This window comes from Bos javanicus, unplaced genomic scaffold (assembly GCF_032452875.1).
Source record: "Bos javanicus breed banteng unplaced genomic scaffold, ARS-OSU_banteng_1.0 tig00002781_1, whole genome shotgun sequence".
Taxonomy (NCBI): domain Eukaryota; kingdom Metazoa; phylum Chordata; class Mammalia; order Artiodactyla; family Bovidae; genus Bos; species Bos javanicus.
The window spans coordinates 27,501-82,500 of NW_026894341.1; the positions used below are offsets into that span (position 1 = coordinate 27,501).

The following is a 55,000-nucleotide window of genomic DNA, read 5'->3' on the forward strand; positions in this document are numbered from 1 at the left end:
GGAATGAACACATTCTTATATCGTGATAGCATGGATGTGACTTAGGGAGTGATGCCCAATGAATAAGTCAGGTAGAGAAAGAAAGAGTTTCTCCTGTCACTTACATGCCATGCAAGGCCACCTAAAACAATGAAAACGATCATCACAGAGTGGCTGGGGGAGGGAGACATGGGAAGATGTCGATGTAAGGGTGGGTTGGGAGGACTTCACGAATAAGGTACATATATACTGTCTACGTCACAAAGAGCATGGTAATTCTAAAGAATAGTATTATTATTATTGTATTCTAATATTCAGAGAAGACAATGGCAACCCACTCCAGTCCTCTTGCCTGGAAAATCCCGTGGACAGAGGATCCTGGTGGGGCGCAGTCCATGGGGTCACACAGAGTTGGACACGACTGAGCGACTTCCCTTCCCCTTTTCCCTTTCACGCCTTGGAGAAGGAAATGGCAACCCACTGCAGTGTTCTTGCCTGGAGAACCCCAGGGACGGGGGTGCCCAGAGGGCTACCGTCTAAGGGGTTGCACAGATTCAGACACGACAGAAGCGATGCAGCATCAGCAGCAAGCAGCAGCAGCATTATAGTTTTAGAAAGTTGCCATGACCGTAGACTTAACTCATTCGCTTCCCATACAATGGAAGAAGGACATGGCAACCCACTCTGGTATTCTTGCCTGGAAAATTCCATGGATGGAGGAGCCTGGTAGGCTATAGTCCATGGGGTTGTAAACAGTCGAACACGACTGAGTCACTTCACTGTCTTTCACATAGAGTCATGATATGTATGGGTTGTGATAAAGCTATGAGCTAATGCTTGGGTGGTAATGATTCTTTTGCAACAGACAGGTGCATCAAGTCACCATTCTGTACACGTTAGAATGAAGGATGTTGTATGTCCTTAACTAAAGACAGTATATTTCAATACACCTGGACATTAAAAACATAAAATCACCTATTTTTATTATCTTTCAATGGATAGTCAGTATTCACTGCGCCAAAAAAAAGAAAGAAAGAAAAAAGAAAGCTTTATTTGGGGAGTCTTAGATATTGCCACGCAGGGACACAGATTTCAATAAAACCCAGGGAATGTTCCACAAGAAAGAGTCAGGGACCTAGAAAGCTGAATCTCGTGAGGTTGTCAAGCCAGCTGAGAGCAATTAGGATTTGCTGTCATGCAAAAAAGGACATGTTTCTTCTTCCATGGTAGATGGTCACAAGGTATTTAGGGAAAGGGGAGGGTGTGAGAGGTATCTTGAATTTCGGGAACACTGTTTCCTTAGATGATCTGGAGGCCTCTGGGACCCAGTAAGTGCTCCAAGTGTACATTCCATTCAGACTGAGACACGGACCTTTTTCTGAATGGCCTCCCCTTTCTATTTGGGGGAGCTCTCTTGGCAATGCTGATTCCACTTTGATGTGTATTTCCCATGTCATACCCTTTTGCATTCAAAGATATCCTTCCATCGTTTTATAGAGACCTGGTGTATCTTTTTAGAGATGATGAGAATCAGACACGATCACTATCCATTGCGTGGTTTCGGGCACTAAACACCAATATGGGGATACACACATTCCACATCTCTCTTTGCCATCGAGAAAGGCTGTGTATGGCACATGATGCCACAGGATCAGTGAGGTCCTCGGGTTCAGCCCTCCCTCAACTTGGCTGTGGTCTTTGGTTTTGTTCTGTTCCATGTGTGCTTTCTGACCCACATGATCTCTCCAGATAGGGCACCCCATCAAAGCTAAAACCCATCGAGTCTGTGTGAATCCTGTTCACACATCAAGTGGGGAAATCGATGACCTCCAAGTGGATCCATAACTGCCGGGGTCGAGCCCTGATGGATCCAGGGAAACTCGAAGTGGGGATGGCGTCAGAAAACTGGATACAATAGCTTTAATTAAACATTATTTAGAGGTATAAAGAGTAATAAAATAAGGATAGCTCAGTAGGAAAATTCAGTGGAGAAAAGAGGCTGAATAACTTCATTTAGGTGGAAAGCCAATAAAATTTCAAGACAAGAAATTTGCATCACCTACATAGGCTGCAGGCGTCCTTACATTCTCCCAAAGGAGAGGAGACACTAAGGCCTCCCTGGTAAGATCTTAGAAGCCCAGGCATAATTAATAGGCTTGACCAGCCTCCACACTCCAGATGGGACTTCAGCCAGAAGATGAGAGAAAGAACGACATGAGGACACCAGTCTTTCCAGGAACTGATCGCATTCTTTATTTTCCAGGGTCTGCTTTTATACACAGAGATGTAATACAAAAGTCCCGCGGGGTCAGCAGTCCTGACTTTTATCGAAATCAGGTGCTTCATACAGATGTATTCAAAGGTTTTAGGGGTGTTACATCATCTTCTGGCCAGGGGCCTGCTGACAATTTATGACCCTCTCCTTGTGACAGTGGTCAGTCAACCAGAACATTTATTTTTCCAGGAGTGATTAATCTTAAAACACACGCCACCTTCCAAAGGCACCAGATAAAGTTACATTCTTATAGGCTGAGGGTGCAGTGGGTTTTAATTAAGGAAAGAATTTGCTTAGCCTAAAGCCTAACGTGATTAATATCAAAGGTTAATACTTATTTATCCTATATGCTAGTTATTTTCATTAATGTGTATAAGGGCAGCAAATATGGGCCCAAATGATGAAAACCCTTCACCAATAGAATTTCTAATCAGCCCACTATACTACACTGATAATTTCCTAACTTCTCAAAAGAATCTGTTTTTAGAAGGTTTAAAGCATCTCGTGCCTCTCACACTTGGGATGATGTAAACAATCACATGTGGCCGGAAAAGCCGGTCAGGCAGGCTAGAGAATCTTCAGAGGAGTCTGTAGGTTGAAACACTCCTGTCACGCCCAGGAATTATTATTAACTGGAGCTCTAAGTTAACTCTTTTTCAGAGGGACGTGGTGGGGGGTATCCCCCCATAAAGTCAGAGGTGTAGGTGACAGCACAAGGCATTAAAGTAGGCAGACTCTGGTTTTGGGGGTAGATGCTCGAGAATTTCCAGGGGGACTCCTGAGGTGCAATCCTGCCTTTGCATATGTCGAGCCTCCTTCCTTATGCCCTTTGCCACAGGCGGAGTTCCTCACGTTGGCTCCCGGCATCTCCCCCTTTTTTATTTCTTAAAACAGCCAGATGCAGCTCAGTCACGAGCTTCTGAATGCTCTGCCGAAGAATCCGAACAATACAAGGAAGAATGATTATGAGAAGCAGAATTAGAGCACCAATAGCAGCATAGCTGAAGATATTAGACAGAATATTTTTTTCCAGAAACAAAGTTTGAGAACGTATGAAAGAAGTCATTAGCTGTTCCAGCTGTGGTAAAATCTAGTCGAGAGTGTTCCAAGGTCTGTGCTTGATTATGAAGTTTCCCTAAGTCCAGGCCAATGTCAGAGCTGTTCCAAACACCTGAAATATGATTTTTAATTTTTTTCCCATTCATAATCGGTCTCATTTACCTTCAAAGATGTCACACATATCCACCGGTAATCATCATGGCATGACAGAGCCATTTTCATTTTAAAGCCTGTAACTCGGTCCCAATATGCATTTTTGCCTCCTCTAAGGGGCGTCTACTCTCATCTCCAACTTTATATCTCTAGCTTCCTGTGTTGCTAGAGTTAAAGAAACATTTTTAGACATGGTATCAACATATTGGGCACTATGCACTTGTTGAGTCAATGATATTGCTGTCACAGTAACAGAAGTGATTGCGATTTTTAAAGCTGCTATTCCCAGGATAAGCAAGCCAACAAACTGTCATGATCGCATTAAATCCTGCAGTTGTAATACAGCAAGACTATACAAGCTGGACATTGAACACTACAAAGGAGCAAATATTATATTGAGGGTTAAAACAAGATGAAATCATACATTGTTTACAAGTTACTATATTAGGTCTACCTCTTTCTTACTGACCGCTTTGGCCCTGATCACTATGTCTGCATTGCAAAACGCCTATTGTGGGTGCACCAGGGAGCAGCTGCAGGTGTTGGCCCGGGGGAGCAGTGTCCCCAGCAGCAGGAGGCAGAATGCGAGTGTCAGGCTGTGGACTGCGGCGCCCTTCACGGGCAGAGGGGCGGGGTTCGTGGACTCAGGCTAGCCGCCGCCGCTTGGGCTCGGGGCGTTTCTCTGTTGCTGGTGGGGCCACGCTGGTCTGGACGGCTCTCTGTGGGTGCACTTTCCTCTCCGGTCCTCACTTGCCGTACAAACTTCTTTACTCTAGGTCTCGGGGTGCACCAAGGAGGGTGCAGGGCACGGCTGGCGGCGTGGAGGCGAAAGCTGGTTGGGGGGCAGGGCGAGCGAGTGAGCCTGCCACCGACCTAGCCTGTCTGGAATCTAAACTGGCGAATCTGCACCCCGAGGAAAAATACAAGCATACCCTCTCCCACAAGTTAGCAACACATCTGGCTGGATATGAAATTTATACCTTGAACCAGGTGAATTTTGATGGTGAATTTTGTAAGAATTTTTGGCCTTATCAATCTTTTTATGTAAATTTAAAGCAATTACTTCAGTCAATGCAGCTGCCAAAGCATTTTCTTAATGTAAAGGGCCAGACAAGATGAAATGGGCTCTAATATGTCCCACAAGATATTTTTATCTCTGTGTTTAATCTCTTTCTGTAAATCAGATAACAAGGAGAAAACAGTAGTTTTATTTTCTGGAATATTAGCAGTCTCTATATGAGGAAACAACAATACAATATATCGGGAGTCAGTCAAAAGATTAAAGGTGTGGTCTCTTAAATGTTGAAAAGCCCAAATAACTGCTCATAACTCAGCCTTGACATTTTATTCCCTTGAATTAAAATATTTTCTTTCTTCTTTTCTTTCTTCTTTCCGGGGTCCAGCCCCAGTGGATCCAGGGAATTCAAAGTGAGGATGGCATTGGTGATCAGGATATGATAGAATTAAAGATATAAAGAGTGGTTAAATACAGATAGCTCAGTAGGAAAATTCAGTGGAGAAAATAGGCTGAATAATTTGGTTTACATGGAAAGCCAATAAAATTTCAAGACAAGAAATTTGTCTCACCTACGTAGGGCGCAGGCATCCTTCCGTTCTCCCGAAGGAGAGGAGACACTAAGGCCTCCCCAGTCAGATCTTAGAAGCCCAGGCAAAATTAGTAGGCTTGACGAGCCTCCGCACTCCAGATGGGACTTCAGCCAGAAGGTGAGAGAAAGAACGACATGAGGAGACCAGTCTTTCCAGGAATTAATTCCATTCTTTATTTTCCAGGGCCCGCTTTTATACACAGAGATGTGTTGGGGGCCAGCGTGAGGCACTCTGCCCATGGCAAAGGTCATAAGGAAGGAGGCCTGACATACGCAAAGGCGGGATCGAGCCTCAGGAGTTCCCTCTGGAAATCCTTGAGCATCTACCCCCATAACCACAGCCTGCATGCTTTACTACTTTGTGCTCTCACCTACACCTCTGACTTTATGGGGGGCTGTCCCCCATAACCTCTTTTGGAGAAGGAGTTAACTTAGAGCTCCAGTTAATAAAAACTCCTGGGTGTGACAAGAGTATTTTAACCTTCAGACTCCTCTGAAAGTTCTCTAGCCTGCCTGACAGGTTTGTCCGGCCACATGTGATTGCTCACAGCCTCCCAACCGTGAGAGGCACGAGATGCTTTAAACCTTCTAAAAACAGGTTCCTTAGAAAAGTTAGAAAACCATTAGTATAAGTATAGTGGGCTGATTAGAAATTGTATTGGTGAAGGGTTTTTCATTTGTTGAACCAATGTTTTTTGCTAAGTCTCCACATCCCTTGCCCTGACACACATTAATGAATATATAGAAGAAATAAGTATTAACCTTTGATGTTAATCACATTAGACCTTAGGCTAAGTAAATTCTTTCCTTAATTAAAACCCACTACACCTTCAGCCTATAGGAATGTAATTTTATCTGGTACCTTCAGAAGGTGGAGTCTTTTTTAAGAATAATCACCCCTGGAGAAATAAGTGTCCTGGTTGACTGACCGCTGTCACAAGGAGAGGGTCATAAACTGTCAGCAGGTCCCCTGGCCAGAAGATGATGTAACACCCCTAAGACCTCTGTATACATTTGTATGAAGCACCTGACTTTGTTAAAAGTCAGGACTGCTGACCCCGCGTGACTTTTGCATAACATCTCAGTGTATAAAAGTAGACCATGGAAAATAAAGAATTGGGATCAGTTTCTGGAAATACTGGTCTCCCCATGTCGCTCTCTCTATCAAACTCTGGTTGGGTCTCCACCTGGAGCGTGGAACCCACCAAGCCTACTAATTTTGCCTGGGCTTCTAAGATCCGACCGGGGAGCCCTCAGTGTCTCCTCTGCTTTGGGAGAATGGAAGGATGCCTGCGGCCTACGTAAGTGGTGCAAACTTCTTGTCTTGAAGTTTTATTGGTCTCCCGTGTAAACCAAGCTACTCAGCCTCTTTTCTCCACTGAACTTTCCTACTGAGCTATCCTCATTCTATTACTCTTTATATCTCTAATTAATATCTAATTGAAGCTATTGTATCCTCATCCTCGCAGACGCTGTCCCGGCTTCGAACTCCCTGGATCAGCCGGGGCTGGACCTCGGCAGGTGGCGCCCGAGACAGGTGATTCGAAGGTAGGTCCCCAACCCTATTCCCCCAGTGTTGAATTTTAGGGATGGCTAGGACCCCACTCAGGGTGCCACAGACACCCCTGTAGGATAGACAGAGCAAGTAAGAGTGGGAAGTGTTGAAAGTGTTAAAGAGTTGAGTTAGAGAGAAAAAACGGTTTCAAGTTAAAAGGCCAAAGAAAAGCCTGATCTTTTGAAAGCTAATAGCTTTATCTTCTATTATACTTAATTTTCTGACATGGGTAACACTGAATCAAATGAAAGACACCTCTTTATAGGAGTAATTTTGCACTTATTAAGTAAAAGAGGAATCAAAGTTTAAAAATCTACCATTCAATCATTTTTTTTTCATTTGTACAAGAGCACTGTCCCTGGTTTCCAGATGAAGGCACTGTCAACTTAGATGTCTGGGAGAAAGTAGGACAACAGCTAAAAACTTACCTTGCTGAACATGGCTCAGAAAAGGTGCCTAATGACGCTTTTTCCTTATGGAATATCATTAGAGATGTCTTAGACCCTGTCCCAGTTTCAGAAAAAGTACATTTTAAAGGGGATAGTGAAGAAAATGTTGTGGCTAAACCTGCCCCTGAATCTAAAAGAGTAACTTTTAAAGAGGAAAATGAGGATGAAACTGTAGTTAAACCTGAGGGAAATGAGAAAAATGAAGACCTGCCTGACCATCGGCAATTAAGAAAGATGTTAGCAGCTATGATTACTCAGGAACAACTTAAAGATAAGGATGAGAAACAAGATCAGCTTCCCCCAAAAGAAAAAGAGAATTTAGATGAGATAACAGCTAAATATCGCTCTGATGAAAATTGGCATCTCTTAAACAAAGATGCCCCTAAAAGCCTAAGAGAAACTTCCCCTGTCAGGCCATCAGCTCCAAAGAGCTTAAGGGAAACGTCTCCTATCAGGCCATATGCCCCTAGGGATTTCCAAGAGACCTTCCCAGTTGATCCATATATAACCTCTGGATACCAAACAGTTCAAAGAGCTCCAGAGTGCAGAGCAGAGGTTATGGAACCTATGCCACTGCTACCACCTCCCATATCAAGCTGTACAGGTCCTATTAAACCCACAATATTGCCGCCACCTCCTTATCAAAGTGGGAAATTTCCAATATCGATCCCACGGAGACGGGCCTTTTCTGTGCCTGGTGAGAAATTCCAACTTCAGGCTTGTTTCCCTTTAATTTTTGACAATGATGAAAGGGAACAAAAGGCTATCAACTGGGAGCCTGTTTCTTTTCAATTAGTAAAAGAACTTAAAAATGCATGTATTTCATATGGGCCTAAAGCCCCATATATGATGCAGCTAGTCAAAAATTTAGCAGGCCAATGGTTAACACCTCGAGAGTGGAAAACAATTGCTAGCACTTGCCTGTCCAGAGGACATTTCATACTTTGGAAATCTGAATATGATGACCTTGCTCATATATATGCTTTTTCTAACCAAAATGGAGACCTTAAACATATCACTGAACCTATATTACTTGGACAGGCCGACTACCCCTCGTATGACGAACAGATGAAATTAGATAGAACTGCTATACAACAGGTGGCTGATTGTGCCTTTACTGCCTGGCATTCATTGCCTGATGGTAAGGCATCAGGTGCCGCTCTATCTGATATTAAACAAAAGTCAGAAGAGCCATTTGAAGACTTTGTCTCACAACTCTCAGAAGCTGTCCAGAGAATAATTTCTGATTCTGAGGCAGCTAAATTATTAACAAAACACTTGCCCTTTGAAAATGCTAATTCCACCTGCCAGGCTATATTGCGCCCTGTTAGAAGAACTGGATCTTTAACTGATGATATGAAACAGTGTGCAGATGTAGGACCGTCAATGCTACAGGGTGTTGCTATAGCTGCAGCAATAAAAGGGAATTCTTATCAGCAGGCAATCCAATCTTTTTTTACTAACAAGAATAAGCCATCACAAGGTGATCCCAATAACCAAGGCAGGAATGCACTCCCTAGAACTTGTTTTTCCTGTGGCCAGGAGGGACACACTTCTCTTTATTGCCCTCAAAGAACACCCGGTTCTTATCTGCCTAATCCGGCCCAACCAGCTGTGTCTGCTCTTCAAGACCCTGCCGCCCCGCCCCCCCACACACACACACACCCATCAATACTAGGTCCTTTTGCCCTCGCTGTCAGAAAGGATATCATTGGGCAAGGGACTGTAGGTCATGATTCCATAAAAATTGAGCCTTTTTAGGCCCTGGCCAGAACTCAGGAAACGGGTTGAGGGCCCAGCCCCAGGCCCCGACAATGATTGGGGCAGCCTCACTGAACCCATTCATTCCCTTCGTCCCATTGTAGAGCTCCTTAGAGCAACCCCAGGCAGTGCAGGACTGGACCTCAGTTCCACCACCTCAACAATATTAACTCCAGATAGCCCCACTGTAAAAATTCCTACAGGAATTAAAGGGCCATTACCAACTGGCCTGGTAGGAATTATACTAGGCAGAGGTTCCCTAGCTATGCAAGGTCTTACAATTATTCCTGGAGTAATTGATTCAGATTATACAGGAGAAATTCAAATAATGATTTCACCCCCGACTAAAACTTTCCAAATACATCAGGGACAGAGAATAGCCCAACTTTTACTTTTGCCTTATCATACTGCAATTGGGCAAACAGCCACCCAAAATGAAAGACGCGACAAGGGATTTGGGTCCAGTGACATGGCTTTTTGGGTAACAGAAATTACTAAAAAGCGTCCCATGAAATCTATTCTTGTCAGTGGCAAGTCTATTGAAGGGCTATTAGACACAGGAGCAGACGTTTCCTGTATTTCTGGGAAAGACTGGCCCAATTCCTGGCCCACACATTCTACTGCAAATAACTTAGTGGGCATCGGGAGAGCTCCTGAAGTAGCTCAAAGTGCAAAAATTTTAGACTGGCAATTTGGGGATACCCGTGGAACATTCCAACCATATGTGATTCCTTCGCTGCCCTTCTCGCTGTGGGGAAGGGATATACTGTCTCAAATGGGCATGTTACTTTTTAGCCCTGATGATAAAGTAACTGCTCAAATGTTACCAATGGGCGTTGACCCTTCAAAAGGATTAGGTAAACAGCAGACAGGAATAATTGAGCCAATCTGCCCGGCTCCTCAAAAATTCCGTACTGGATTGGGGTATCCAAATTTTTGATGGAGGCCATTGTTTTTGCTGCCGACCCCATTACGTGGAAATCTCAGGAGCCAGTGTGGGTAGAACAATGGCCTCTGACTAAAGAAAAACTTCTGGCAGCTAAAACATTAATTTTTGAACAACTAGAATTGGGACATATTGAGCCCTCCAATAGCCCCTGGAATACTCCTATTTTTGTTGTTAAGAAAAAGTCTGGTAAATGGAGACTTTTATAAGATTTAAGAGCTATTAATGCCACGTGGAGGACATGGGGGCCCTACAACCTGGGGTCCGTTCCCCAGTAGCCATTCCAGAGGGACACAATGTAATTGTAATTGATTTACAAGATTGTCTTTTCACCATTCCCTTAAATACTGAGGATAAAAAGCGATTTTCCTTGAGTCTTCCATCAGAAAATCTTAAACACCCTTATCTACAGTTTCAATGGAAGGTTTTGCCTCAAGGAATGAAAAATAGCCCCATCCTATGTCAAAAGTTTGTTAATGCTGCTTTAGAAGATGTTAGAAGTAAATATGAACAAGTCTATATGATCCATTATATGGATGACATCTTAATTGCCCACTCTGATAGGGCTCATTTACAAACTGTCCTCCAGGATTTGACCCAGGCATAAACAGACAGAGGCTTAAAAATTGCCCCAGAGAAAATTCAAGTCAATCCACCCATAACCTACTTAGGATGGGTTATCAATTCAGAAACTGTAACTCATGTCCCATTAAAATTGAGAAAAGATCACCTTGTTACTTTAAATGATTATCAAAAACTTTTAGGAGATATTAATTGGATCAGACCTTATTTAAAATTAACCACTGCTGAATTAAAGCCTCTTTTTAATATTTTACGTGGGGATCCTGACCCAACTTCTAAAAGACAATTAACTGCTGAGGCTCAGGAAGCTTTAGACAAAGTAGAAGCAGCCCTATCTGATAGCTATGTAAAACGAGTTAATTTACAGACAAACTGGCAACTCCTCTGCTTAGCTACTCCAACTGTGCCTATGGGAGTTTTATGGCAAAACGGGCCCCTAGAATGGGTCCATCTCCTCGCCCAAGCTCAAAAAGTAGTGGCTTCTTATCCAGGACTGATAGCTATGTTGATATTAAAAGGGAGAAAACGGAGCATTGAATTGTTCAGTAAAGAACCAGCAGAAATTGTAATTCCATATAATAAAGAACAACTTGATGCTCTTCTAATGTTTAATGAGGACTGGCAGATTGCCATGGGAAATTATTGTAGTCAAATTCTGCATCATTTACCTTCGCATGTTTTGCTGAATTTTATATCCAGACATCCAGTTATTTTTCCTGTCAGATGTAAACAATCTCCTATTCCAAATTCTCAGATAGTTTTTACTGACGGGTCAGCAAATGGTAAAGCCTCCATAGTCACTGAAAATCACCAAAAGGTTTTAGAAACACGGGAAACTTCAACTCAAAGACCTGAAATAACAGCAGTCATAGAGCCTTTTGCTATGTTTGCAGATGAAGAATTTAACCTTTATTCTGATTCTCAGTATATTGTCAGGTTGTTTCCACACATTTAAACTGTGGTTTTGCCTGAAAATAAAACTACCATATTTAATTTGTTAAGTAATTCACAGCAACAAATGTGGAAAAGAAATAAAATATTTTTCATTGGACACATTCAGGCTCATTCTGGATTGCCCGGCCCTTTAAATGCCTTTAATGACTTGGCTGACTTGTTAATCAGAAATACAGTGGCTACGGTGATTAAGGAAGCCAGAGCCTCTCATTTACTTCATCATCAAAATGCTACTGCTTTAAGATATCAATTCCAAATTCCCAGAGAAACTGCTAGGGAGATTGTGTGCTCTTGCTTACACTGCCCCACTGTTTATAATAGTCTACCTATGGGAGTTAACCTTTGCAGTCTCAAACCTAACATACTCTGGCAAATGGACGTAACTCATATCTCTTCATTTGGAAAACTTTCCTTTGTTCAAGTAACTGTAGATACCTTTTCTCATGTCATTATTGCAACTGCTCGTACCGGAGAGGCAGTTAAAGATGTTATACAACATATCTTTACTTGTTTTTCATATCTAGGTCTGCCAAAGGCTTTGAAAACTGATAATGCCCCTGCTTATACTTCTAAGTCTTTTCAGGAATTTTGTTTACAGTTTCAAATTAAACACAATACAGGCATCCCTTATAATCCCCAGGGACAAGCCATTGTGGAAAGAGCACATCAAATATTAAAGGTTCAAATTCAAAAATTAAAAGAAGGGAAGTTTAAGTATAGCTCTCCCCATCAAATCTTGCAACATGCTCTTTTTGTAATAAATATTGTATTTTATTTTTTTTTCAAATCAAGAGTTTTTATTGTCTCTTTAAAATATCACAACCAGGTCCATAGAAACATCTGCTATCTTGTTGTTTCTGCAGCGGGATCACTGAGATCTTATTCATCAGCCTGCTGAACTGTTCCTTTTTCAGAAACATAGATACCATCCAAAAATTTTATGATATCCTTGTTTTTAACTGTGGTGGCTTGCTGAATCAAAGCAGCTGAATTTGACACAAGTTCAATGTCATTTCCTTCAAGAATCAACTCATCTTTCTGGGCTTGAGATACTGAACAGGCAACCCCTGGCCTTATTCAAACCCTGTGTATGTATTTTTCACCCCAAAAATTTCGGATTTCCACAAGAGAACCATTCTCCTGAATAACAACGTTGATGGGGAAGTGGGCATACACCGACCTCATCTTGTAACGGAAGCCCAGTGTAACACCCTTGATCATGTTCTGTACGTGACTACAGATTGTGCAAACAGTGGCCAGTTCCTTTCTGTTTCCCCACCATTTGTCAACACGGAGCCTCTTCTTTTTCTTTCCAAGGAGACTGAGTTCTACATTGATGTGATTGAAGTCCCTCCGCAGGGTGCCTCTGGGGCCCTTCACAATAACTGTCCGTCCCTTCAAGTTAGGGTTAGGGTTAGGGTTGCTGAGAATGGTCTTCATTCTCGAAGTAGATGCAGCAAAGAGAGCTGTAATAAATATTTTAAATGCCGATTTGGCCAGAACTACTGCAATGCTTCACCATTGGTGGCCGGAGCAATTGAATGCAAAGCCATTAGTTAAATGGAAGGACCTCCTCTCCAGACAATGGAAAGGTCCCGATCCGTTGTTAACCAGCGGTCGAGGATATGCTTGTGTTTTCCCGCAGGACACAGACTCTCCAATTTGGGCTCCATACAGATTGATTCGTCATGTCTCAGCCCCTCGGATACCGGACTATACGGCTGCCGCAACCCCGCAAGAGGAAGGGGCCTCCTCTGCCTCCGCTTCCCCAGCCAGCATGGGAGACGCTGCCGACATCAAGACAATTGACTTCAGGAACCTTGGATGAGCAAGGAACAGATCCGCCCACCAAACAGATGTCTCAGCTTCACATACAGGACACTACTCCCCCTGATTCCCTGCACTGCAGAAACATCCCAGGCTGCCAAGCTCAGGTGATCCGGAATGCCCCCATACCCACTTGTGAACAAATAAAAACACTCTGTCACCAGGCACGAGGAATGACTTCCTTGCAGGGATCTCCAGATTCTCCTGAGAAAGTTTTTATTGCCATGCTTGCCTTGCTTTCCTGCCAGGTAAGCGCCTCTCCTATTTCAGGTAAGTATTGGGCATATCTCCCAGATCCTCCAACTTTCCAGGTTGTTTCCTGGAATAATGAGCCTATACGGGTCAACACAGACCAACTTCAGCTTTTGGGAGGATTCTATACTTCTTACACTAAAGATAAATATCCTATTAATTTTAATCATACTTTCTGGGGATTAATAGACGATCTTCCTGTTTGCTTTAACTTCCCCAGTAACCCAAAGAGTTTTATTACACCCACTAAAGAAGGGTGCATCGGGGCCTCTACAAAAATAATTATAACATATTCCTCAAAAATAGATTCCCAGTCTTTACATCATTGGGTAGTTTGGGTATTAGTGGCCCGCTTGCCTGGGATCCGTGACCCTGCGCTTTACACCCCCTCCCGGTTATCCAAAGTGTTATAAGGTTGCTCCTTCAGATGAAGTGTGGAAGACCATAGATGGCCGTACTGGGTATCCGACTTGGACAACTTGTACTTATAGTTCAAGGATTGATTATAGGATACCAGGCGGTGGGAATTATACTATTCAGGACTGGAGTAACCCGAATCCGGGTGAGGATCCATTGATCAAGATAACATTTAAAGGCAGATTTGAGAATTGGAATAGGATTCCTCTTCCTTGGCCTACGCAAGCCACTAGATGGCATATTAACCAATTTGTTCCTCCTATGCTGTCTTATACAGCTAAAAGCAAAACCTATTGGCAACCTGAGATTTGGAGAGCCCTTGCTGCTACTGCCCCCATTTCTTCATCTCGCCCAGATAACGATTCCACTTATTCTGTTTTAGTTTGTTTACCCTCGCCTTATGTTTTCCTTTTTACTAATGACTCCAACAAACTTAATGTATGCATAAATTATTCAGGTGGACCTAACGTGGTAACTTGTGAACAATGTATGCTTTCATCCTGTTTGACCCCTCAATATAATATTTGCTCTTTTGTGGTGTTGCAACGCCCACCCTATCTCATTATACCTGTGACCGTGACCTCCCACTGGTATGACAATTATGGTCTCGCTGTGCTACAACAACTACAGGATTTAATGTGATCACGGCGGTTTGTGGGCTTACTTATTTTAGGAATATCAGCTTTAATAGCAGCAATTAGTTCTGTTACTGCAGCAGCAATATCATTGACTCAACAAGTGCATACTGCCCAATATGTTGATACCATGTCTAAAAATGTTTCTTTAACTCTAGCAACTCAGGAAGCTATAGATAGGAAATTAGAGATGAGAGTAGATGCCTTAGAAGAGGCAATTATGCATATTGGGGCTGAGTTACAGGCTTTAAAGGTGAAGATGGCTTTGATATGCCAAGCGGATTACAAGTGGATATGCGTGACATCTTTGACGGTAAATGAGACAGATTATGAATGGGAAAAGATTAAAAATCATATCTCAGGTGTTTGGAATAGTTCTGATATTGGCCTGGACTTAGGGAAAATTCATAACCAAATACAGACCTTGGAACACTCTCGAATGGATTTTACCGTCACCGGTGGTGACTTTTTTCACACCTTCTCTAACTTTATTCCTGGAAAAAATATTCTGTCTAATATCCCTAGTTATGCTGTCGTTGGTGCTCTAATCCTACTTCTCATAATCATTCTTCCTTGTATTGTCCGGATTCTTCAGCAGAGCATTTGGAAGCTCACTACTGAGCTGCATCTGGCTGCTTTAAGAAATAAAAAGGGGGAGATGTTGGAGGCCAGCCTGAGGCACTCCGCCCATGGCAAAGGTCATGAGGAAGGAGGCTCGACATATGCAAAAGCGGGATCAAGACTCAGGAGTCCCCCTGGAAATCCTCGAGCATCTACCCCCATAAGCAGAGCCTGCCTGCTTTACTACTTTGTGCTCTCACCTACACCTCTGACTTTACGGGGGGCTGTCCCCCACCACCTCTTTCGGAGAAGGAGTTAACTTAGAGCTCCAGTTAATAAAAACTCCTGGGCGTGACAAGAGTGTTTTAACTTTCAGACTCCTCTGAAGGTTCTCTAGCCTGCCTGACAGGTTTGTCCAGACACATGTGATTGCTCACAGCCTCCCAACCGTGAGAGGCATGAGATGCTTTAAACCTTCTAAAAACAGGTTCCTTAGAAAAGTTAGAAAACCATTAGTATAAGTATAGTAGGCTGATTAGAAATTGTATTGGTGAAGGGTTTTTCATTTGTTGAACCAATGTTTTTTGCTAAGTCTCCACATCCCCTGCCCTTATACACATTAATGAATATATAGAAGAAATAAGTATTAACCTTTGATGTTAATCACATTAGACCTTAGGCTAAGTAAATTCTTTCCTTAATTAAAACCCACTACACCCTCAGCCTATAGGAATGTAACTATCTGGTACCTTCAGAAGGTGGAGTCTTTTTAAGAATAATCACCCCTGGAGAAATAAGTGTCCTGGTTGACTGACCGCTGTCACAAGGAGAGGGTCATAATTGTCAGCAGGCCCCCTGGCCAGAAGATGATATAACACCCCTAAGACCTCTGTATACATCTGTATGAAGCACCTGAATTTGATAAAAGTCAGGAAGCTGACCCCACATGACTTTTGCATAACATCTCAGTGTATAAAAGTAGACCATGGAAAATAAAGAATTGGGATCAGTTTCTGGAAATACTGGTCTCCCCATGTCGCTCTCTCTCTCAAACTCTGGGTGAGTCTCCATCTGGAGCACGGAACCCACCAAGCCTACTAATTTTTCCTGGGCTTCTAAGATCTTACCGGGGGGGCCTCAGTGTCTCCTCTCCTTCAGGAGAATGGAAGGATGCCTGCGGCCTACGTAAGTGGTGCAAACTTCTTGTCTTGAAGTTTTATTGGTCTCCCGCATAAACCAAGCTACTCAGCCTCTTTTCTCCACTGAATTTTCCTACTTAGCTACCCTCATTCTATTACTCCTTATATCTCTAATTAATATCTAATTGAAGCTATTGTATACTGATCCTCCCAGACGCCGTCCCCACTTCAAACTCCCTGGATCAGCTGGGCTGGACCTCGGCAGAGATGTAATACAAAAGTCCCATGGGGTCAGAAATCCTGACTTTTATCAAAATCAGGTGCTTCATACAGATGTATTCAAAGGTCTTAGGGATGTTACATCATCTTCTGGCCAGGGGGCCTGCTGACAATTTATGACCCTCTCCTTGTGACAGCAATCAGTCAACCAGAACACTTATTTTTCCAGGAGTGATTATTCTTAAAACAGACGCCACCTTCCAAAGGAACCAGATAAGGTTACATTCTTATAGGGTGAGGGTGCAGTGGGTTTTAATTAAGGAAAGAATTTGCTTAGCCTACGGTCTAATGTGATTAATATCAAAGGATAATACTTACTTCTTCTATATATTCATTAATGTGTATAAGGGCAGGGGATGTGGAGACTTAGCAGTAAACGTTGGCCCAACAAATGACAAACCCTTCACCAATATGACTTCTAATCAACCCACTATACCACACTAATAATTTCCTAACTTCTCAAAAGAATCTGCTTTTACAAGGTTTAAAGCATCTCGTGCCTCTCACGGTTGGGAGGCTGTGAACAATCACATGTGGCCGGACAAACCTGTCAGGCAGGCTAAAGAAGCTTCGGTGGAGTCTGTAGGTTGAAACACTCCTGTCATGCCCAGGAATTATTATTAACTGGAGCTCTAAGTTAACTCTTTTTCAGAGAGAGGTGGTGGGGGATAGCCCCCCATAACATCAGAGGTGTAGGTGAGAGCACAAGGCAGTAGAGTAGGCAGACTCTGGTTTTGGGGGTAGATGCTCGAGAATTTCCAGGGGGACTCCTGAGGTTCGATCCCGCCTTTGCGTATGTCGAGCCTCCTTCCTCATTCTCTTTGCCACGGATGGAGTTCCTCACGCTGGCTCCTGGTATCTCCCCCTTTTTTATTTCTTAAAACAGCCAGATGCAGCTCAGTCGCGAGCTTCTGAATGCTCTGCCAAGGAATCCTGACAATACAAGGAAGAATGATTTTGAGAAGCAGAATTAGAGCACCAACAGCAGCATAACTAAAAATATTAGACAGAATATTTTTTTCCAGAAACAAAGTTCAAGAAGGTACAAAAGAAGTCATTAGCTGCTCCAGCTGCGGTAAAATCTAGTCGAGAGTGTTCCAAGGTCTGTATTTGATTATGAAGTTTCCCTAAGTCCAGGCCAATGTCAGAGCTGTTCCAAACACCTGAAACATGATTTTTAATTTTTTCCCATTCATAATCGGTCTCGTTTACCTTCAAAGATGTCACGCATATCCACCAGTAATCAGCGTGGCATGACAGAGCCATTTTCACTTTTAAAGCCTGTAACTCAGTCCCAATGTGCATTTTTGCCTCCTCTAAGGTGCCTACTCTCATCTCCAACTTTCTATCTCTAGCTTCCTGTGTTGCTAGAGTTAAAGAAACATTTTTAGACATGGTATCAGCATATTGGGCACTATGCACTTGTTGAGTCAATGATATCTGTCACCATAACAGAAGTGATTGTGGTTTTTAAAGCTGCTATTCCCAGTATAAACAAGCCCACAAACCGTCACAATCGCATTAAATCCTGCAGCTGTTGTAATACAGCAAGACCATATAAGGTGGACATTGTAACACTACAAAGGAGCAAACATTATATTGAGGGTTAAAACGAGATGAAAGCATACATTGTTTACAAGTTACTATATTAGGTCTACCTCTTTCTTACTGACCGCTTTGGCCCTGATCACTATGTCTGCATTGCAAAACGCCTATTGCAGGTGCACTGGGGAGCAGCTGCAGGCATCGGCCCGGGGAAGCAGTGTTCCCAGAGGAAGGAGGCAGAATGTGAGCGGCAGGCTGCAGGCCGCGGCACCCTTGCTGGGCAGAGGGGCGGGGTTTTTGGACTCGGGCTATCCGCCGCCACTTGGGCTCGGGGCATTTCCCTCTCGCCGGCAGGGCCACGCTTGTCTGGACGGCACTCCATGGGTGCACTTTCCTCTCCGGTCCTCACTCGCCCCACAAACTTCTTTGCTCTAGGTCTCGGGGTGCAGCGAGGAGGGTGCAGGGCGTGGCTGGTGGCGCGGAGGTGAGAGCTGGTTGGGGTCGGGGCTACCGAGTGCTCGCACCACCGACCTATCCTGTCCGGAATCTAAATTGGCGAATCGGCATCCTGAGGAAAAATATGAGCATACCCTCTCCCACAAGTTAGCCACACATCTGGCCGGGATATGAAATTTATACCTTGAACCAGGTGAATTTTGATGGTGAAATTCGTAAGAATTTTTGGCCTTTTCAATATTTTTATGTAAGTTTAAAGCAATTACTTCAGTCAATGCAGCTGCCACAGCATTTTCTTCATGTAAAGGGCCGGAAAGATGGAATGGGCTCTAATATGTCCCACAAAGTATTTTTATCTCTGTGTTTAATCTCTTTCTGTAAATCAGATAACAAGGGGAAAATAGTAGTTTTATTTTCTGGAATATTAGCAGTCTCTATATAAGGAAACGGAGAAGGCAATGGCACCCCACTCCAATACTCTTGCCTGGAAAATCCAATGGACGGAGGAGCCTGGTAGGCTGCAGTCCATGGGGTCACGAAGAGTCAGACATGACTGAGCGACTTCACGTTTACTTTTCACTTTCATGCATTGGAGAATGAAATGGCAACCCACTCCAGTGTTCTTGCCTGGAGAATCCTAGAGACAGGGGAGCCTGGTGGGCTTCCATCTGTGGGGTCGCACAGAGTCGGACATGACTGAAGTGACAGCAGCAGCAGCAGCAGCATATGAGGAAACAACAATACAATATATCGGGAGTCAGTCAAAAGATTAAAGGTGTGGTCTCTTAAATGTTGAAAATCCCAAATAACTGCTCGTAACTCAGTCTTGACATTTTATTCTCTCAAATTAAAATTTTTTCTTTCTTCTCTTCTTTCTTCTTGCCGGGGGCCCGCCCCAGTGGAATTTGAAGGGGGGAATGGCGTCGGCGATCCGGATACGATAGAATTAAAGATATAAAGAGTGGTTAAATAAGGATAGCTCAGTAGGAAAATTCAGTGGAGAAAAGAGGCTGAATAACTTGGTTTACGTGGAAAGCCAATAAAATTTCAAGACAAGAAGTTTATGTCACCTACGTAGGGTGCAGGCGTCCTTCCATTCTCCTGAAGGAGAGGAGACATTAAGGCCTCCCCAGTCAGATTTTAGAAGCCCAGGCATAATTAGTAGGCTTGACAAGCCTCCACGCTCCAGATGGGACTTCAGCCAGAAGGTGAGAGGAAGAACTACATGAGGAGACAAGTCTTTCCAGGAACTGATCCCATTCTTTATTTTCCAGGGCACGCTTTTATACACAAAGATGTAATACAAAAGTCACACGGGGTCAGGAGTCCTGACTTTTATCAAAATCGGGTGCTTCATACAGATGTATTCAAAGGTCTTAGGGGTGTTACTTCATCTTCTGGCCAGTGGGCTGCTGACAATTTATGACCCTCTCCTTGTGACAGCAGTCAGTCAACCAGAACACTTATTTCTACAGGAGTGATTATTCTTAAAACAGATGGCACCTTCAGAAGGCACCAGATAAGGTTACATTCTTATAGGGTGAGAGTGCAGTGGGTTTTAGTTAAGGAAAGAATTTGCTTAGCCTAAGGTCTAACGTGATTAATATCAAAGGTTAATACTTACTTCTTTTATATATTCATTAATGTGTATAAGGGCAGGGCATGTGGAGACTTAGCAGTGAACTTTGGACCAACAAGTGGCAAACCCTTCACCAATATGACTTCTAATCAACCCACTATATGACACTAATAATTTCCTAACCTCCCAAAGAATCTGTTTTTAAAAGGTTTACAGCATCTCGTGCCTCTCACAGTTGGGAGGCTGTGTACAATCACATGTGGCCGGACAAACCTGTCAGGCAGGCTAAAGAACCTTCAGAGGAGTCTGTAGGTTGAAACACTCCTGTCATGGCCAGGAATTATTATTAACTGGAGCTCTAAGTTAACTCTTTTTCAGAGAGAGGTGGTGGGGGATAGCCCCCCATAAATTCAGAGGTGTAGGTGAGAGCACAAGACAGTAAAGTATGCAGACTCTGGTTTTGGGGGCAGATGCTCGAGAATTTCCAGAGGGACTCCTGAGGCTTGATCCCACCTTTGCGTATGTTGAGCCTCCTTCCTCATGACCTTTGCCACGGGCCGAGTTCTTCACGCTGGCTGCCGGCACATAACAATCACCGTTCTGCGTTCAGGAGGATCCTTTTGTGTTTTCTGGGTGCACTATTTGCTGTCCATGCTCTCAAGTGCCTTTCGGGCATGGCTGATGGAGATGGACACCAAGCAGCAGGGCAGCCATCTGGCATCTCGGCCTAAAGCGGTTTCATGAGTGACATCTCAGATCCGGGGCTGAGACTGCCATCCCTCCCCGGGCCCCCCTCGGTGGCCAGGGTGGGGGTGGGGTGGGGTAGGGGAGTGTGAGGTTAGGGAGACGGGGGTGCGGGACTGGGCTAGGGGTCGGGGGCGCACAAGGCGAAGGGACCGTCATGGTCCCCCTGAGAAGTGAAGGCAGGTTCTGTCCCCTGAGAACTTCCTGCTTTAAGGCGTGTGAGAGGAGCAGGTTTCTCTCCAATCCATGGCCATGCATCATTTTCTCCCTGTTCAAAAACACAAGCAAGAACGTATTTGCTTATCTCGGCTTGTTTTCTGGCCAAGGCCAAAGACCTCTTCCAGCATGTCCAAAAGATCTGACAGGATGGGAGGGTGCAGGTCAATCCATGTGCCAAGAGATCCAGAGTACCTGTCACAGCTGTGACTCGGGCTTTTTTTCAGAAACAGGCCCATTTGGATGATTCCCTGGACAGGAGTCACCCCAGAAATTTCCTTGAAGGGATCGAGTTGCAGGAGTCAGGGGCGTGGCCCCACCACCACAACTGCTGCCGCCGCCAAAGGGCCTCCTCAGCCCGGCAGGCCAGCAGGCCCTGCAGGCAGGGGCTATTGTCTGCGGAACCCACCCTCACCCCCAACTTCCCCCACCCTCCCCCTGCAGGGCCTCATCAGATAGCTTCATTCAAATGCAGAAAGCTTTCCAGTCAAGTCAGAGCCTTTGACTGCGCCTCAAACTTCTCTCTATTAAATGGTGATCCGCCCCACCCACCCATTCCATTTCTCCACCTTGAGACGGCCCCTTCGGCACCGCACAGAGGAAGGGGGCTGGGGGGTGGGGAGGGAGGCTGAGGAACAGACTCGCCTCATGTCAGGCCAAAGGAGTCTCCTCCTTTTTGTAACCCAGGAAACCTCACTCATGCACATGAGGATCACAGACGTGCATCGAAGCAGCCACCATCCCTTGACATCTTCCCCTCTGTGGGAGGAGGTTTTCCTCCCTGCCTGCCTTCAGAGGGACAGAAAAGGAGGGAGGGGCAGAGTGTTCCTCTGGCGCTGGCCGGCTCTTAAGTCACTTGAATCCAAAACACTCCACAGGGCACGGAGGTTCATGTGCAGTGGGGTGAGTTGGGGTGGGGTGGGGACAGAGGCCTACTCCCGACCCCAGCAGTTTTCCCTCCTCTGACACTTTTCTGGAAACCATGAAAAGCTGAGCTGGTGACTGTGTCTGTGAGTGCATGCATTGATGCGTGTACGTGAGAGACGGTGCGTGTGCATGTGAGTGTGCATGTGCATGGACGTGAGAGAAAAATTAAAAAAAGAAATAAAGGAATAAAAATCCGGAAGGAAGGAAGGAGGGAGGGAAGGAGGAGGGAGGGACGAAATAGGTTAGTTCGTAGGGGCCTCCGTGTCATGGCAAGAGTTTCTGAGCACAGATCCTCCGTTCAGTGAAACAGTGATCGTTTCTCTCCTCAGGAGGCCGTGATGTCAATGGACGGGTGTGGGAAAGCAGGCCTGGGGTGCAAGCCATCAGGTTTTTTTTTTTTTCCTCAGAGGCGCTTGTAGGCAAACCAAGGAAACACACAGGTTCATCCCTGGAGCGGATTCGAGAAACCAGTCGGCAGAGGGAGAGGCAGTCTAGGAGGTTGATTTCTAGACGTCAGGGTCGGGCCCTGGAGCGGGTTGCCATGTCCTTCTCCAGGAGGCCTTCCTGGCCCGGGGATGGAACCCGGGTCTCCTGCATCGCAGGCAGACTCTTGACCGTGTGAGCCCCAGGGAAGCTCCGTCAGAAACGTTCACCAAGTCCTCTAGCTTCCATCCGCAGGGCTTCAGGCACAGGGCCTTTTGGGTGCTCCATCAGAAGAGCAAGAGAACATGGGACGTGGTCCCTCCCCCCCCAAGAGAGGGTTGTTGTCCCCAGATAGCAGAGGCAGCTCGGAACACTTCAGGCTCCAGTTCCCCCCTCTCGGGTGAAGAACCACACGCAAAGAAACACACACACACACATATAGGACACGACTCTCCTATCCGGAAGTGTGTACCCCCGTTTCAAGGAAACATCCTCTGGGCCCCAAAGGAACGTGTGGCAATCACTTTCGCCAAGGAGATAAGAATCCTCCACAGAGAGTTTCTGAAGTCTGGAAGGACCAGGTCGAGAGAAAAAGAGAAACGATTCCCTTCTGCTGACAGGGGTGCTGTATGAAGTGACCAAGGGGATGTCCATCTTTCCAAATTCCCATTTTAAACACCGTGTCCTTTTCTGTCCTTTGTTTTCTCTTTGTATCTGGAAAGCAACAGATGGAATGGTAAGTTCTTTCATTATTTTCTTTCTTTCTTTTTCCTGCCTGCCTGCCTGTCCGTCCGCCCGTCCCTCCATCTGTCTTCTCTCTGTCTCTCTCGCTTTTCACTCAGGTTAGGGAATTTTAAAAAAAAATGAGGAATCTCTTTTTGGCAGGTCAGGAAGCAACAGCTAAAACTAGACATGGAACCCAACAGGCTGGTTCCAAATAAGGGAAAGGAGTCCATCAAGGCTGTCTGTCATCACCCTGCTTATTGAACATACACGCTCAGTACACATCATGAGAAGTGCTGGGCTGGATGAAGCACAAGCTGGAATGAAGATGGCCGGGAGACATATCAATCCCCTCAGATATGCACACGACAGCACCCTCACGGCAGAAATGAAGCCTAGGGTGGATTTCCAAAGTCGTGTTCGTTTCAGGTGTTCAGAGTCTTTTCCCTTAGAGGTTCATGCAACGTCATATGTCTACTTTCCTGTGCTGGCATAGTATATAGTAGGTTCTTGTGGATTCTTTTGATGTACAGTTTATGTGTTCATGTTCAACCCGACCTCCTAAGTGGACTGTCCTGCCCTTCCCTACCCCCCATCCTCTTTTCCTCAAGAAGTCAGGCATCCACTTCAGCATCGTATTCCTCAGTTCATCCAACCCCATGGAAAAAGTTATTCCCTCCAGTTTCTCCGTTGGTTCTCTACACCTCGTGCTGGGAGCCAGCATGAGGAGCTCCCCCCGTGGCAAAGGTCATGAGGAAGGAAGCTCAGCATACACAAAGGCAGGATTGAGCCTCAGGAATCCCCCTGGATATTCTCGAGCATCTACCCCCAAAAACCAGAGTCTGCCTACTTTATTGCTTTGTGCTCTCACCTCTGACTTTACGGGGGTTGCCCACCACCACCATCTCACTCTCTCTAAAAAGAATTAACTTACAGCTCCAGTCAATAAAGTTCCTGGGCATAGTAGGAGTGTTTAGATCCAAACCCCTCAGAGAGCTCTCTAACTGGCCTGACAAGTTTACCTGGACTCTTACAGTTATGCATACAATTGTTTACAGTCTCTCAGCCTCGAGAGGCATGGGAAGCTTAAGATATTCAAATAGCTTAGAGCCTCTCAGAGAGTTAGAAACTGTCAGAATAAAACTAGTAAAAGATTTCATTGATGAGCCAATGCTTGCTGCCAAGTTTCCACATGCCCTGTATTGTATGCATGGAAGTGTGTTAATTAATATAGGTGGTATGTAGAAAAAATAAGTAGTGGCCTTGGTGTTTGCAACTTTAAACCCTTAAGGTAATAAATTCTTTCCTTTGTTGTAAACCCACTGCACCTCTGCCCTATAGGAATGCAACTTTATCTAACACCTTTGGAGGATGGCACCAAATCTTAGAATAATTACTCTTAGAGAAAATAAGTCTTATGGATTGACAAATCTTTGTCAAGAGTCATAAAATGTTAATAGGCCTTCTGGCCAGAAGATGATGTAAATCACCTAAACCATTTGTACACGATAAATTTGCAGGAAAGAAACCCTGGTTTTGATAAAGATCAAAGACTGCTGACTTTGCATGATTTTACATCCCCTATTATCCTCTATGTGCAACTTAGGGTATAAAAGCCCCCGTTGAAAATAAAGCTGCAGGCCTTGCTCACTGAAGCTTGGTCTGTCCATGATATTCTTTCTTGTTTCCTTTTCCTCCTTTTCTCTCCTGTTCTTCCTTCATGCCAAAATAATTTGGAGCACAGGGGTCCTCTGAGACCACTTATTTGCCTGGGCTCCTAAGACCCACTCGAGAAGGTGCCTAAGGTGGGGCACCTTCTGCTATTCTAGAGGGCACCTGCGGCCTCCGTGGTCAGAACAAGTTTGGTGTCACAAACTTTATTGATTTCCCATGTAAACCAGTTATTATTGAACATCTAATAAATCTCTCAGCCTCTGCTATCCCTTAATCACCAACGCTGTCATCCTGAGGGAATCGCTGGATCCAACTGAGGCTGGACTCCAGCAACCTCGCCTGATGGTGGTGGGTGACTGGAAGACTGACAGTTCTGAAGAATCTTGCAAGAGCTTTGGGTGAAGGCTCCTCAGATTTGCTCAGTGAAGTGGGTGGTGTGTCCATCAGTAGAGACCGTGGAAGGTATGCCCCACGTGGCAAACACCGTTGCTTTGAGTTGTGGTCGGTTTGCCTGTTTGCAGTGAGGGATGGAAGGGAGGCTTCCACCTTCCACAGAGAAAGCTATCCCTAGCGTACCAAGGATGTTTGACCACCCCCACCCCGCCGCCCCCAGGTTACAGGTGTGACAGATCAGACTGTAGCAATCGTCATGTCAAGGGTGTATTCACAACAGGCAGACTCATCTTAAAGGCACCCTATCTTGTGAAGGTGGAGGGAGGGGAGCGAGGGGGAGAGAGAGGATGAGGGAGAAAGGAAGGAGAAAGAGAGGGGACAAGAACACACACAGTGGGCCGGGGTGGGGGTGGGGGAAAAGGTGTGTGGCCTGTCTGTGGCATGCACAGGTGGTGTTGCGAGGGTGGTGTGTGGGGCCGTGTGTGTGGGGGGAGAGTAGGTGTGTGGTGTGGGTGTGGTGTGTATAGGTGCCACGTGAGGCCGTGTGGGCGGCATGGGTGTGTGCCTGTGGGTGCGGGGGGGGTGGGCAGAGACAGAGGCCAAGAGACACAGCCAGGCAAACAACAACACAGTGTTTGTGTGTGGGAGGGGGGCTGGCCGGTGTGTAGGGCCGTGCATGTGTGTGTGGGTGGGGTGTGTGTGTGGTGTGGGGGGAGGGGTGTGTGGGGGGGTGTTTATGGGCTGTGTGCATGTGGTGTGGGGGGAGGGGTGTGTGTGGTGTGTGGGGGCGGGGCGGGGTGGGTGTGTATGTGTGGCCATGCATTTGCTGTGTGGGCAGAGACAGAGGCAGAGAGTCACAGCCAGGCAAAGGACAACGTAGTGTGTGTGTGTGTGTGTGTGTGTGTGCGTGCGCACGGGCAAGGGTATGTGTGTGGTGTGGGCGGGGTGCATCTGGGCTGGGTGTCTGTGTGTGGTGGGGGGAGGTGGTGTGTGGCATGTCTGTGGCATGCGCAGGTGGTGTTGCGTGGGTGGTGTGTGGGGCCGTGTGTGTGTGGGGGTGTAGGTGTGTAGTGTGGGTGTGGTGTGTATAGGTGCCACGTGGGGCTGTGTGTGTGGCATGGGTGTGTGCGTGTGGGGTGCACCTGTGGGTGCGGGGAGAGGGCAGAGACAGAGGCCAAGAGACAAGCCAGGCAAAGGACAACACAGTGTGTGTGTGGGGGGGGGTGGCCGGTGTGTAGGGTCATGCATGTGTGTGTGGGCAGGGTGTGTGTGTGGTGTGGGGGGGGGGGCGGGGTGTTTATGGGCTGTGTGTTTGTGTGGTGTGGGGTGAGGGGTGTGTGTGTGTGGTGTGTGGGGACAGGGCAGGGCATCTCTTTGTGTGGGCATGCATGTGGTGTGTGGGCAGAGGCAGAGGCATAGAGTCACAGACAGGCAAAGGACAAGGTAGTGTGTGTGTGTGTGTGTGTGTGTGTGTACATGCGTGAGTGCGTGCATGCACATGTGCAGGTATGCATGTGGTGTGGGCAGGGAGCATCTGGGCTGGGTGTCTGCCAGGAGCCAGCATGAGGAACTCCGCCTGTGGCAAAGGTCATGAGGAAGGAGGCTCGGCATATGCAAAGGTGGGATCGAGCCTCAGGAGTCCCCCTGGAAATTCTCGAACATCTACCCCCAAAACCAGAGTGTGCCTACTTTCTGCTTTGTGCTCTCACCTACACCTCTGACTTTACAGGGGGCTGTCCCCCACTACCTCTCTCTGAAAAAGAGTTAACTTACAGCTCCAGTTAATAATTCCTGGGTGTGACAGTGTTTCAACCTACAAACTCCTTTGAAAGTCCTCTAGCCTGCCTGAATAGGTTTTTCCAGGCACGTGTGATTGTTCAGAGCCTCCCAACTGTGAGAGGCATGAGGTGTTCTAAACTGTCTAAATACAGATTCCTTTGAGCAGTTAAAAGATTGATTAGATTGTATTGGTGAAGGGTTTTTCACTTGTTGGGCCAATGTCTGCTGCTAAGTCTCCATATCCCTTACCTACTGTGTCACTGGCAGTGTATTGGTTGATATAATTGGTGTATATACATGTAAGTAGTAGTTTTAATGTTTGTAACCTTGGACCCTTGAGTTAATCCTTTTCTTGTTATAGCCATATCCCTTACCTACTGTGTCCCTGGAAGTGTATTGGTTGATATAATTGGTGTATAGACATGTAAGTAGTAGCTTTAATGTTTGTAACCTTGGACCCTTGAGTTAATTCTTTTCTTGTTATAGCCATATCCCTTACCTACTGTGTCCCTGGAAGTGTATTGGTTGATATAATTGGTGTATAGACATGTAAGTAGTAGCTTTAATGTTTGTAACCTTGGACCCTTGAGTTAATTCTTTTCTTGTTATAGCCCACCACACCTTTGCCCTATAGGAATGCAACTTTATCTAATGCTTTTGGAGGCTGGCACCTGACTTTAGAATAATCACCTTTAGAGAAAAATAAGTTTCTTAAAATGTTAACAGGCCTCCTGGCCAGAAGATGATGTAAATCACCTAAACTTTTGCATATGATAAGTTTGAAAGCCTGGCTTCAATTAGGATCAGGGACTGCTGTCCTTGCATGACTCTACCCCTTCCCCCATTATCCTCTATGCACAATTTAAGGTATAAAACTACTTTGGAAAATAAAGTACACCATTTTGTTCACTGAAATTTGGTCTCCCCATGCCGTTCTTTCTCTCACCTTCTGGCTGAATTTTCATCTGGAGCGGGGAAGCTCGTCAAGCCTACTAATTTTGCCTGGGCTTCTAAGATCTGACCGGGGAGGCCTTAGTGTCTCCTCTCCTTCGGGAGAATGGGAGGACGCCTTCGGCCTACATAGGTGATGCAAAATTCCTTATTTTGGAATTTTATTAGCTTTCCACGTAAACCAAGTTATTCAGCCTCTTTTCTCCACTAAATTTTTTCTCACTGAGCTATCCTTATTTAACCACTCTTTATATCCTTAATTAACGTTTAATTAAGCAGTTGTTTCCTGATCCTCGCTGACACCGTCTCAGCTTTGAATCCCCTGGATCCACCGGGGCTGGACCCTGGCAGATGTCTGTGTGTGGGGTGGGGAGTTGGTGTGTGGCATGTCTGTGGCACGCGCAGGTGGTGTTTGTGGGTGGTGTATGGGGCCGTGTGTGTCTGTGTGGGGGTAGGTGTGTGGTGTGGGTGTGGTGTATATAGGTGCCACGTGGGGCCGTGTGGGCGGCATGGGTGTGTGCGTGTGGGGTGTGCCTGTGGGTGCGGGGGGTGAGGCAGAGACAGAGGCCGAGAGACACAGCCAGGCAAAGGACAACGCAGTGTGTGTGTGTGTGGTGTGGGTGTGCGGGGTGGGTGGTGTGTGGCCAGTGTGTAGGGCCGTGTGTGTGTGTGGGCAAGGTGTGTGGGTGGTGTAGGGTTAGGGGTGTGTATGTGTGATGTGTGGGGCGGGGCGAGGCGTCTGTGTGTGGGGGCATGCATGTGGTGTGTGGGCAGAGGCAGAGAGTCACAGCCAGGTAAAGGACAACGTAGTGTGTGTGTGTGTGGCAGGGGGGATCGGGTCGGGATGTCTATGTGCATGCCGTGTGAGGGCGGGGTGTGTGTGTGGGTATGCGTGTAGTGTGTAGGGTGTGCCTGTGGGTGGTGTGGGCAGAGACAGAGAGACGCAGCCAGGTGCAAAGGATGATGCAGTGTGTGTGTGGTATGCGCATGGTGTGTGTGGGTATGCGTGTGTGTGGTGTGCAGGCGGGCAGAGACAGAGAGACACAGTCAGGCAAAGGATAATGTGCATGGATGGATATCCCACATCATTTGCTTGTGTTTCCTGAGCTCATTCATCACCTCCATGATCAAGACCAATCCCGTGACACGTGAGTCTGCCACCACCAGCCCGCACTTGGTCTTTGGGCAGGAAGACAGGGGCGTGTTCCGAGTTGGCGGCGGGGGGCGAGGGGCGTGACTTGCTCTCCCCAGGCCAGTTTGATCCTCACGCTCTGCCCCTGAACCTGACTGGAGCAAGTGGATCTCCGTGATCTGTCATGGCTTTGTTTGAAATCCTTGGCAGGAGAAGGAAGATTCCCCCAATGTCAAGGGAGACAAGAACCAAAAGAAGGAAGTCAATTCCCTTGGGTTAAAATACCTATTCTCCAAATTGATCAAGTCTCCAAAATGAGATTTCCAATTCAAACCATAAAGCCCAAGTGGCTACCCATCCCACCCCATTGACTGCCGGGGTCCAGCCCCAGTGGATCCAGGGAATTCAAAGCAGAGACAGCATAAGCAATCAGGATATGATAGAATTAAAGATATAAAGAGTGGTTAAATAAAGATAGCTCAGTAGGAAAATTCAGTGGAGAAAAGAGGCTGAATAACTTAATTTATGTGGAAAGCCAATAAAATTCCAGACAAGGAATTTGCATCACCTACATAGGCCGCAGGCATCCTCCCATTCTCCCGAAGGAGAGGAGACACTGAGGCCTACCTGGTCAGATCTTAGAAGCCCAGGCATAATTAATAGCCTTGACCAGACTCCACACTCCAGATGGGAATTCAGCCAGAAACTGAGAGAAAGAACGACATGGGGAGACCAGTCTTTCCAGGAACTGGTCCCCTTCTTTATTTTCCAGGGTCTGCTTTTATACACAGAGATGTAATACAAAAGTCACACGGGGTCAGCAGTCTTGACTTTTATCAAAATCAGGTGCTTCATACAAATGTATACAAAGGTCTTAGGGGTGCTACATCATCTTCTTGCCAGGGGGCCTGCTGACAATTTATGACCCTCTCCTTGTGACAGCAGTCAGTCAACCAGAACACTTATTTCTCCAGGAGTGATTATTTTTAAAACAGACGCCACCTTCCGAAGGCACCAGATAAAGTTACATTCCTATAGGGTGAGGGTGTTGTGGGTTTTAATTAAGGAAAGAATTTGCTTAGCCTAGGGTCTAACGTGATTAATATCAAAGGTTAATACTTACTTCTTTTATATATTCATTAATGTGTATAAGGTCAGGGGATGTGGAGACTAAGCAGTAAACATTGGCCCAAAAAGTGAAAAACCCTTAACCAATACAATTTCTAATCAACCCACTATACTACACTAATAATTTCCTAACTTCTCAAAAGAATCTGTTTTTAGAAGGTTTAGAACATCTCGGGCCTCCCACGGTTGGGAGGCTGTGAACAATCACAAGTGGCCGGACAAGCCTGTCAGGCAGGCTAGAGAAACTTCAGAGGAGTTTGTAGGTTGAAACTCTCCTGTCATGGCCAGGAATTATTATTAACTGGAGCTCTAAGTTAACTCCTTCCCTGAAAGAGGTGGTGCAGGACAGCCCCCCATAAAGTCAGAGGTGTAGGTGAGAGCACAAAGCAGTAAAGTAGGCAGACTCTGGTTTGGGGGGCAGATGCTCAAGAATGTCCAGGGGGGACTCCTGAGGCTGGATCCCGCCTTTACGTATGTCAAGCCTCCTTCCTCATGACTTCTGCCATGGGCGGAGTTCCTCACGCTGGCTCCCGGCATCTCCCCCTTTTTTATTTCTTAAAACAGCCAGATGCAGCTCAGTCGCGAGCTTCTGAATGCTCTGCCGAAGAATCCAGACAAAACAAGGAAGAATGATTATGAGAAGCAGAATTAGAGCACCAACAGCAGCATAACTAAAGGTATTAGACAGAATATTTTTTCCAGAAACAAAGTTTGAGAAGGTATGAAAGAAGTCATTAGCTGCTCCAGCTGCGGTAAAATCTAGTCGAGAGTGTTCCAAGGTCTGTATTTGATTATGAAGTTTCCCTAAGTCCAGGCCAATGTCAGAGCTGTTCCAAACACCTGAAACATGATTTTTAATTTTTTCCCATTCATAATCGGTCTCGTTTACCTTCAAAGATGTCACGCATATCCACCGGTAATCAGCATGGCATGACAGAGCCATTTTCACTTTTAAAGCCTGTAACTAAGTCCCAATATGCATTATAGCCTCTTCCAAGGCATCTACCCTCATCTCCAACTTTCTATCTCTAGCTTCCTGTGTTGCTAGAGTTAAAGAAACATTTTTAGACATGGTATCAACATATTGGGTACTATGCACTTGTTGAGTCAATGATATTGCTGCCACAGTAATAGAAGTAATTGTTGCTATTAAAGCTGATATTCCTAAAATAAATAAGCTCACAAATTGTCATGATCACATTAAATCCTGTAGTTGTTGTAATACAGCAAGACCATAATTATATCAATAAGTGGTTACATAAGATAAGGTGGACGTTGTAACACTACAAAGGAGCAAACATTATATTTAGGGTTTAAACAAGGTGAGAGCATACATTGTTCACAACAACACCACAAAGGAGCAAATATTATATTGAGGGTTTAAACAAGATGAAAGCATACATTGTTTACAAGTTACTATATTACGTCCACCTCTTTTTTACTGTCTGCTTTAGCCCTTATCACTATGTCTGCATTGTAAAATGCCTGTTGCAGGTGCACCAGGGAGCAGCTGCAGGCGTTGGCCCAGGGGAGCAGTGTCCCCAGCATCAGGAGGGAGAACGCGAGCGGCAGGCTGCCAGCCATGGCGCCTATGGCTGGCAGAGGGGCGGGGTTCGCGGACTCGGGCTAGCTGCCGCCGCTTGGGCTCGAGGCGTTTCCCTCTTGCCAGAGGGGCCATGCTGGTCTGGATGACACTTCACAGGCGCACTTTCATCTCTGTCCCTCACTCACCGCACAAACTTCTTTGCTCTAGGTCTCAGGGTGTGGCGAGGAGGGTGCGGGGCGCAGTTGGCGCCGTGGAGGCAAGAGCTGGCTGGTGGGTGGGGCAAGCGAGTTCACGCCGTGGACCTAGCCTGTCTGGAATCCAAATTGGCGAATCTGCATCCTGAGGAAAAATACAAGCATACCCTCTCCCACAAGTTAGCAACACATCTGGCTGGTCTATGAAATTTATACCTTGAAGCAGGTGAATTTTGATGGTGAATTTTGTAAGAATTTTTGGCTTTATCAATCTTTTTATATAAGTTTAAAGCGATTACTTTAGTCAATGCATCTGCCAAAGCATTTCCTTCATGTAAAGGGCCGGGCAAGCTGGAATGGGCTCTAATATGTCTCACAAAATATTTTTATCTCTGTGTTTAATCTCTCTCTGTAAATCAGATAACAAGGAGAAAATAGTAGTTTATTTTCTGGAATATTAGCAGTCTCTATATGAGGAAACAACCATACAATATATCGGAAGTCATTCAAAAGATTGAAGGTGTGGTCTCTTAAATGTTGAAGAGCCTAAATAACTGTTCATAACTCAGCCCTGACATTTTACTTCCTTGATTTAAAATTTTTAAAGGCCTAGAAGCTGTAGTTTCTTGCACCCAAAAGGCTAGATCACTAGATCCAAATGTTCTGTGGCTCCTAGCTTGAGAAGTCAAGTTTTTTCCTGTCTGATAATAAGGTAAAAGCAAAAGCTGTGTTACTCTTTGACCTTTATTAATTTACACAGTTTGGGTAGGTGGTGAGATCAAGACTTTAATTTCTCAATATAATCAGAGTCTACTACACCAGGCACCACCCAAAATTTTTTGAAAAGAAAGTGAGCTATGCCTCAGCACAAATCTTACAATGTCCTCAGGTAGGGGGCCAGCCACTCCTGTTGGAATTGGAGTAACCGGCACGTCAGGAGTTAATACTGTTGTTAAATCCCCTTACCATTCCGCTTTTCTCTTAGCCTGGGTGAGACCCCCCCCCCCCCGAGGCGGTTTTCTCCAAGGAGCACGCTCTGCATATTGTGCATGCAGTCTGTTTTAAAAACGCCACTGTTCAAAAAACTTTTTTTCTTCCTCAGGCTTAGGCAACATTTTGAGAGGCTTTGGGGGCAAAGTGGGGAACTCTTGGGCCCTGGGAGGCACAAATGGAGCCAGCGGCGATCACCTTAAATCAGAAAGTGGTGGATAAATTTTTTAAAGGTGTGCACAGAGAGAGAGGGAGCTCGCCAGGGTGTCTGGCCACAGCGTCCTGTAAGTCCTCTCCTCTCTCCTCTGCTGATTTTTTCTTTCTTCCTCTCTTTCAACCTTTTTCAAGTTTTCTTTCCCTCACTCTATCTTCTTTCCTTCCTCTTCTCTTCTCTTTCACTTTCTATCATTTCCTTCCTGTTTCCCTCTTTCATTCTCCCTTCTTTCTTCTTACTGTCTCACTCTCTCTCTCTCCCTCTCTTCCTGCCTTTCTCACTTTTCTCTCCCCCTTCCTTTCTCACTACCCTTCTCTTTCCTTCGTTTCTTTCCCTTTACCCTCTTTCTATCTAACTTTTTCTTCCCTCCTTCCTATCTTTCTCTCTGTATCTCTTTTTCTAACTTCCTTTCTTCCTTTCTCTATCTTGCTGTGTTCCCTGATTCCTTCCTTCTCCGTTCCTCTCTCCTTTTAACTCTTTAGCTCTTTCTCTATCTTTAGATCTTTCTCTATCCTCGGGAGGTACAGCAGTCTCCCCCCTCCCTTTTTTTTGAGAATATTTTTATTTATTTTATACTTGTATAAAGAGTTGCCATTTTTTAGTTTTAGTGTTACCCATGTCAGAAAATTAAATACAGTAGAAGATTCAGTTTTAGTTTTCAAAGATCAGGTTTTCTTTCAACCTTTTAAATCCAGAAACCGGGTTTTCTCTCCAGCCTTTTAACACTTGCAAAACTTCCCACTCCTCCTCGCCCTGTCTACCCTACAGGGGGGTCTTCAGCACGCTGAGTGGGGTCCTATCCGTCCCGAAAATTCAACACTTGCTCTGAGGTACCTACCTTCGAATTAGCCTGTTCCAGGCACCACTTGCCCGGGTCCAGCCCCAGTGGATCCAGGGAATTTGAAGGGGAGACGGCTTCGGCGATCAGGGTACGATAGAATTAAAGATATAAAGAGCGGTTAAATAAGGATGTCTCAGAAGGAAAATTCAGTGGAGAAAAGAGGCTGAATAACTTGGTTTACGTGGAAAGCCAATAAAACTCCGAGACAAGGAATTTGCATCACCTACGTAGGCCACAGGCATCCTCCCGTTCTCCCGAAGGAGAGGAGACACTGAGGCCTACCTGGTCAGATCTTAGAAGCCCAGGCATAATTAGTAGGCTTGACGAGCCTCCACACTCCAGATGGGAATTCAGCCAGAAAGTGAGAGAAAGAACAACATGGGGAGACCAGTCTTTCCAGGAACTGATCCCATTCTTTATTTTCCAGGGCACGCTTTTATACACAGAGATGTAATACAAAAGTCACACGGGGTCAGCAGTCCTGACTTTTATCAAAATCAGGTACTTCATACAAATGTACACCAAGGTCTTAGGGGTGTTACATCATCTTCTGGCCGGGGGTCTGCTGACAATTTATGACCCTCTCCTTGTGACAGCGGTCAGTCAACCAGGACACTTATTTCTCCAGGAGTGATTATTTTTAAAACAGACGCCACCTTCCGAAGGCACCAGATTCCTATAGGTGAGGGTGTAGTGGGTTTTAATTAAGGAAAGAATTTGCTTAGCCTAAGATCTAACGTGATTAATATCAAAGGTTAATACTTATTTCTTCTATATATTCATTAATCTGTATAAGGTCAGGGGATGTGGAGACTAAGCAGTAAACATTGGCCCAACAAATGAAAAACCCTTCACCAATACAATTTCTAATCAGCCCACTATACTACACTAATAATTTCCTAACTTTGCCAGGAGAAACCCCTTTTGTGACCCCCGGACGGTCACACGGCTCTTTCAGCAAAAACAATGTTCAAAATTGGACAAATAAAGACCTTCACGTTAGAAATACACACTCATATTGTGGCAATGAAACAAAAGGCAAAAGTATGCACTTATCACACACATAACCTCAACCAACCAGCTTGACTGATCTGAAAAGAAAATGCAAATATCAGAGAGTGGGTCGATCTGGCAGCTCAGACCACCAAGGCCAACTCTAGCCTGGAGGTCACATCAATCTGAGAACTGACCCGGAGGAGGCCAAGAGGGCTCTGGCCAGCTGGTCGACCCACCACTCGCGCAACCCAGAGGCCAAAAGGGGCCCGGCTGGCTGGTCGACCCACCACTCCCACCACTCAGAGGCCGAGGGGCTCCAGTCGGCTGGTCGACCCACCACTCTCGCCACATGGAGGCCAAGTCTTTGGCCGCAGACACCAAAGAGACCGAGTCAGCACTTACCTGGTGGTAAAAAAAAAAGGCCCATTAAGGGTGACAAAATGACAGCAGCCAACAGTGGGGCCCACCTGTGACTTGCAGGGAGGAACCCTGGAACCTAGGCCCAGCCACCTGTCCCCAGGGTTAACTCATAAGCACCAGGCCTGGAGCTCTCATGGGGGGAGGGGTCATCTGGTCGACTGGGGGGAGGGGAGCAGGGGGAGGGGGCCCATGGTGGCCAAAGTGGGGGCATGGACACCCACAAAGGGAGAGGGAGCTGGCCGGGGGCGCCCTCCCCACTTAGCCCACACGGGTAGGGGTACAGGTCCGTCCGAGTCTCCGAACAGGAATTTGGCTTTGATGGGCATCAAGAAAAAAGAACTGTCAGCAAGGCGCCTCCAACGAGACAAGCAGGCCCTGACCAGGGACCGTGCCTGGGGCCCAGACCGTCCTAGATGGGGCACCCAGGATGGCCCGAGCAGGTTCACACCTCCTGACTGGGATTCAGGGAGTTGGGGAGGGGTGAGAAAAAGTTGCGTCCGAGGACCGAGACCCACGAGGGCACACTCAAGGGTCAAGTGTGCAGTCCCCAGCCACCAGCGGAAGCAGGGTACAGTCCAAACACGTCTCAAGACCCATCGGGACTTTGAAAAAGAAACAGAATGTGAGTCGAGAGAGGCCTTAGGTGACCAGACCCCACGGGGGCGGGGGGGGAGTGGACGGCACATGAACCCATGCTGGCCGGCCGGCCAGCCAACACGCCTCTCCCCGTCAACCCTCACGACTCCGGCGGGTGGGTCCCCACCTACAGAGTGCGACGCGGAAAACACCTCGGTCAGAAAGAACCCAAGGGCCCGGACACAGGCATGCCCTCAGACGACCACCAAGCCACAGTCCGGGCTGGTCCCCACCTTCGGAGCGGGGCCAAGGGTGAAGCAAACGCTCCTGAGGGTGGCCCAGGAGGAGTCTGGATTGACGAGCTCGAGTCCAGGCGCTCTGAGCAGGGAAGACCCTCTCCCTGCCCACTGCGGCAGCCAGGCCCAGGGAGGGTCCAGCCGGTCCATCTCCGTGGCCACAGGGGCATGGGCAGATGCTGGTTGACCCAGTCCGGCCACCCCAGAGCCCAGACCCGGAGCACCGCGACGATCACCCTCCTCAGAAACCTAGAGAACCAATCTCCGGCGACAGCAGGACGTCCATAGGCCTCGGCGCCACTGGGACTGTCGCCACCAGTGTAGCTGGTGTCTGAGAGCTCTGCCTCGGGCCTGGCGGCTGAGTCACAACCCTCCTGAAGGGCTCGCCGAAGCTCTGGACGGGGAGGGACAATATACAAGCGGCTGCCAGGCAGCTCCCAACAACCGGCTTGAACGTCTAGAGGACGGGTCGCTGTCGCCAGGCGCCCAAAAGCCCAAGCTCAGCCCAGAGCTTCTGCCACCAAGCGACGTGACGCGAAGCAACCCCAGCTGCAGAGGAAGGGAGAGGAGCTGGGAGACCTCTCTCCAGGAGGCTGCCACGAAAGAGATGTGATCCCCTATGCAATTCCAGGGTGGTGGGGGGACATTCCACGGAGACGCCAGGGGGTGGCGGGGTCTCGGGGTGGCGTGAGCAGAGAGAGGGGTGCCTGTGACATCCCAGGAACCCGCGGCCCCTGTCCCCCCAAAGGAAGGGAGCGGGGGTGGGGGGGGGAGGGAGGGAGAGAGAGAGGGACCGGCAAAGTGAAACCAGGCAAGCGCTGCTGGGAGAACAAAGCAGGACTTTTGAAAGCAGACACAGACACAGACACACAAGCCTAGGAGTAAGAAAGGAAAAGAAGGAGACACTCGGACACCCAAGAAGAGAAAACAAAACTCAACCTGGGTAGAGACACCGTGACAAAGTCCAGAGACGACACACACAAGCATGCGCGGGTGGGTGGGGAAAGTGCACTTGAGGTCAGGGGAACATGGATTTCAACACCACTGGCTACAAACAGCGGAAAGGCGGACGGCCTGGGAGGTCTGGGGTGGCAGGGCTGCGGGGGTGAGGGGGTGGAGGGAGGGGGTGGGGTGGTGTTGAGGGGCATACTGGTGAGGAGGACCGAGTCCATAGGGATCCACTAAATAAACCCCAGGTCCCATGACAACAGCCAACTCAATGAATAAATAACTTTTTCACGTAGCTCAGAAACGAAATGAGACAAAACCACCAGGCAGGAAAGTCAACTCATGAAACTGTCCTGGCAGCTTAAAAGTCAGAGAAAGAGAGAGAGAGAGAGAGAGGGAGAGGGAGAGAGAAAGAGAGAGAACGCATACACGTGTGCATATACACGTGTACATATGTATACGCACACGTATTCGCGTCTACATATACGTGCATGCATGTGTATAAACACCCACGTACGAAGGGCATGCTCACGTACACGCACGTGTCTGTGTGCGCATGTGTATGCCTAGGCGTTTCTAGGGTGCGTGTATGCTTGCGTGTATATATGCATACAGAGGCATCTATACACATACGTACACGGATAGACACAGGCGTGAACACACATGCTCACATGTGCAGAGATGTCGGGATACACAGGCACACACACACACATACATGCGGATGTGTCAACGCATCTAGATGCACGTATAGTGTGTATACGTGTGATGTCTGCGCACAGGTGTGGATGCACGTCTATGCGTACCCGTACGTGCATGCTTGCATAGACACACATGTCTGCGTGTGTATGTGCACACGTGTATGTACACATGTATACATACGTACAGACGCATACGTAGACGTCTACAGAGAGCGTATGTACGTCCACACAGACGCACGCGTGTATCTGTGCCTACATACACACGTGTGTATATATACGTAGACGTGCACACATGTACATATGTACAGGTGCCCGTGTGCATCTAGAGTGCCTATACACAGATTGATGTGCATAGATGCACACACATGTATACACATACGCAAACGCGCGTGTGTATACATACGTGTACATGTGCATCAGTGTATGTGTGCATCTATATCCATGTGTCTGCGTGGATGTCTACGTGTGCGTGTGTGTGGTGTGTGTATCTATAGGTGTATATACGTACATATATATACTCACACACACGTACATACCCGGACGGAAACACACATCCGTGTGTGTGTGTGTGTGTGTGTCTGTCTGTCTGTCTGTCGGTTGGTCGTGTGCACGCACACGCCCATATACGCGGGGAAAGCACAAGTGTATTGCAAAAGGGGCTTTTCTGTCCAACACCGATCAAAGCGTCAGACACCTCAACCTCCAAAAGGGAAACAACCCCCGATGAACGAAGTGGGCAGGAGGCCCGAACAGACTTCTTCCTTGCAAAGAAAGGTGGAACAGACAGACACCCAGAAGCACAAGGTAGAACACACATCCACAGCAGGGCTGGGCTGGGCTGAGCTGGGGCTGCTGGGGGTGGAGGCAGGCTCACAGAAGCACCCCACCCCGGGGAATTTCCCTGGACAATGATCCTTCTCATTCGGAGGGGAAAGGCCCAGGAGCCGGGAATCACAATCACGACAGCAAGTTCGAACCATCAGAGGACAGTGGCTCCTGATGGATTAAACGCATCTTTTCTGCAGCTGAGAAAACTGTGGGCAGACTCAGAGAGATCAGATCTCATCCCCTGGCGCCTCACAGACAGAGAAACAACATCCCTAGGGAAAAGAGTCCTGCGATGTACACTCCCCCAAAGATTCCCCCATTCGACCCAACCCAGCAACTCCACAGGGTGACCACGGAGGGAAGGGACAAAGAAGATACGGATGTGTGCATGTGTGGGATCGACATCCGTACACACATCATGATAGAACTCTGTCTGTGTGCCTATGCCTGGATCTAGTCACGTGTGCGCGTGCTCACGTGCATGCAGACACACACACACACACACACAAACACACACACACACAGAGGAATGAGACTCAACCACCAGAAGGGAATGAAATCTCACAGTCTGCAGGAACCTGGAGAGACCTTTAGAGGGTATTATGCTACATGAAATACCTCAGATCAGTCGTTTCCATGCAGAACCTACCAAACCATACACGGTGAACAGAACAGAACCAAACAGAAACAGGCTCAGACATACTACAAAGGAACACACGGGGGGGAGGGGGGCTGGCCAGAGGAGGGAGGGGCGGGGAAGGGGGAACGGTGCAGGGCGGCGGCGGGGGGGGGGGCGGGGGGCGGGGGTGAGGAGAGAATGAGTGAGTGCCCCTGGTGAGGGAGACAGACAAAGCGGTGCAACCTTCCACTTATGAAATACATGAGTCACGGGCACGTCATGACACCAAATGTCATTTGCCGTGACACCAAGTGGTGACGGACAGTCACTAACTAGATGTATCCTGGTGATGGCTGTGTCATGTGCTACACTAAAACATCGTCTGTACAGCTGAAAATTAAATGGGGAACGCCCCCCCCGCCAAGAAAAAAAGGAAAGGAAGAAGGAAGGAAGGAAGGAAAGAAGGCAAAAGTAAACGTTGGCAGTCAGTTAGACGTCCGTTTGAGAAGAGTGGGACTTGTGGGGGGGGAGGGGAGAAACTAGGGTGAGGAGGAGGAGGAGGAGGAGCAGGAGGAGGAGAAAGAAAAGGACCCGATTGCCTTGAGGGGGAGGAGGAGATGAAAGATCCCAAGAGTGGACAGGACGGTCAGGTGAGTGCCATAGGGAAAGGAAACGAAGCCAAGCAACCGAACACACTCCCAACGGTGGTTTTGTTCAGTCCAAGATCAAGATGGGGACAGCACGGTGTCCTCCAGCACACAGCGACACACAGGCCTCACTCGGCAGGGGGAGTTGGGGATAACCCTGAACGCCGAAGCGGACAAAAGAAGCCGTCACGTTCATCCATGGCTGAAAAGTACCATGGTCCCACGACATTCCAAACTCCTCTCAAACCATTGAAAGACTCTCTCCCTCACTCGCCGTTCAAAATGTAGAGAACAGGAAAGGAGCGAAACGATGGTGGGTGGCTGGCTGGCTGGCTGGATTTCCGTGATGGTGTGATTAGGGAACACATGGACAGAAAAGCATCCGATTCACTTGTGTAAAGAATCTCTCTTGCCTTCTCGGCCTGGTGTCTTTCCTCTGTCTGGATGATTCCCCTGCCCCACCCCACCCCCCGACTCCCAGCTTGAAGATCAGCCTCCAAAACGAAGCCCTTTGTGCTCTCCAGGTCCCGCCGCCACGATCTCTTTGGAGCGCCCTTCCGAAGGGGAACGTTTTCATCCACGTCATCGCCCTGAGACAGCTTCAGCCTGTCCCTCCCCCCCCCACCCCCTCTCCCTCCTGCTCCTCTTCCCCCTCCTCTGAACTGTCGAGCTCCCCTCGCGCTGGCCTCTCACCCCACACGGTGGCAGTGTTGGCCTAGGTATGCTCAGGTGTCTCCTAACCGCATCCGAGTGGACTTGCACTGTTTCTCAGCTGCGTCGTTCAGGGACCATGTTTTTCCTGGCCTTTTCCGCGGGTGGGGGAGACCCGGACGGGCCGGGGCCAGGCGGGGTGGGGGAGCCTGCGTGTGGGGGGAAGGGTGGGGGCAGAGAGGAGGAGGAGGAGGAGGAGGAGGAGGAGGAGGAGGAGGAGGAGGAGGAGGAACAGGAACACAGCTCCCCAGCGCCAGTGTGTGCCTGCGGCCTGGAAAAGAGATCACGCACCAGGCTGGCTCCGAAAAGGGGATCGATCGGTCAGGAGACCGGGCACGTTTGTGCTTCGCAGAGTCCCTGCAGATCGAACAGGCAGTGGCAAGTGTGGGGCTTCCCACACTTAGAACTGTTCACCCATCGTGGACACAGGCGTCTGGCACACCGGGGGTTAGGCTCTCGGTGCGATCGATGTCCACAAGCCGTAGCCACTGAAACGTGTGCACCCTGGAGCCGCCGCCGCCGTGCAGAGGGAGATCTCATCCGGCTCCGCGGGTCCTTCCCGTGAGTAGGCCGGGATCTCAGGAAGCACAGACATCCAGAGCACTGAGTGAACCTGACCGTCACGCTTTCCGAGTCCAAGTGAACCAGAAGGGAGGGTCCCTCACGTGTGGGTTTGTCTCTCCATCGGAGGCATCCTCTCTTGGAGCCGATTAGGGTGCCGCGGGCCCCGTGGAGCAGAGAGGACAGAGAGTTCCCTTCGGTCCCCTGCTCCTCCCACGGGCGCGCACGGGCACGCTCCCCAACGGTCCTAGGAACATCCTGCCCCAGAGGAGCGTGCCGGCCGGCCACAGCCCACCTACAACGGAGGCGTCCGTGTCCGTCCGTGTCCGTCATCCTCGTCCAGAGTCCCCCGTCTGCCTGCCCTCGCCTTCACGCCTGGCACTGTCCGTCCATTCTGTAGGTTCATATCGAACCTGCCCGGAGCCCGGCGGCATCTTCCCGGATCAGGGATCGATCGAAAACACCCTGTCCCCTGCCTCATCGGCAGGTGGATTCTTCACCACTGGACCACCAGGCAGGGAAGTCCCTTCACAGCCTTCTAAACTCATCTACCCCGAAACAGTCCACGTCGTCCTCCAACTCATTGGACCATCACGACTGAAATGAAGGAAAATATGTTCGTTCGAGAATGTCTTCACTCCTCAGTGCTTCTTGCTTTAGAACCACCAAGGCATCTCTCTCTCTCTCTCTCTCTCTCTCTCTCTCTCTCTCTCTCTCACACACACACACACACACACACACACACACACGAACAGAGGTGGGCTCATAGTCCAAAAGAAACCAACGTTTGTGTGTATCCATCCCACTTGCTGTGGCTGTCGTGCCGTCGCTCATCAAAGAAGCTGATCTGATACGGAATCCGATGTCTTCTTCTCTAGGACACGTCGAGAGGCAGCAAGCGTGCCGGTGTGTGAGCACCGAAGGTCAACCCGGCATGATGGAGCCCGGCCAGGTGTGTGCTCAGAGGCCCACCTAGATTCGAACTCCAGTTCCCGGAGGGGAGCGGTGGGAACAGGAGTGTGGACGGCGAGGAGTCCAATCCTCACCTTACAAAAAGGCAAAATCATCCCCTTCCTCCCTTATCGGCGTCTGCACGGCTCCTCCTGGACTCAGGGATCCCATCGAAAGGACGTCCAGGTTGTGTCCTTCTCCCTGGCCCGATCGTTTCGAACCTCTCCAAGAAAAAGCGGTGACGTCAAGAGATCCGTCTCGAGTTCGGGACTGGGGCTTCCCCGGGGGCCCCGTGGTCAACGATCCCGTGCCCATGCAGGAGACGTGGGTTTCGCCCCCGGTCCGGGAAGAGCCCACACGCTACCCATACGCCTCGGTGATGGAGTCTGTGCTCTAGATCCTGGCCGCTGCGAGTGTTGAGCCCACACCCAGCAGCCACGGAAGCCCACGTGCCCCGGCGCCCCTGCCCCCCAAGAGGAACCACAGCCACGAGAAGCCCAGACACACGACCGTAGAGCGACCCCCTCTCTCCACAGAGAGAGAACAGCTTGCACGGCCACGAAGACACACAGAGCACGCCCCCACAGACATCAAATACGTCCAATGATCGTCGAGCGAGACGGCCTGCCTGAGATCGGACGCGAGCGGCCAATACCTAGTCCCGTCACTCGGGAAGCTCCCTGAATCTTCTGTCGATACACGTAAAGAAACCCTAGCTCACTGTGCCATGGGCAGCGCGGGGAGCTCTCCGTACAGTGCTGAGAGCACCGTGGAGACGTGACCCGTGGGCACCGTGAGCGTGACTGTTCTCACGAAGTCCCTCACAGCCCGGGCCCTGGAGATCGGCCCACGCGGACCTGCAGGCGATGGTCGGCCATCCCTCTCGGCTCCCTGCGCGCTCACGGGTCCAGGTGTGCCGTGCCCCCAGCATCCGCTCGCATCTTCTGGGCCTGTCTCCCCCGTGCTGCTCCACTGACTTGGAATCCTTCTCCCCTCTCGTCTCGTCTGACACGTTTTCTTTCCTGTTCGACCATGTCCGGCTCCCCGGGCACCACTTCCCGTCGTTCTTCTCGTCTCACCGCCCTCGTCTCGTGGAAATCATTCTCTGGGTCTCCGCTCTGTTCCCTAAGGACTCTGTCATCCCTCCACTCATCTGGGGATCGACTGGCACCCAGGCAACCCCGGTCCGCGACAACCGTGGTTCCGTGTCTATCGAATGACATGCCGACCGCAGGGGGCTCGTGGACGCGTACGAGCCGTGGAAAGCTGGCACCGGGGAATCATCCCGAGGACACACCCTCCGGTTCCACGGTGCTCACGGGAGCGTTTGGGTCGTCGCCGTCGTCGCCGTATTCCCTAAGACGTACGCAGTCGCATGGATTCAAACGGCGTCTATTGGGAAAGCACGGATCGCTCCCCGGATCACCGGAGAAGGCCACGGCAACCCACTCCAGTCCTCTCGCCTGGAAACTCCCATGGGCGGAGGAGCCCGGTAGGCCGCGGTCCACGGGGTCGGGAAGAGTCGAACACGACCGAGCGACTTCCCTTTCCCTTTTCCCTTCCACGCATCGGAGAAGGCCGTGGCAACCCACTCCAGTGTTCTCGCCTGGAGAATCCCAGGGACAGGGGGGAGCCTGGCGGGCTGCCGGCTATGGGGTCGCACAGAGTCGGACACGACGGAAGCGACTTAGCGGCAGCCGCAGCAGCAGCAACCGGATCACCTCAGAAGGACTTAGACACGAGTCTCGGTGGAGAGAGGATGGATCCTGCCAACCATCTCACTTCTGGGTAGACCTCGAAAGAAAATAAAACCTGAAACTCGCAGAGAGAGGCCTGCACTCCCAGGTCCATCGCAGCATCCATTCACAAGAGTCAAGATGGGGACCCAGCCCAAGTGTCCATCAAGGGAAGACTAGATCAAGAAGATACACGATCCAGGTAGAGATCGATCGATCGATAGGGAGATCTAGGTGTCCCAGGTAGCCCCAGGAATGAACACAGTCTTACATCGTGATCGCATGGATGGGACTTAGGGAGTGATGCCCAATGAAGAAGTCAGGTAGAGAAAGAAAAAGAGTGTCTCCTGTCACTGACATGCCATGCAAGGCCACCTAAAACAAGGAAAACGATCATCACAGAGCGGCTGGGGGAGGGAGACATGGGAAGATGCCGATGTAACGGCGGGCGTGGGGGGGTGGGGGGGGGGGGACTTCACGGATAAGGTACATATATACTGTCTACGCCACAAAGAGCACGGTGATTCTAAAGAATAGTATTGGTATTATCGTCGTCTCATATTCGGAGAAGGCAACGGCACCCCACTCCAGTCCTCTTGCCCGGAAAATCCCGTGGACGGAGGAGCCCGGTAGGAGCCCGGTAGGCCGCAGTCCACGTTGTCGCACAGAGTCGGACACGACGGAGCGACTTCCCTTCCCGTTTTCCCTTTCACGCCTTGGAGAAGGACACGGCAACCCACCGCAGTGTTCTTGCCTGGAGAACCCCAGGGACGGGGGTGCCCGGCGGGCTACCGTCTACGGGGTCGCACAGATTCGGACACGACGGAAGCGACGCAGCAGCAGCAGCAGCAGCAGCAGCAGCAGCAGCAGCAGCATTATCCTATTCGAAAGTCGCCATGACCGTGGACATGACGCATTCACTTCCCATACAATGGAAGAAGGACATGGCAACCCACTCCAGTAGTCTTGCCTGGAAAATTCCATGGACGGAGGAGCCTGGTAGGCTACAGTCCGTGGGGTCGCAAAGAGTCCAACACGACTGAGTGACTTCACTTTCTTTCGCATACAGTCATGACATGTATGGGTTGTGATCAAGCTATGAGCTACCGCTTGGGTGGTCATGAATGATTCTTTTGCAACAGACAGGTGCATCAAGTCACCATTCTGTACACGTTAGAACAGAGGATGTTGTATGTCCTTAACGAAGAACATTCTATTTCAATACACCGGGACATGAAACACATAACATCACCTAGTTTTATTATCTTTCAATGAATGGTCAGTATTGGCTGCACGCCAAAAAAAAAAAAAAAAAAAAGGAAAGAAAGAAAAAAGAAAAGAAAGCTTTATTGTGTGTGTGGGGGGGGGGTGGGGGTGGGGGGTGGGGGGGTGGGGGGGAGGGTCTTAGATATTGCCATGCAGGGACACAGATTTCAATAAAACCCAGGGAATGTTCCACAGGAAAGAGTCAGGGGCCTAGAAAGCTGAACCTCGTGAGGTTGTCAAGCCAGCTGAGGGCAATTAGGATTTGCTGTCATGCAACAAGGGACATGTTTCTTCTTCCAGGGTAGACGGTCACAAGGTATTTAGGGAAAGGGGAGGGTGTGAGAGGTATCTTGAATTTCGGGAACACTGTTTCCTTAGATGATCTGGAGGCCTCTGGGACCCAGTCAGTGCTCCAAGTGGACATTCCATCCAGACTGAGACACACGGACCTCTTCCTCGATGGCCTCCCCTCTCTATTTGGGGGAGCTCTCTCGGCCACGCTGATTCCACTTGGATGTGTCTTTCCCACGTCACACCCTTTGGCATTCAAAGATATCCTTCCATCGTTTTCTAAAGAGACCCGGTGTATGTATCTTTTGAGCGATGATGAGCATCAGACACGATCCCTCTCCGTGGCGTGGTTTCGGGCACGACACACCAATACGCGGACACATACATTCCACGTCCCTCTCGGCCATCGAGAGAGGCCGTGTACGGCACGTGATGCCACGGGACCGGTGAGGTCCTCGGGTTCAGCCCTCCCTCGACTTGGCTGTGGTCTTTGGTTTTGCTCTGTTCCGTGTGTGCTTTCTGACCCACGTGATCTCTCCGGATAGGGCACCCCATCCAAGCTCAAACCCATCGAGTCTGTGTGACTCCTATTCACGCATCAGGTGGGGATATCGACGCCCTCCACGTGGATCCATCACAATCGCCGTTCTGGGTTCAGGAGGATCCTGTTGTGTGTTCTGGGCGCGCTACGTGCTGTCCGTGTGAACTGTGGAATGAGGTTCGTGACATTGGACAGGAGACAGGGATCAAGACCATCCCCATGGAAAAGAAATGCCACAAAGCAAAATGGCTGTCTGGGGAGGCCTTACACATAGCTGTGAGGAGAAGAGAAGCGAAAACAGAGGAGAAAAGGAGAGATACCCACATCTGAATGCAGAGTTCCAAAGAATAGCAAGAAGAGATAAGAAAGCCTTCTTCAGCGATCAATGCAAAGACATAGAGGAAAAGCACAGAATGGGATAGACTAGGGATCTCTTCCAGAAACTCAGAGATACCAAAGGAACATTTCATGCAAAGATGGGCTCGATACAGGACAGAAATGGTATGGACCCAACAGAAGCAGAAGATATTCAGAAGAGATGGCAAGAATACACAGAAGAACCTTACAAAAACGATCCTCACGACCCAGATAATCACGATGGTGTGATCCCTGACCTAGAGCCAGACATCCTGGAATGTGAAGTCAAGTGGGCCTTAGAAAGCATCACTACGAACAAAGCTAGTGGAGGTGATGGAATGCCAGTGGAGCTCTTCCAAATCCTGAAAGATGATGCGGTGAAAGTGCTGCACTCAATATGCCAGCACATTTGGAAAACTCAGCAGTGGCCACAGGACTGGAAAAGGTCCGTTTTCATTCCGATCCCAAAGAAAGGCAATGCCAAAGAATGCTCACACGACCGCACACTTGCACTCATCTCACACGCTAGTAGAGTCATGCTCAAAATTCTCCAAGCCAGGCTTCAGCAATATGTGCACCGTGAACTTCCTGATGTTCAAGCTGGTTTTCGAAAAGGCAGAGGAACCAGAGATCCGATTGCCAACCTCCGCTGGATCATGGAAAAAGCAAGAGAGTTCCAGAAAAGCATCTATTTCTGCTTTCTTGACTATGCCAAAGCCTTTGACGGTGTGGATCACAGTAAACTGTGGAAAATTCTGGAAGAGATGGGAATACCAGACCACCTGACCTGCCTCTTGAGAAATCTGTACGCAGGTCAGGAAGCAACAGTTCGAACTGGACATGGAACCACAGACTGGTTCCAAATAGGAAAAGGAGCTCGTCAAGGCTGTCTATCGTCACCCTGTGTATTTAACTTATACGCAGAGAACATCATGAGAAACGCTGGACTGGAAGACACACACGCTGGAACCAAGATCGCCGGGAGAACTATCAAGCACCTCAGATGTGCAGATGACACCACCCTCATGGCAGAAAGTGAAGAGGAACTCAAGAGCCTCTTGATGACAGTGAAAGAGGAGAGTGAAAAAGTGGGCTTAAAGCTCCACATTCAGAAAACGAAGATCACGGCATCCGGTCCCATCGCTTCATGGGAAATAGATGGGGAACCAGTGGACACGGTGTCAGACTTTATTTTTCTGGGCTCCAAAATCACTGCAGATGGTGACTGCAGCCATGAACTTAAAAGACGCTTACTCCTTGGAAGGAAAGTGATGACCCGCCTAGATAGCATATTCCAAAGCAGAGACATTCCTTTGCCAACAAAGGTTCGTCCAGTCAAGGCTACGGTTTTTCCTGTGGTCATGTATGGATGTGAGCGTTGGACCGTGAAGAAGGCTGAGCGCCGAAAGAATGGGTGCTTTTGAGAGAATGGTGGTGTTGGAGAAGACTCCTGAGGGTCCCTTGGACCGCAAGGAGATCCAACCAGTCCATTCTGAAGGCGACCAACCCAGGGATTTCTTCGGAAGGACTGATGCGAAAGCTGAAACTCCAGTCCTTTGGCCACCTCACGCGAAGAGTTGACTCATTGGAAAAGACTCTGATGCTGGGAGGGATTGGGGGCAGGAGGAGAAGGGGACGACAGAGGAGGAGATGGCTGGATGGCATCACTGACTCCATGGACGTGAGTCTCAGTGAACTCCGGGAGTTGGTGATGGACAGGGAGGCCTGGCGTGCCGCGCTTCATGGGGTCGCCAAGAGTCGGACACGACCGAGCGACTGATCTGATCTGATCTGATCTGATGTGCTGTCCGTGATCTCACGTGCCTTTCGGGCATGGGTGATGGAGACGGACACCAAGCGGCAGGGCGGCCATCTGGCATCTCGGCCTAGAGCGGTTTCACAAGTGACATCTCAGAACCGGGGCTGAGACAGCCATCCCTCCCCGGGCCCCCCTCGGTGGTGGCCGGGATGGGGGTGGGGTGGGGGAGTGTGAGGTTAGGGAGACGGGAGTGGGGGGCTGGGCTAAGGGTCGGGGTCGGGTGGGGGGCGGGGCGGCGCGCGAGGCGAGGGGACCGTCCCAGTCCCCCTGAGAAGTGAAGGCAGGTTCCGTCCCCCTGAGAACTTCCTGCCTTCAGGCGTGTGAGAGGCGTAGGTTTCTCTCCAATCCACGGCCACGCATCATTTTCCGCCCTGTTCAAAAACACAGACAAAAAACGTATTTGTTTATCTCGGCTTGTTTTCTGGCCGAGGCCAAAGACCTCTTCAAGCGTGTCCAAAGGGTCTGACAGGATGGGAGGGTGCAGGTCAATCCATGTGTCAAGAGATCCAGAGAACCTGTCACAACTGTGACTCGGGCCTTTTTCAGAAACAGGCCCATCTGGATGTATTCCCTGGACAGGAGTCACCCCAGAAGTTTCCTTGAAGGGATCGAGTTGCAGGAGTCGGGGTCGTGGCCCCGCCGCCGCCGCCGCCGCCGCCGCCAAAGGGCCCCCTCAGCCCGGCAGGCCGGCAGGCCGGCAGGCCAGCAGGCCCTGCAGGCAGGGGCTATTGTCTGTGGGCCCCACCCCCACCTTCCCCCACCCTCCCCCTGCAGGATATCCTCGCCGGATAGCTTCATTCAAATGCAGAAAGCTTTCCAGTCAAGTCAGAGCCTCTGACTTCGCCTCGAGCTTCTCTCTATTGAATGGTGATCCGCCCCACCCAGCCATTCCATGTCTCCACCTTGAGACGGCCCCTTCGGCACCGCGCGGAGGAAAGGGGCTGGGGGGTGGGGAGGGAGGCCGAGGGACAGATTCGCCTCGTGTCAGGCCAAAGGAGTCTCCTCCTTTTGGTAACCCAGGAAACCCCGCTCACGCGTGTGAGGATCACGGACGTGCGTGGAAACAGCCACCGTCCCTTGACATCTTCCCCTCCGTGGGAGGAGGTTTTCCTCCCTGCCTGCCTTCAGAGGGACAGAAAAGGAGGGAGGGGCAGAGCGTTCCTCTGGCGCTGGCCGGCTCTTAAGTCACTTGACTCCAAAACACTCCACAGGGCACGGAGGTTCACGTGCAGTGGGGTGGGGTGGGGTGGGGTGGGGACGGCGGCCTACTCCGGACCCCACCAGTTTTCCCTCCTCTTGACACTTGCCTGGAACCCATGAAAAGCTGAGCTGGTGACTGTGTGTGTGAGTGCGTGCATGTACGCGTGTACATGAGAGACGGCACGTGTGCGTGTGCGTGTGCGTGTGCGTGTGCATGGACGTGAGAGAAAAAGAAAGGAAAAAAAAAAAAATCCAGAAGGAAGGAAGGAAGGAAGGAGGGAAGGAGGAGGGAGGGACGAAATAGGTTAGTTCGTAGGGGCCTCCGTGTCATGGCAAGAGTTTCTGAGCACAGATCCTCCGTTCAGGGAAACAGTGATCGTATCTCCTCTCAGGAGGCCGTGATGTCGATGGACGGGTGCGGGAAAGCAGGCCTGGGGTGCAAGCCATCAGGTTTTTTGTGTTTTTTGTGTGTGTGTTTTTTTTTTCCCTCAGAGGCACTTGTAGGGAAACCAAGGAAACACACAGGTTCATCCCTGGAGCGGATTCGAGAAACCAGTCGGCAGAGGGAGAGGCAGTCTAGGAGGTTGATTTTTAGACGTCAGGGTCGGGCCCTGGAGCGGGTTGCCATGTCCTTCTCCAGGAGGCCTTCCTGGCCCGGGGATGGAACCTGGGTCTCCTGCATCGCAGGCAGACTCTTGACCGTGTGAGCCACCAGGGAAGCTCCGTCAGAAACATTCACCAAGTCCTCTAGCTTCCATCCGCAGGGCTTCAGGCACAGGGCCTTTTGAGTTCTCCGTCAGAAGGGCAAGAGAACATGGGACGTTGGTCCCTCCCCCCCGAGAGAGGGTTGTTTGATAGCGGAGGCAGCTCGGAACACTTCAGGCTCCAGTCCCCCTCTCGGGTGAAGAACCACACGCAAAGCAACACACACACACACACACACACACACACACACACACATATAGGACACGACTCTCCTATCCGGAAGTGTGTACCCCCGTTTCACGGAAACATCCTCTGGGCCCCTAAGGAACGTGTGGCAATCACTCTGGCCAAGGAGATAAGAATCCTCCACGGAGAGTTTCTGAAGTCTGGAAGGACCAGGTCGAGAGAAAAAGAGAGACGATTCCCTTCTGCTGAGAGGGGTGCTGTATGAAGCGACCAAGGGGATGTCCATCTTTCCAAATTCCCATTTTAAACCTCGTGTCCTTTTCGGTCCTTTGTTTTTCCCTTTGTATCTGGAAAGCAACAGGTGGAACGGTAGGTCCTTTCATTATTTTCTTTCTTTCTTTCTTTTTCCTGCCTGCCTGTCCGCCCGCCCGTCCCTCCATCTGTCTTCTCTCTGTCTCTCTCGCTTTTCACTCAGGTTAGGGAATTTAAAAAAAAAAAAAAAAAAAGAGGACTCTGTATTTCTGCAGGTCAGGAAGCAACAGTGAAAACTAGACATAGAACCCAACAGGCTGGTTCCAAATAAGGGAAAGGAGTCCATCAAGGCTGTCTATCGTCACCCTGCTTATTGAACGTACACGCTGAGTACACATCATGAGGAGCGCTGGGCTGGATGAAGCACAAGCTGGAATGAAGATGGCCGGGAGACACATCCATCCCCTCAGATATGCACACGACAGCACCCTCACGGCAGAAATGAAGCCCAGGGTGGGTTTCCAAAGTCGTGTTCGTTTCAGGTGTTCAGTCTTTTCCCTTGGAGAGGTTCATGCAACATCATACGTCTACTTTCCCGTGCTGGCATAGTATATAGTAGGTGCTTGTGGATTCTTTGGATGTACAGTTTATGTGTCCATGTTCAACCAGCCCTCCTAAGTGGACCGTCCTGCCCTTCCTCCCCCCGCCCCAGCCCCCCCATCCTCTTTTCCTCAAGAAGTCAGGCATCCACTTCAGCCTCCTGTTCCTCAGTTCATCCAACCCCATGGAAGAAGTCATCCCTCCAGTTTTTCCATCGGTTCTCTACACCTCGCCTGATGGTGGCGGGTGACTGGAAGACTGACAGTTCTGAAGAACTTTGCAAGAGCTTTGGGTGAAGCGTGTCCATCAGTAAAGACCATGGAAGGTATGCCCCACGTGGCAAACACCATTGCTTTGAGTTGTGGTCGGTTTGCCTGGCTTCAGTGAGGGACGGAAGGGAGGCTTCCACCTTCCACAGAGAAAGCTATCCCTAGCGTACCAAGGACGTTTGACAACCCCCCGCCACCCCAGGTTACAGGCGCGACAGGTCAGACTGTAGCAATCATCATGTCCAGGGTGTATTTAAAACAGGCAGACTCATCTTAAAGGCACTCTGTCCTGTGAAGGTGGAGGGAGGGGAGCGAGAGGCAGAGGGACGACGACAGAGGAAGGAAGGAGAAAAAGAGGGGACAGGAACACACAGAGTGGGGCGGGGTGGGGGGGGGGTGAGGCATGTGTGGCGTGTCTGTGACATGCCCAGGTGGTGTTGCGTGGGTGGAGAGTGTGCGGCCGTGTGTGTGTGTGTGTGTGTGTGTGTGTGTGTATGGGGGGGGGGGGGTAGGTGTGTGGTGTGAGTGTGTTGTGTATAGCTGCCACGGGGGGCCGTGTGGGCGGCATGGGTGTGTGCGTGTGGCGTCCGCCTGTGGGTGCGGGGGCAGAGACAGAGGCCGAGAGACACAGCCAGGCAAAGGACAACGCAGTGTGTGTGTTGGGGGGGCGGGGAGGGGGGGGGGGGGGGGGGTGGTGTGTGGCCGGTGTGAAGGGCCCTGCGTGTGTGTGGGCGGGCTGTGTGTGTGGTGTGGGCGGCATGGGTGTGTGCGTGTGGCGTGCGCCTGTGGATGCGGGTCTGGGGGGGCGGGGTCAGAGACAGAGGCCAAGAGACACAGCCAGGCAAAGGACAACAAAGTGTGTGTGTGTGGGGGGGGGGGGGGCCCGGGGGGGAGGTGTGTGTGTGTGTGGCCAGGTGGGGGGGAGGTGTGTGTGGTGTGGGGGTGGCGGGCGGGGTGTGAGAGTGTGTGTGTGTGTGCGCGCGCGCGCGTGCGTGAGGGCATGCATGTGGTGTGTGGGCAGAGGCAGAGCGTCACATCCAGGCAAAGGACAACGCTGTGTGTGTGTGTGTGTGTGCGTATGTGTGTGGTGTGGGCCGGGTGTCTGTGTGTTGGGGGGGGAGGGCGAGGCAGTGTGTGGCGTTGTGGCATGCTCAGGTGGTAGTGCGTGGGTGGTGTGTGTGGCCGTGTGAGTGTGTTGGGGTGGGGGTGGGGGGGGTGGTTCGTGTGTGGTGTGGGTTTGTTGTGTATAGGTGCCACGAGGGCGCGTGTGGGCCGCATGGGTGTGTGCGTGTGGGGTGCGCCTGTGGGTGCGGGTCGGCAGAGACAGAGGCCGAGAGAGACAGCCAGGCAAAGGACAACGCTCTGTGTGTGTGGGTGTGTGGGTGTGGTGTGAAGGGCCCTGCGTGTGGGCGGGGTGTGTGTGTGGTGTGGGCGGCATGGGTGTGTGTGTGTGTGTGTGGCGTGCGCCTGTGGGTGCAGGGGCAGAGACAGAGGCCGAGAGACACAGCCAGGCAAAGGACAACAAAGTGTGTGTGTGGGGGGGGGGGGGGGGGGAGGTGTGTGTGTGTGTGGCCGGGTGGGGGGGAGGTGTGTGTGGTGTGGGGGTGGCGGGGCAGGGTGTGAGAGTGTGTGTGTGTGTGCGCGCGCGCGTGCGTGTGGGCATGCATGTGGTGTGTGGGCAGAGGCAGAGCGTCACATCCAGGCAAAGGACAACGCAGTGTGTGTGTGTGTGTGTGTGTGTGTGTGTGTGTGGTGTGGGGGGAGGGGGTGTGCGTGTGGGGGGCGGGGTGTTTATGGGCTGTGTGTGTGTGTGTGGGGGGGATGCGTGTGTGCACGCCGTGTGGGGGTGTGTGTGTGTGTGTGTGTATGGGGGGAGGGGGTAGGTGTGTGGTGTGAGTGTGTTGTGTATAGCTGCCACGGGGGGCCGTGTGGGCGGCATGGGTGTGTGCGTGTGGCGTCCGCCTGTGGGTGCGGGGGCAGAGACAGAGGCCGAGAGACACAGCCAGGCAAAGGACAACGCAGTGTGTGTGTTGGGGGGGCGGGGAGGGGGTGGTGGGGGTGGGTGGTGTGTGGCCGGTGTGAAGGGCCCTGCGTGTGTGTGGGCGGGCTGTGTGTGTGGTGTGGGCGGCATGGGTGTGTGCGTGTGGCGTCCGCATGTGGGTGCGGGGACAGAGACAGAGGCCGAGAGACACAGCCAGGCAAAGGACAACGCAGTGTGTGTGTGTGTGTGTGTGTGTGTGTGCGGTGTGGGGGGAGGGGGTGTGCGTGTGGGGGGCGGGGTGTTTATGGGCTGTGTGGGGAGGGGGGATGCGTGTGTGCATGCCGTGTGGGGGTGGGGGGTGGGGGTGTGTGTGTGTGGTGTGCCTGCAGGTGGTGCGGGCAGAGACAGAGAGACGCAGCCAGGCGCCAAGGAGGACGCAGTGTGTGTGTGTGTGGGTATGCACGTGGGGGGTGTGGTGTGCGGGCGGGCGGAGACAGAGAAACGTGCATGGATGGATATCCCGCATCATTCGCTTGTGTTTCCTGAGCGCGTTCATCACCTCCGCGATCCAGACCACTCCCGTCCGTGACAGGTGACTCTGCCACCACCAGCCCGCACTTGGTCTTTTGGCAGGCAGACAGGGGGGTGTTCTGAGCTGGCGGCGGGGGGCGAGGGGCGCGACTTGCTGTCCCCAAGCCAGCTTTGAATCCTCGCGCTCTGCCCCTGAACCTGACTGGAGCAAGTGGATCCGCGTGCTCTGTCGTGGCTTTGTCGTTTGAAATCCTTGGCGGGAGACGGAAAAGCCCCCACATGCCAAGGGGGAGACAAGGCCCCACAGAAGGAAGTCAGCTCCCTTGGGTTCAAAATAGCTGTCCTCCAACATGGATCAAGTTTCCCCACACGAGATTTCCAATCCAAACCTAAAAAAGCCCAAGGGGGCTAAACCCATCCCGCCCCGTTGACCTGTGGCCCAAGGTGCCCCTCCCCCCACAGCCTCCTTCCACAGCCCCAGGGCATTCAAGAGTTCGCCGGCCCCGCCTGCCTGCTCCATCCGTGGTCCTCCCGCCCCCCCTGCAGGACCCTCTACAAAAAGCGACCGACAGGCAGGTGGCGCCCGACAACCAACCCGCTGTCCGGAGAGCCGGCCGCAGCCTAGAAGCTCCGAGGGAGACCAGCAGGGACTCGTTGCCAAGACGGGGCCCATCCTAGGGTGCAGTTTCTCCGCTCAGTCAGCGACGCGGACAGGAAAAGAGGACACGCCGACACTTCTCGAGGACGTCCCTGGGCGAGGTACGACGGACGCGGGGAGCGGGGACAGGCGGGGGGGAGGGGAAGGATTCTTGACAACCCCACCCACGGGGCAGCGGAATGCACTCCCAGCCTAGAGGGATCTCAGGCCAACGTCAGGCGGCGCGACCTCCCGCCCCGAAAAATAACTCGCCATCTTCCCCGCTCCTGTCACCACTCCTTGGGTGTGCCAGGAGAAACCCCTTTTGTGAACCCGTCCCCGTCCCCGTCCCCGTCCCCGTCCCCGTCCCCGTCCCCGTCCTCTTTCAGCAAAAACAACGTTCAACATGACAAATAAAGACCTTCACGTTAGAAATGCGCACTCGTATTGTGGCGATGAAACAAAAGGCAAAAGCACACACTCATCACACACA

General features: G+C 49.8%; 1 pseudogene; it reads right to left on the minus strand.

The window, feature by feature from the left end:
- Nucleotides 1–12,168: 12,168 nt before the first annotated feature.
- Nucleotides 12,169–12,775, minus strand: LOC133244053 (large ribosomal subunit protein uL6-like; annotated as a pseudogene).
- Nucleotides 12,776–55,000: the final 42,225 nt, after the last annotated feature.